Source organism: Lissotriton vulgaris, chromosome 11, assembly GCF_964263255.1.
Source record: "Lissotriton vulgaris chromosome 11, aLisVul1.2, whole genome shotgun sequence".
NCBI lineage: Eukaryota > Metazoa > Chordata > Amphibia > Caudata > Salamandridae > Lissotriton > Lissotriton vulgaris.
In genome coordinates, this window is record NC_141699.1 from 1046486060 (window position 1) to 1046558148 (window position 72089).

Sequence of the window (72089 nt, forward strand, 5' to 3'; positions counted from 1 at the left end):
CTCCCCGTGCCTAACAAAACTAATGTGTCTCTGTGTAACAAAACTGGTGCTCATAGAAAGTGCTCTGATACCCGATGTCTCGAGTCTAGTTCACGCTATATAAAACTCTTGGTGATGCTACATAGGAAATACCAGTACAGGTTGAAACTAGACATTTTACACTGGACCTGAGCTGGGGGTGTAACTTAAACCTGTTACCACAAGGACCAATGTAGTTTATATAACAAATATTTATTTCTTCTAAATGGGCAGTTAGTGGCAAAAATAAATGCAGAACTGTCCTCTTGTGAATATTTTAATCTGGGAAAACCCTTCCTGCTACAAACAGTGAGCCAAGGATTCCTCACAAAAATCAGTTTACATTTTAGGGGTCTGATGCAAAAGCATTGGTGGACATCAATTGCCGTTCATGCCAAGACTGTGGATCCCCTAACCAACATCTCAGGAATTCATTTTCTGAAACTGTATTTGAGTAATGTGGATATTACCTGTCTGTGTTTAGCCTTTCCCAAACTGCCTTAGAAGTAAAGACATATTAGTGCCTTGCCAAAGGTAGAGTCCCATTTGTGATTTTTCATCTAGACGAAGTACAGATATTGGATGTTAACATGAAGAAATTTCCTTTGATGCTTAGTGGGAATAACAGGGTCAGCCCAAGGTGAAGTCTGAAGACATAAAATGATCATGACAACAAAAAAACAGCTGTGGGTCTCTGTGGCCTATCCCTAATAAAAGAACAGAAGACGTTCCCACTGCTGCAAAAAAAGTCCTAACTACATGACGAAGCCTGTGAAAAGAGTTCGTCTTCAGCTTTGTATTGAATCACTTTGAGTGAAAATCTCCCCAAACATCTAAAGGTTCTATCCTCTGGCTGACCCACAATAAAACAAGGGTCCACATCCTATCTCCTAAGTCTGCCTTCCCTTGTGTATGTTCGTTCGAGTGCTCTGAGAGTAAAAAGGTCCCTGGCACACCAAAGGCTGGGACCTGTTTGGAAGAAAAGCTCAGGACCAGTTGTAACTGGGAATTTCACCTACCTTCTCCTATTAAATTTCTTGCCGGTGTTTGGAACGTACATAAGATTCTGTGGACCAGGGAAGACAGCACTGTTTCAGGGAAATACCATTTTCCATTTGGACCAGGACATTTTGCTATGGATGGAAATTGAAGTTGTGAAGAGCCATTTAGCAACTTTGAATTGGAGTTGATTATTTTAGGGATTAATCCTGTAAATCTGGTGTTTTACCGATGCATTTTGTATCACAGCACCTATTTTCTGCAGAAGGGCTGATTGTGTCCTTTCTAAAATATATTTAATGATGCCTGCTTGTGGGTCATATTCTTCATGTTACTTTTCCAAAGCTGACCTTCATCAGTAAGCAAAATACTTCATTGATGTTATACATTTTTAAGGATCCATCTAAATTGATTGTCCCTTTGGGACAACAGGTATTTCCCTGAGGACATTGTGGCTCCTTAAGCTGAACTACTAAAGGCGAGCTTGAGATTTCTCACATAAACTAATTTACCTTTAAAGATCAAATTGTTTGGGCCTTGTTAGACATCTTTCACAAGCCACATCAAGACTGCGATCTCCCTCCACCATATGATTTCCTACGGTGTCCATAATGTCCAACATCGATGTATGAACCTTTGCATTGCCATACCCACATTCCTCTCCAGTCAGAGCTGGGTCTCTTTGTCATTGATGTAAATGTAAAATAACCCAGAGGCTGCATACAATGTGAGCCAAAAGCTCAACCTAGACTTTTGAACATGCTTGCAACCAAACAAGTCAGGGGTTTAGGCTAAGAATCAAAAGGTGGAATTGCAACTTGGATGCACTGAGAAAGAAGGAGATGGATATGGATTGTCAGAAAGGAATAGTGAATTTGCCCTGGAGATAAAAAGGACCAGCTTGTTGACACTGCCACCATTTAAACACATACTAAGGTATCCAGGAGTGACGATGGAGTGCTGCATTGTCTTCAGTTGAGAATCCCTGCCACATTACACTTTCCCATTCTCCTTACTGTGAAGATAGTATTTTCAGAAAGGCTGACTACAGTTGTCTTACCTGTATTCAGTGGAAAGTCTTAGGCATGGGTAGGTTTTGCAGACCCTTTGCATGAAGGAACTGCGTCCTAGCTGCATAGTAGAAAGTTAAAGCAGTCCCTCAGGAGAGGTCCATTGTAAAATGAACACCCTCTGAGGAATAGTGGTTGCTGCCCGAGGACACAGCATAGAAACTGGATGCAATTATATTAGTGATGTGCCTGAGATTGATGGCTTTCATGGAAAGCAGTGATGGCCTAACGGCACTTCACATGTGTTTGACCTTTATAAGGCCAATTAGGAAAAGGGAATATACTTTGGGAATGTCTTTTATAATTTGCAGTTGAAGGGAGAGACCGCCTCGCTTTCCACCCTGGGCGTTGAAGGGTAGCACAGCACTGTCTTGTCGGTGAGACTGATTGACAGATTTAGGATCTTGGAGGAAGGGATTCCTCCTGCTCTACACAATCCCAAAGGACCTCTCTTTAGTATGGACTGGATGCAGAAACCACTGTAAATAATATTAAATTCATTCCAGGAGCTAGTTACTTGGGCCCCAGCTAGGACCAAGCTTGGTCTCCAAGGGCAACTCCAGAGGTCATGCCTGTCTTAGGTCTATTATAAGCTACTGATTAGGAATGATAGTTTGCTATGCTACAGCGTTCTGCGCCAGTCTCTTGGGAAACAGCAAGACAGTGAACTATTGATATTGTTGAAGTCCCTGGACAGGGACAATTGAAAACTACTACCCTGGTATAATAATCTCTTATGGAGACCCTTACTTCCTCTAATAGTCAATAATTTCCTTGCAAGTTCTGGACTTCATTGTCAAGCATATTGCATGGCTGCTGTTTTTTTGAGGACGTTCTGGCATGCCTGATTACACAAGATCATATTATTGGGTCAGAGGTCAGTGGTGCAGTACCCCTGTACCATCCTGCTAATACTGCCAGTGCTAACCTAACTATGAAGATCATTGTAGCTTAGTTTTGCACATGTCTGAGCTACACCTGCAGCATTACAATGGGATAGGAAGGAATCCTTTGTGCCTGGCCTCAGTAGAGCAAGTTCCAGTAAGGTAGTCTGAGGCTTGTCACAAAGTGAGACTTAGAGCAGAGAAGCTGCAGCTGCCTTTTACCTCTCGGCTAAGATACATATGGAAGGCTAATGATAGCTAGACAAATCCTGTGCCAAACTCACGTACAAGTCTCTGGCTAGGAAATTTCAATCGAGGATCAAAAACTAACAGAGTGTAGAATACCACTCATAACCATGGATTCTGAGACACCAATATACCCTTCTAATACTATGAGCCGCCTTATTACCATGCATCTGAACCGCAGAATGCAGACATTTGACTTTAATTTGCTTCACCAAATATTAAAATGTTGGTCAACATGTAAATAATTAATGATGTTTGTCACCAACTTCTATAACATTTGAATACATACTGGTGCTCTGAAAGAGTTCTAGAGATCACTGAGACAAGAGCTTAAGGAGTCGGATCAACACCAATGTTTTATTTTGGACAGACAAAGGCACCCCTCCTCCCTGTGTTCACTGCATTGATTGCTTATTCTGTTTCAATCTTGTCAATGGCAATAAAACAATCCATACAGCAATTGAAAACAAAATCGTTTTATGCAGTGATTTAGCCTGATAAACAATATTTAATCTACTGAAATAATCTAAAAATGGGAAGCTATACAACTACAAGTTACATGGACCACTAAAAAACCCGCTTGAGAAGAAAAAAAAACAACAAATCTTCTCAAAGTAATTAAAGGAGACTAACTTGGACCATGGGCACTAAAGCAATATGTTAGCTGGAAGCAGATAAATCCTCTTTCTTTACTCTAGCCCATTATTCAAGTTTTTTAATACCCTTGATGGCAACATGCCTTTGCGGTTATGTTTTGCCCGTGCGCCTGTGCTCTCAAAAAACATGCTAACTGAACCACTCACCCGAACAGGACAGAGAAGAGTCATAGTAACCTCCAGAAACTTTGAAACAGGGGAGCAGTTACAGATTTGCAGCCAATGTACAGAGCCCAGACCCCTTCCAAGGAAGGTAAGAAATATACAAGAAGAGACAATGTGGCAAATAACATCTGCATGAAGGTGGACGCCGGCCAAACCACAGTGTTGGTGCTACTGGACCTCACTGCGGCGTTTGACACCCTGTCTCCCTCGACTCTTACATCTCGGCTGAGGGAGGCAGGGATTTCCGGCATGGCTCTGAACCTTCTGCACTCCTTTTTACAGCATAGAGAGCAAAGAGTCAAGCTTGGTGAATTTCTCTCCCCTGCTATGTCCTTGCAATGTGGGGTGCCACACGGGTCGGCTCTTAGTCCGACCCTATTTAACATTTATGTCGCCCCCCTTGCAAGGCTAGTAAAATCTCAGGGGATGGAATTGGTGTCATACGCCGATGACACTCAAATCATGGTGTCATTGGCCCACTCAGTTTAAACATCTGCCACCAACTTCAGGATCTGTATGCAGACAGTCTCTGACTGGATGCTTCAGAATTCCCTGAAGTTGAATGGCGACAAAACTGAGATCCTGGTCTTTGGCAAAGACCAGGATATCTGGTCGGATGAGTGGTGGCCGGCCTCGCTGGGAACCTGTCCATCTCCTTCCCAGTCTGCAAGAAATCTTGGAGTAATTTTTGACACCTCCTTGTCCATGACTCTGCAGGTCAACCGCACGGTTGCCACCTGCTGGGGGGTGTTAAAGATTCTTAAGAGGATTCTTCACTATCTCTCTCCCTCAGCACGTAAGCAGGTGGCAGTAGCATTGGTGAGTTCAAGGTTGGACTACTGTAATGCGCTTTATGCAGACTCCAACAAGGGGCTCATTCAGCGATTGCAGGTCGTTCAAAATGCGGCTGCTCGTTTTGTTTTGGCACTCCCCAATGCCTCATCTGCTACGATGGCTAGAAAGAGTCTTCATTGGCTCCCTATTCATCTTAGGATCTCGTTTAAGATCCTATGCCTTGCCTATCGAGCTTTGGCAGATGGCTTTTCTGATCCCCTTGGTGCTTTGTTGACCCATTACCAGCCTTGTAGATCTCTGAGATCTTCAGAGATGAATCTGTTGGTTGTCCCACGTGCCAAAAGGGTACGCTGGGGAAATAGAGCATTTTCCATTGTTGCTCCCAAATTATGGAACTTGCTGCCTCATGAGATTAAGAAGCAACCTTCTTTGTCCTCTTTTAAAAAAGCGCTCAAGACCTGGTGTTTTGTCAAGGCCTACCCGTAATTAGGAGTATACTCTGATAGCTGGTATTGTTTGGTTATGCGCCTTGACGCCCACCGGGCTTAGTTGCGCGATAAAAATTGTTTTTCATTCAAAACAAGGGTAACACAGTCAGTCTCTAGAGTGGCATACTGGCCCCTACCCAGACAGAGGCATTTAGTGGTCACCATGAGGGTGGGGCTGTCTCTGCACACACACTTGTGTTTGAGTTCGGTCCTTCACTTATCTAGTAGGTAAAGCATAGAATAATATCCCCTATGCCACATTGCAGATGAAACTCAGGGGCATATTATCAAGGGGGTTTATCTCCGCTTTTTTGGCTTTAAAAGCCAAGAAAGCGGAGATAAAATTATCTCCCTATTACCTAGCTGTCGCTAACACCAGTTAGCGACAGCTAGTAGGAGATAGCGACCATCTTGGGCCCCACTTTGCATGTCAGTGATATTTATCAATAATGACATGCAAAGTGGGCGTGCCAAGATGTTAGCGACTGTTTCCAGTCGCTAACATCGCTATCTCCTATTACCAACTTTTGGAGATATTCGCGCTAAGCGCGAATATCTCCAAAAGCTAACACCTGCCCCTGAGCAGTTCTTAGCCATGTTATCCAATGGGAGGTGGATAACATGGCTAAGAGCATTAGCTCGGTAATGCCTGAATATCGCTGACTTTTCGGCGATTTTCATGCATTGCGGCCAATTTTTATCGCATTTGCGATAAACCTTGGTAATACCAAGGTTTATCTGCGATAAAAATCGCCGCAGGTCGGCGATACATTTTTGTCTCTAACCAAGCAATAGCGATAATTATCGCTATTGCTTGGTAATATGCCCCAGAGTTCTCTAGGCAGGTCATATGAAGAGAGTAGCCGTGGGGGATTCGAAAACTGGAATAAAGCTTTCTGATTATACATTTTGAAAATCGGAAATCCTGGGAACTCCCAGATTGCTTTGAAGGAATGATGTAGCATTGCAACCCCAGAACGCAGGAGGTTGAACCCTCTAAAAGCAGAGGGTCAGTCGAGGAATGAGATGGAAGATTTGGGTGGGGGTCCCACCAAAGACTAATATCTTAACCTCTCTTGAAACTCTGTTTCACAGGGGGAAAAAACTGAGAAATCTCACGAGGAATCTTTATATCACTGAATTTCACTGGAATCTGTCTTAGACTGATGGTGCCAGTCTCCTGATTCTTCCCTTAACCGAGTGGGGAGAGATCTTGCAGTAGTGCCCCTAGGTATAATATTAATAATACCGACATTTATAAAGCGCGAACAGCTGCCTCAAACAGAGGTGTCCCGGTGCTCTAGCGAAAGGCGACAGGGGGAGAAGGCCTGAACATAAAGCCCTGAGAACACTAGCCTAGGCCAAAGAGCCACGTTTCTACCGCTTTCCTAACTAGTGGCTCATATTCAATGTGCCGGATATAGTTTGGCAAAGAGTTCCAAAGTTTGGAGGCCCGACAGTAAAAGATCTGCCATCAAGTGGGGCTCTCCTGAATCGTGGGGTGCAGAGCAGATTTTGACTCCTTGACTGATCCCTAGGGGAGTTGGCAGGCACTGTGGACACTTGCTGACATGCGGATGATGCTGTGAGCCAGGGTGGAAGGAGGGTGCTAATGATGAGTGTGATATATGGCTGAGGAACTGAGGACCCTTAATTCCCCACCATAATATTATTTCCACATTTATAAAGCACAAACCTATCACCCCTAATGGTATCCAGGCACTTGGGGGCCGTCGGGGAGAATAAGTGAGCTATTGCCCAGAGTCACATGATGTTGAGCTGCTGCCGGCGCCAGGAATCCAACCGTGAGCCAGCGTTTCGGAGTCAGCCACTCTGCCTGCTGTGCCACACCTCTACTGCCCCACAGCTGTGCTACTATGGTATCTGCCTGGCCCCAGGACATCAGACCAACTGTCCTGAGCTCCAGCACAGGACCTCAGTCCTGGTATAAGTTCTGGTTGCCTGGATCGGTAGGAGAGTAAAAATCTGTTGTGAAGAGGTAGATCAGAGTGTCTTTCACAGAGTCCTACCTGGATATGAATCAGGATCTGTGCAAAGGTGGAGTCAACATTTATCCTGTGTGACTCAACGGAAGACTAAGTGCTGGTCTGTACCTTATGTGAACCTCCATTGTACTGGACTCGTGGAGCCTATTTTTTCAATGTAAAAACATTAATTTATTGAGTGTAATTTAAGTTATGATCTCATTTAAAAATCATGGACTGTTCCATATTGCTAGACTGAGAGTAAAGTAGTAAAATGGGTGACGTTGGTCTTCAGTTTGGGGGGATACTATGGGTTCCATGAACTGTATTTCATAATTAGTGCACTGTCCCTGTTTGTACCATTGTGCATCTTTAAACAGGTGCATCGTGCAGAAACACGGACAGTGTGTCCTATGACTATGTAGTGTTTTAAACAACAAGGGAGTATCCTGATATTCCAAGCATAAGCGACAACGACCCCCCAATCCTTGTCCTGAGGAGAACCCTTAATCTATGTAACGGGTTCGAAACGCGTCGGCGGGCGTCCTGCTCCACCCAGATACTGAACTAGCAGGGCATAATAGGAATAGAACTTACACAAATTCTACACTGTGGCATAGTTTTGTGTATTCCTATTTTTTGCACCATATGTTAATTTATAATACGTATCTAGTGGTGGTAGAAACAAGTTGGCCTGTGTTTCATCTTTGCATGTCCACTTGTTCATTGTTATCCAGGATTGGTGCCTCAGCCAAATGTAATTCCTTGAGGCATTGTATAGTTGTCTATATCCATTGACTATCACAATTGTTATATGAGTATGTTTTGATTTAATGTATTGTATATGGTTTTTTCAATGCATTTGTGTACTTCTGTAAATGTGGTGTGTATCCCTTGATGCCAAAATATTTCTTTAAGAACCTTTTTTCATAAAAAACAAGTGATTAATCACAAATGGTTTGTCAGCCTAGCAATTAATTATACTAGGTGTGCATTTGTTTTCATTAATCCAGGTTGTCCGGCACTGTGTTTTGTTTGCTTCATAAGAGTGGTCCAAGCCGGTCGGAGACAGGACCCAGCCTTCCCCTCTTTTTCTCGCGTCTATGACAAGTAAAGCACTGCCCTCAAGGCAACCGCAAACTAGAGCTTGGGGCAGCGCATTAGTGAAATGTGGTCTGGATGTTTGAAGCAGCCTGCCTGTCTTTCTCTGTGCAGTCGTCAACGCACCTGCACTTCAAAGAGGGGACTTAGATCCTACTGCAGGCTGGTGCAGTAAGTGACTGCACATCCTGCAAGGGGATGCCAGAGGCCAGCATTACCCCCTGCAAAGGGCTACTCTCAGTCTCTGCACGAACAATGCGTTACCTCCTAAGGGTGTATTTGTCTCTGTGCTCACGTCCATAATAGGGGCAGGCACATAGGCAAAGCAATTCCCTCATTTAAATGGGGCCTCGCCCACATGCAAATGAGGGATAACCCTCACAAGTAGAGCTAATGCCAGTGGCGGCTCCTCCGCTAAGGCGGAGGAGCGTCGCCCCACTGCAATACAGCAGTGAAATCAAGGAAACATAAAATGATAATAACTCAATGTTATCATTTTATGTTCACCTGCTGGGACATCTTTGCAGGCGGAGCAGGGCCGGGCTGCTCACACAGGAGTAGGGGGAGAAGTGGTTTTCCCACTGCAAGTATGCATGAATGTTTGGCCGTCCGTCTCATTGTGGGCAAACATTCATGCGCACTTTGCATGTTCTCCACCCAGGCTGCATTACCGCCTGGGTTGAGAACATGCCCAGGCTCCCACTGCCTGTCTCAGCACAGAACCATGGTGCTCAGACCAATCACAACACTGCATTGCAGCGTTGTGATTGGCTTAGGGGAGCCAATCACAAAAGTGCATTTCGGCGTTGTGATTGTTTAAAGGGAGCCTGGTGCTTCCTCCTTCCTGACGACAAGGGACACAGAGGAGAGACACGGCAAGCAGGTGCATTTTTTAATATATATTTTTATTTTCCCTCACCCTCCAACCCCGCACCCAATCGGAGCAGGCCGCCACTGGCTAATGCTACGTGAAGGTCAGTGCCATCAGTAGTATAGAAGTGCCCACACAAGTGTCTGCGACCCCCTCTGTAACACTGCAATGCCCAAGGGCACCAAAACAGGCAGTCCCTGGGCACTGTATGTAATACAGCCCCAGATGTAAACAAAATGCAATTGTTACAATTAGGGCCCAGTAAACCTTGATTGCCCAGTGTCCTCAGAACCAGTTCAAACAGCTACAATTTACTAATAAAGCTTGATGCTTAGACCATCAGCTATATTAGACTCTTTGACAGAGAAAACAATTGCAAAGAAAAACGTTATACCTGTGTTTGCTAATAAAAAACATAATTCCTGTCTCTATTATAGTGAATGTTCACAGGTTAATGTCATTTGTTATTGAAAGGCAGTCTGGGGCTTCTCCGCTGCATCTCAGTTTCCAATCTCCCAAGCTAGACACGCGTTATTGCTTCTTTTGGAAAATAAAATAAATGTCATGTGGGATTAGACAACTCAGCTCCATCTGCTCCCTCATTGTCTAGCTACACCACTCATTGTGTTTCACAGCATGAACATTGCATCAAGATACCGAATATGGCTGCTGTATGATAAATGCCACTGATGAAGAAATGGTCTGCTTCCAGGGTCATTATCACAGCTCCTGCTCATCTCCCTGAATGATTGCTGTTATTATTCACCATTTTACAGGGACAAAGACTCAAAAGCTAATGTGTTTCTATATCCGGAATCTTTCAAGTCATCTTGTTTGCATTCTGCCTTTACCCCCATTCAGATGTCATGTGTTCTGTTGTGGTTCATGTTCCAATCCATTAGATTAGAGAACAATTTATTTTTTGCAGGTCTTAAAATGCTGAAATATCTGAATCGTGAAAGGACATAATAAAAGGCAATGCAAGATTCAGGATAGGAGAGCGTGCAGTGCTGATTCAAATAAAGAAAAAATTGAGAACTGGAAGGTCAATATAGTGCTTTCTTCCACCATAAAGTAAGTTATTTAGTAAACTACGATACTTTGTTCCTGTGAGAACAACATGTGATCCCTGGGGAAGCACTACCTGGACCCAGGGGGCTGGAAATGCTTGCTTTCTGCTTTTGTTACTGGAGCAGATATTGCCGCAACTCTACAAAACCAGTCACCAGTAACAAAACCATCCCCCAATGCTGCAAAACCGTCCCCCACCCATCCAGCCTCCTGGGAAAGCTTCTGATGCCCGGTACTGCCAGTCCGGCCCTGATGAGCACACTTCCACTAAGTTGCTATTTCACATTCATTAAAACTTTAGGCAGATTTCGAAAACCATAAACCTGGACAGGCAACCGACAAAGAAGTAGGACTACAATTTTGCAGTAAATGTGAGACTAACGTACTTAACAATGCTCACCAGTGTAAAAACAGGGTGGCAGTGAGGCACTACGGTTACAAATTTGGTAGTTTGGTGAAAAGAACATTGAAACAGAGACTTTTTGTCATTTAAACTGCTGCTAACTCCACAAAGATACATAAGAAGTACTTCTTTCCCTCTGGGCGTACCTCTTTAAAAACCAATACAGGCGATAAACTTACAGACATTTGCCTAGGAGAGATAATGAAAAACTGGGACTACCCTGGAAAATTTAAAATGCTTGGTTACCCTAATCCTATGTTAAAAGCATTTGACCGAGTGGGGTGGGAGTATCTGTGGGCAGTACTGAGGGCATTCGGTATACAGGGCCAATATCTTGGATGGGTTCGGTCTCTATACGATAATCCAAGGCAATAGTAAGCTATGCAGGAGCCAATTCGGCTAACTTTCCAATCAAAAGGGGAATTAGGCAGGGTTGCCCTCTATCTCCTTTGCTCTTTGCCCTATCTTTGGAGCCATGTTTAAATGCGCTGACGGCTCAAGATACTTTTATACCAGTGCAACATGGAGGAAAGAGTTTAAAAATAACTGCTTTCGTGGATGATATAGCTATATTCACCACTGTCTTCGTTTTGGCTATCCCTGAGATATTGGACGAAGCAAGTAAATTTGGAGAGATATCAGGATATAAATTAATTGTGAGTAAAACTCAAGTAATTGCTAATTACAAACCTGCTCAACCGATACCAGGACTTTGTCCGAACGCTATTTATTTAGGAATTAGGCTTGCCGCAGAGGTAGAGAAAATCATAGCCTTGGATTATGGCCCACTGTTTAAGGAGATAACTGCATCTTTAAAAAACTGGCACAAAATACCACTTAGTTTGGTAGGACGAATACATTTAATAAAAATGAAGATTGTACCAAAGCTTTTGTATCTATTTAGATCTATCCCACTGCAACTTAACAATCTATATTTTAAAAAACTGGAGGGCATTTGTAGTAGCTACATCTGGGACAATAAAAAGCCCGCAGATCAATCGCGATCTTGAAACTATCTATTGAAAAAGGAGGTTTAAACTTCCCGGATTTTAAAATATATTTCTTTGCAACCTTTTTTCGGCGCATATGCAGTCTCTTGATAAATTAAAATTCCCTATTTTTCCATCAATTTATGTTGGGATCAGATAGCAACCAATTTTTGTTCCGTGCGCATGACCCTAATTATTTCAATAGAGTCAAATTTAAGACCGCGAGACATATTAAAAAAATTTGGGATCAAATTATGATCTCAGATAAGATCCCTTTCTGTAATGCTGAATTGCAAATCTGGGGGAACCCAGGAATACCAAGTATATTTTCTGATGGCGCTGGGGCTCAGTGGACAGGGCATGGCATAACCACTCTAGGGGACTTATATGGCCCGGATGGTTTCCTAAGTTTCATCACATTAAAATTACTATATAAAATTAGCGATGGTATGTATTTTAAATACATTCATATTAAAGATTACTTGGTTAATAAAATGAAAATCGAGAGAGTTGAACATTCAGATACTTTAAAATGCCATTATTCCGGGCGAACTAAAACGCTTATTAGCAAGAGCAATGCCTGTCTAAATTGTGGCAGGACAGGAGACTGTGAGAAAATGGCGTACAAATGGCCCAATAGATTAGGAGCTAATATAAGCCCCAACCAGATTGCAGGGTCACTCAGACAAATAAATCAAGTAGTTAAATCTTCTAATCTAAGGCTGCAATTCTATAGAACGGTGAGTCAAATCTATTATACACCTCAGAGAATTGCTCGATGGGTATCTGGATATGTTTCTAGTGAGCGAACTAAATGTCCGAAATGCAATCTGGAAGCCGCAGGTATTGAACATATGCTTTATCAGTGCCCGGAACTTGGTCTGTTCTGGAAAGGAATAACAGCGGTTTTAAACAGTAGGCAAATAATATCTCCACCATTCTCGGCTCATTTAATATTGCTTGACATACAGGATATCATTAGTTGCCATAAAGATTTGTTAACTATAGTTTTCGCTTGCGCCAGGCTAGTTATAGCTAGGACTTGGCTATCTAAGGAACCTCCATGTGTTATGGAGTGGTGGAGCCTTATTAATGAAATTCATACAATGGAGCTAGCTTTGGCAAAACTTATGGGTCCCAAGGCACTGAAAGGGAGGGAAAAAATGTGGGGATCATTTGTTTGATATGTTTTGTAACTATTCAAGGGGATCAGCTCACTTTATATCGGCATCGCTGTGGTGACTTAAAATTTTTTGAATGTATGTATTGTATTTCTCTGCTTGAATTCAAAGGTGAAAACCTATGCTTTGTTGTTTTTGCTTCCTGTATATATATATGTAAAGTGACGCCGTTTTCTTGCAATAAATAAACATATTTAAAAAAAAAATAATAATCCTATGTCACTCAGCACCCCAAAACACCAGGGGCCAGATTTATCAATCTTTCACTCATTGCAACACAGCAAGACAACTTGCTGCTCTGCACTACCTGAAAAGGAGAGGGCAGGAATGTGCCATAATTACCAATACATGGTGCATTCCTACTCTCTTCCTGCAGGGGTGCGCAATCAGGTATCTAGCACCAATGCAGGCCCTCTTGTGGCAGGCAGGATTGTTTTTGTTCAGGTGTTCAGGAAGGGACACTTTCCTGCACAAAACAGTCCTCTGAGGCGTTTACCTCTTTCCATGTGTGCTGCAGAATGCAGAACACTCAGAAAGATGAAACAAAGAGGAGAAATGAAGAAATTTCTCCTTGTTGCGCCTCCCCGGGAAAGAGTAGTAATTTGACAGATTCCCAGGTATACCAGTCTTGGTAAATCTGGTATTGTGCAAAAATCTGTGTATGGATGTGTGAGAACACCCATGATCCCCACATTGAATGCCTTCCAAGGGCAGAGTAACGCAAGGCAGTGACTTGCGTTACTCCAGATTGACCAAACAATGCAGAGTCACGCAAGGTAGCGTTACGTTGCTTGGTAAATCTGACTTTAATATTGCGATGCCCTTGCAACATCATGTGTGACGCATGAGCAATACAATACTATTAGAACTGGCTTTTCCAGCGGGTTTATTCCCAGACGTTTAGCTTTTGGGCCTCCTATTTTGTACCCTGTTTTAATTGGTTTTAGGATTCTGGGAAGTCTATGTCTGCTATTCATTGTAAAAGTGCTTATGCTCTTTGTGAAAATTAATATTGTGGATTGGTGTTTCCATGATTGGATTATTTGATTTACTGCTTAGTCCCTAGTCCAGTGCACTGTGTGTGCCCAGGACCTGTAAATCAAATGCTTCTTGTGGGCCTGTTTTATTTCAAAATGGGTCTACTAGAGCTTTCTTCTGGTCAGGGTAAATTTAGCTTTATTCTAAGGAAGTGCTGCAAATGGTGACTAGAATCTGAACAATAGAAGGGACTATCAGTTTGACTAAGGGCATAACCCATAGATCAAGAGACGATCCTGGGGCAGCTTTTCGAATGGGACCAAGATTATAGGTAGGAGAAGCTGGAGTAAAATTAGAGAAATAATACCTAGTTATAGAATTATTAGAATCGGATGGAGGAGGCTGGCTAGAAGTGTCTCCTGAATGAATGAACCATCTTTGTTATAGCGCCAAACGGCTACTCAAATGACTGTACCGGTGCTATCAGAAATGGTAGGAAAGTTGAAGAGCGCTACTAAATTTTAAAAAGCCGCGTTTTCAAGTGTTTCTTAAAGACAGAGGGCCAGATGTAGGTGGCGATATACCGACCGGTAACGGCCGATTTTGGCTGTTACCTACCGGTAAATGGTCATTTGTGATGTAGGGGCCCTATTTTACCGATTCGGTAAATTTACTGAATCGGTAAATTTACCGATTCGGTAAAATACCGAATCTGTATTTTTACCGATTCGGTAACTTGCAGATGTAGGTGGGACTCTTCTGAGTCCCACAGGCCTTACAGATTCGGTATTTTACCACCCAATCCAATTGGGTGATAAAATACCGAATCTAGCTGTGCATGTACATGTGTGCATGCACACCTATGCCATGTGACAGACAGACATGCCCTTAGGGCATGTCTGTATGCTACATGGCACACATGCCTGAATTCGGGGTGCTAGAGGGTGTCAAAGTGACACCCCCTGCACCCTTGCTGCAATCGGTATCTACTGAATCGGTAAATACGGATTTAGTAATGCCCATTGATTCCTATGGGCTTCAAAGCCCATAGGAATCAATGGGCATTACTGATTCGCTATTTACAGAATCGGTAAATACCGAATCTCAACGATTCGGTATTTACGGAATCTGAAATTCCTACCCCCCCCCCCCCCCCCTCCATTTTACCACTTCTTAAATACCGAATCGGTATGATTCGGTATTTAAGAAGTGGTAACATGGATTTACCTACATCGGGCCCATAGACATCTAAAATGGAAAGTAGGGAGACTGGAAGCCATTTCCAAGCCTGGGCCCCCAAGAACCCAAAGGATCTGCCGCCCATCTGGGCTAAACATACTTTAGGAGTGCAAGCCCAGTTGGAGGAGGAGGATCTTTGGGATCGAGCCAGGATATAATGCTTGACTCGGTTGGTAAGGTATCCGGCTCCTATCCCATGAAAGGCTTTTAAGAAAACAACCAGAGCTTTGAATTTGAGCCTCTCCTTCAGTCGCAACCAGTGAAGTGATGTACGGAGGGGGGACATCGGGGACCTTGGTTTTGATTGGAGAATCGCCCTGGCTGTGGTGTTCTGTACCACTTGAGGTGTTGTATCAGATAGCCTGGAAGGCATTTGCGTAAACCAGTCTTGATGTCACCAAGGCCTGGACTACTATTTTCCTGGACTCGACTGTTAAGAAAGGCAGAAATGTCCTCAACGAGCGCAAAATGCCAAAGCAGGTGCCAACCAGAGCAAGGACTTGGGACTTCATGGACCAGGTGATATCTAGCAAAACTCAGAGGTTTCCTTCAACTGATTGCTCAGTGTGAGGTGGCGAATATTCTTCTGGCCACCACGCGTTCCAGTTACTGACAGCAAGGTGGCCTAAGATAACAATCTCAGACTTATCCGAGTTGCATTTTAGCTGGTTCGCCTGTAACCACTGGAAAACCTTAGAAAGGCAGGTGCTGATATTTGCCCTGTTGAAGTCTGCACCTTTTCCACAGGTGAAAATCAACTGCATATCGTCTGCATAAGATACAATCTTTTCACCATTTTCTTCTGCTATGTGTGCCGGGGGGAGATGTGCAGATAAAAAGAGTAGGGCTGAGAATAGATCCATGAGGTACTCCAACCCTTATTCCTGGCATAGGGGTTGAAAAGGGGGGGCACATCTCCTGGGTTCTGTCCTGCAGGAAGGAGTCCAACCAAGTAAATACTGTCCCACCGATACACAGATTCCTCAGTCTGTATCTAGGTACGGGGGAAAAACAGCTTGTAAAACTTCAATCAATTCAAAATGCGGCAGTCAGAGTCTTACTGGACCTCCCTAAGCGCCATCCGACATCGCATGCCGTACGGCAACTTCATTGGCTCCCTGTCAGGCGTAGAGTCCAATTCAAAGCTCTTTGTTTGGTCCTTAAATCCCTCAATGGAAGAGGGGCAGAGGATTTGACTAACTTATTCCCTCGCTATGTGCCACCTCGCACATTAAGATCTAGCAGCCAAGACCTAATCTCTTTGCCTAGAATAAGGAGAGCTCGATGGGGCGGCAAATCCTTTTCTTACCAGGCAGCGAAACTGTGGAACACCATGCCCATCACGCTACGCTCTGATACGAATAGAACCAGTTTAGGAAAGCGCTGAAAACCTGGTTTTTCTATGCTCTAATTGATAATCCTGTTCGTCTTCTGTTCTATAGCGCCAAGACGCCTCGGCATAAGCACGCTTTATAAATAATTCAGTCAGTCAGTCTGTCAATGAGTCTCTCGTGCTGGACAGTATCAAAAGATGCCAACAGATCGAGTAATACCAGCAAACCCTTCCACCCTGATCCAGTGCTCCTCTAATATATTCGGTTACCTCCAATAGGGCAGTCTCAGTGCTTAAAGTAGCTCGGTTGCAGGACTGGGAAGGGTGCAACAGATTCTGTCTTTCTGCATGGTCGGATATAACTTTATTGACATGTCAACGTTTGAAAGAGCTGGAAGGAGAGATATCAGCCTATAATTGGCTAGATCATTCTGGTGAGCCAAAGGTTTTTTCAAAAGTGGAAGAATTTTGGCCTGTTTCCATCTAAGAGGCATTTTACCAGCAGGGAGAGAGGAGTTCAATAACATATTTACTGTGATATTGATTGTGGGGGCAAGAAAAACAAGTAATTTAGCCGGTCAGGCATCACTTGAAGAGCAGGACTGGAGGCCTTCAAGATAGTGGAGTGAGTCGTCTGATGGAATTTGAGGAAAATCTGTTAACGCAGAACATGACGAAAAGTCAGTTCTATATGTCAGTGAATGATCTGTAACTAGGTGCTCTTCCATAGTTTCCACAAAGGATTGTTGAATTTGGGCGATCTTATTGTGAAAGGACAAGGCAACCTGCTGTGCCCGTTCGGCTGAGTGTGGGGATTCAATCTTTATTGCCTCAGGGGCAGTGAAGGATTTCACTATATCAAAGAGTACTTTCCTGTTATTTTGGGCCATAACAATCTTTGCCTGTAGATAATTCATTTTGGCCTCCTTGAGTCCTTTACCAAATGGTAATGGGATTTCTGGGTGTTCATGTAGATTTTCCTATCATCCAGTGAATTATGTTTCCTGTTGGGGAGAAATTTAGGATTGAATTAATCTTTCATTCAAAGAAGTCATCGCTGAGTTGCTGCATGAGTGGACCCATATACTTTGAGAAATTATAATTAGAGAGACTGTTGACAATATAGAAAACTTTCCTAGGGGGGTTGTGGACAGTTTCTTAGTGCAACTAAAATGTTTACAACATACCCATCACCTATTAAGATCTGCCTGTTGTCTATTGATCCCAATCCTGAGGCAGTTAATGCTTTCAGCCACCCATGTGCTGGTATTAAGAAACTGATCTCAAGGCCCACATTTGATAATAACCAAAACCCAAAGTAGTTCAATAATGCTTGTTCAAGGGCACATAAAGAGCTCCGTGTAGCACTTACAGTGGTACCAGGGGATGTAAGCCCACGTAGATCACTGAGGCAATATTATAAACAAGTGGCTAGGCAGCGGAAACACGAGATCTTGAAAGAACGTTCGGACAATCTTGCCGGTGCTGCTAGACTCAATAACACACACTGTTTTTGGCCAGTAGTTAAGAACATGAGATCTATGGGCCTTACATTTAACCCTTTAAGCTGCAACATAACCAGTGAAGCCTGGGAAGATCACTTTTCTAAAATATACACCGCTCCATCTCAGAGCGAGGATCCCCTTGACATTCATGCTTCGCAAATTCAAATATCAGTATTAGAATTTGAGGGCGCCATCCCGCAAAGCTTAGGCAACAAGGCCCCCGGCCCGACATGCTTTCCATTGATCTTATCAAGCATAAACCGGAGTTCTTGGCGCCCCTTTTACTTAATGTTTTTAATAATTTAACAAATACTTTTATTCCTAGTACATGGTCGACCAGCATTATCATCCCAATTTTTAAAAAGGGGGACCGATCCAAATCCTAGTTGTTTAGATCGATCTCCCGGATTGGTAACACACTTAAGATACTTGGGAGGGTGCTATTAAATAAAAATAGGTCCTGGGCTGAGGAGGAATACATGGAGGAAATCATGTCAGATAGGTTTTAGAAGTAAATTGGGAACTGTGGAACAATGCCTAAATCTCACTCTGATTATCAGCAAATTTACAATAGCCTGGCAATCTCCCTTTTACGTGGCTTTTATGGACCTTACCTCCGCATTTCACTTTGTTAACATGTCGCATTTATGATCATGCCTTTTAAAATATGGGTTGGATGAGGTTTTAGTTAATTTTTTAGCTTATTTGCACAGGGACTTGAAGGTTCGGTGAAGTTTAGGAAGGACGGGGAGGTTTCAGGTGACATTATTATTGGTAGAGGGGTTAGGCAGGGGTGCGTACTGGCCCCATTCCTATTTATTTTATACATTAATTATTTACATAACGTACTGTCTGAACTAACTACTGATGTCCCGATGATTAATGGCAATACACTATCCGTCCTACTATAGGCAGACTATACAGTCCTAATGGCCGCACCCTGAATGCACTACACATTTTAGTTAGGGACTTTGTAGATTTTATGGCCAGCCTAGATCTTTGCACTAATTTTAAGAAATCGTTTTTAATGAGCTGTGGCCCCAAAAAGCACCTTATTGATACAATTACCTCCAGGTTCTGAACACTTGCTATGCACTCTCACTTTCCCATATCTAGGGCTAGTATTTTCAGATAATGGTTCCTGGGCAGCCCATTTGGCACACAGCAGGAGTAAATTTTGAAAGGCCACTAACTCAATTTTATGCCTTCCGCAACCTTAAAGAACTGAGATCGTGCTATCTATGATGAGAATATATAAAACACAGTGCATACCCACCGCAAAATATGGTGCTGAGGTTTGGGGTTTTACAAACTGTTGTAACATTCAGGTAGGAGAAAATAGATTTTGCCGAAGAATTTTGGGGGCGCCAATTTCTTCCTCATATTTTGTTTGCCACAAGGAGTTAAAATTGTTCTATATTGAGGACTATATAAGGCCTTGCCTGGCCATATTTTGGCTAAAAGTTTGGCAAAATCCAGAAGCAACGTTAACGAGAGAAATTATAGCTGACGGCCTTAAATGTGACAAGGGTGGGGACATACCGTGGCTTGCTGCTGTTAGGGAAAGCCTTATTAGCATGAATTTTGACCACATCGTTTTTAAATCCAAGTGACATGGAGGGCATAAGTAAAAAGATCCTTCAGGAGGCTTTATATGAACGCTACATCAATATAAGACATGCAACAGAACTTTGGAAATCATCAGTCGATCGGTACATGTCCCTGGTGGACGCTAATTGCCCCCATCACATTTGCCACCCAGCTACCTACTGAAGGACATAATTCACTAGGAGAGAAGTTTGCTCTTTCGCCTTAGGGCAGGCACCTTAAAATACTTATTGTGCTTCCCTATAGCCTTTAACGTCAATCTTGAGCAAACGCTGTGTCCCTGCAGCAATCGTGGTAATCAATCAATGTTATATTTCTTATTCTTTTGTAATTTTTATCAAAAATATACTAAACAATTGTGAATTCCTTTTTTCAAGGCACTTCTCATTACTGACTACAGAACAGCCTATATGGAAATCCTTAAGCTTAAGAGGGATGATTTGAATTTTTGTGTCAGCACTTTTTTTTTTTAAATGGCAGTTCGTTCACGTGCCTCAATGAGTACTTTATAATAGACTTGATTGCACTTAATTATATCTTGCTCCTATTTGACATGGATCTTAAGTTTGTACTTTGGATGGTGCTCTGGAGAAATTGTTGGACTATTCTATACTAGGATAGAAAGAAATCTCTGGACTGAACTCAATATCTGGCCTATTCCAACACCTGTATATATATATAGAAATGCTTTCACTGTATATAATGTTCACCACTTGAGCACATTGCACAATCGTCACCCATTCGCACTTTACATTGATGTTTTTGGTTTTGACAGTCTACATATGTAATGTATATATCATTGAATGAAGTAATTCTGATAGAAAAATAACATCATTATATTTTTGATCTTGTCTTATTCATTAAGTGCTAATACTCTGTTTGTTGTGTGTTAGAGAGCCTTTCCTTTTTGATTGCATTAGAAGCACCCCCAACCTATTCTTGTTCTACCCAACAGAACCAATTTAGCTTAAACGCCATGTATTTCACAGTCCTAACTTTAGAGCCTATATTTGATTGCCTTGCCCTTTAATGTACTATGCTGCTAGTTGTTTATATTTGACTGCATCCATACCATATTATGCTGCTATCTGGTAAATCTTTATGCACTTTGTCAAATTATGTTGCTACCTGCCATGAGAAATGTTGCCATAAGTTTTTAAAGAATTTTGCAATACGTTTTTAAGAATTGGCCGCTTTGCACATTTTTGTCCTTTTGGAATATGTGTATTTTATTGCTGTGCATGTTACATATCACAGGCCCCTGTGTGCTTATTGTTTTAAATTGTGTAATGTTTTAAATGTATATTTCTGCCAGTATTTTGTTTTGTGCTTTTATGGATATTTTATATCGGAATAAAGATTAAAAAAAAAAAAGAATCAGCTTGAAAAGGTACACAAAGAATAAGCTTGACAAGGTACGATCACCACATTGTGTACAAGACCGGCCACGAGGCCTGAAGGGTAGAGGGAAACTTCCTCACAAGGGAAGTGGGAAAGGATACGTCCTCCCAAGTGATATCCAATAACAAAAAGTATCCTGCCCAAAAAAGGAACTAGAACATAAAGTGTAGGCTTCTACCAGTCCTGGGAGTAATACCTATTTGTATAGTAACCCTCACACACTCTAAAAGTGTCATGCTTCATCATCGGGTTCACCGTGGCTCCTAAAGGCCAGGGTGGGCTCAACCATTGAATTGAATTGAATTGAAATTGAATTTATATAGCGCATGGCTACCCTGAGGCCTCCCAGCGCTGCCACTAGAGGGCAGAATGTTCTAACAAATTAAACAAAGGGTTCTCGAAGCTCGATATAAATCCCCTCGAGCTTCGAGAAGCCTTTGTAGAACATTGGAATGTTTCTCTGCGGGCCTTTACCGGCCCGTAGAAGCAGGGAGCACTCCATTGTCTGAAATGGAGCTCCCAACATTCCAATTTTCTAATCACAAATATAGCCCCGGTCACTACTGGCATTCCTGCTGCAACAGGGAATATTAAACCGCTGCTCTGAGGATTTTAACCTCTCTGTTCATTAAAATGTATTAACTTTGTCCTAATTTCTCTTCTTCTGCCTTGTCCCTCTTTGGGTTTTTTTATGTATACACTTCTCTGAATAAACAGTAACCTGTGACCCTGCTGACTAAGAGAACTGGGACCGAACAGGATACTCAAGATGGTCAGAGGCATAAAGGAAACAGTATTATGAAAGAGATGAAGTGGTGGAAAAGGGGTAGCAGTAGAGATGCTGTAGAAAGATATGTGTGTTAAGGAGATAAGTAACTTAAAAAAAGAAATTGGTCAGGTAGGCAGGAGGCAAGATAAGAACAGGTGCAAAGAGGAAGATAGAGAAAGAGAAAGAGAGGTATAGAAATTGAAAAGGTTTTGTAGTGCAGCAGAGAGAGATAAGAAGAAGGCACTCGAGAAAGGTAGAAGAGTACAGTGCGATAAGGAGTGAGGAAGAAAGAGAGGTAATGTATAAAAAAGAGGTAACACCAGACAAAGGTAAACATGAGAGATTCAGGGTAATAAAAAGATATACAATGTGAGAGAGACAGAAAATTAAATGAGATATGAAAAAGGGGGTCAGGTAAAGAGAGAAGTGTGGAAGAGAGGAAAGCAGAGCGAGGGTAGAAAGAGAAATGTGGTGTAGAACAAAGAGAAGCTGAGAGGCATTCATGAAATAGAGAAAGAGAGATGATATTTATTCAGTGACAGAGAGATGTGAGATAGAAAAAGAGGAAGGAGGAGAGGTCAAGAGATTTATAATCAAAGAGAGAGTTTGTGAAAGCTAGTTGAGGTGGAATGGTGTGTTACAATTGAAAAGGGAGTCCAGATGGAGATATGTGTTTGTCTGTGTGTGTGTGTGAGAGAGAGAGGAGTTGTTGATAGATTACATAGAGGTTACCTGAAAGGAGAATTATGTTTAGAGAGATGAAGGAAAGGGAACAGAGGTACAATGAAAGTGACAGGAGGCAGAGAGGTGACGAAGTAAACTAATTATGAAGTAAATTGAGAGCATATGTAGCAGGAGATAAGTGACTTGAGAGTGTGAATACATAGTTGCAGACTTAGATTTTGATTGCCAAACAGGTCTACGAACCGGATTTACTGTCGAACAGATGTTAAGTGTGTCACTGACATACTCCTCCAATAGCCCAACAGAGTAAGGGCATCAGAGATTAGGCCATTTGACCACCTGCCAAATTTAGAGTGGACAGTCGAATAGGCAGGTTTTACTATTCCTTAAAACTGTAAAACATTTGACAGTAAAAACATTTAAATGATGTCCATAGTGCGAGTGGGCATTATTATCTGTTTTTCAAAAACAAAATCCCACTTTGGGATTTGGAATTTGAACAGCAAAACCAAGGTAAAAGTTTGAAGGGCAACCATCATGTTGTGTCCTGTCAATGACTAGAGTTGTTTGCTGGACATAGGGCAACTCTAAATTTGAGGACGGGTACTCTGTCAGGGTGATGGAGTATTTTACTCTGTCACCCTGAGGCAGTAAATACCAACCTCCAAACTCTAAATCAGACACTAGTCTTATATTCCTACAATAATAATAATATATTTCTATGTATTGCAGTGTTGTTGTTTTACTCAGATCAGTCAGGGTGATTGAGTACTTTACTATGTCACCCTAAGGGAGTACATACTTACCTCCAAACTCTAATTCAGACCCTAGTCTTATATTCCTACATATCATAATAATGTATTTCTATGTATTTTATGTAGGGGGGGTATTGTAATGATTTTAATTAATCAAACAATAAACATTAAACTTGAAACTATTTCTATGTATTGCAGTTTTGTTGTTTTACTCAAATATGAAAAAGAGTGTATTGCTATTTTATAAGAAAATATTTATGTTGTTTCATATTGGTTTGAAGCATGCTTTAGCTTCAAATATGCTTGCTAAATTTCTTTGTTCTGGTGGGTTCAGAGGCTATGTTGTTCAAGTCTGTGCAGTGGCACACTTCTGCAAAACTAACCGTGCTTCTAAGCCTAGCAAATTGAAGGTTGATTTTAAGAGAATAAAGAACTCAGCATTTGATTTATAAATGATATCTTTTCCTGAAGTCCTCATGGATGTCTTGCACTTCCCTGGGAAAGAAGATCTTGCCACCTGCCCATTGGATGTTTTTACTCAAAGTAACAAGTTACTGTTGTGTGACAAGGTTCCATAGACGTGTTCTGAGAAAACCTATATTATCTGCTTTTCTTGTGCTCCTACTGATCGTTTTTGAATCGAGATCCCTGGTCAGTTGAAACAACAATTGCCTGTACACGTTTTTGCTTTGCTGCTTGATACTTGCATTAACCCCTTGCGTGCTGATGACGGCCCCCGTCCGTCATGCATCACAGTGCTCGTGTGCTGATGGCGGCTGGGGGCCGTCATGAACCCGCCCACTCTTCGAAACGGCCGCACAGGCGCAGAATCGCGGCCACGCGCAAGGGGTTAAACAGAAATTAGACAATGGACTTCTCTGCCTGTTGTGATTTATTTTTAACAAAAGAGTGGGATGATCGAGAGAGAGAGAGATAGTTGAGATAGAAAGAGGAGATCAAGATTGATAGAGACAGATGCATTCACAGACTGAGCTAGAGGGGGGCAAGGTTTAAGAAAGTGAGCAATCAATGAAGTTGGGTATATTGAGGGTGAGGAAGAGAACGTTGAAGTACAGAGAGCGGTGAAGATACACAGAGTAGTAAAACAAAGAGAGAGAATTAAGGGATAATTGAGGAGAGGTGAATTGGGAAAGGAGAGAGAAATGACACAGAGATTATTTTTCAATGTAATTACCACCAACTGTCTGAGGGTGGAAGGGTTTAGGTTGGGCGGGATAAATATACACACTGAGAGGCAGATTTGCCATTTTTTGGCTCTAAGCTGCAAAGTAACGTTTGTTGTAAGAATGGGAGAAAGTAGTACTGAGCTATAGTTATTTAAAAAACATAGCATGCTGCTTTTCAGTACCTCTACACAGGTGCACAGACAGGCTGCCGAGCACCATGCAAAACATTTGCGCAACATTGCAGAGGTATGTGCTTGCGGTCCAGAAGAGGATTTTTACTGGAAGCAGACCTGTCCGGGTCAAAATCCTATAGCTAGAAACTTTCTGTGAAATTCCACACATTGTGTGTTGGACAATGGAGCACACTAACAATGTGTGAGAACATTTTGAGAAATGAAAACATTTCTCCTTGGTAGCGCCTACTTCAAGGCGTTGTATTTTGTTACAGAAAAGTCTGGTCGGCTATAGTAGTAGATCAGCTTTGTTTCAAAAGCTACAGGTGCGTTCGTTAATCCATCCAGTTAAACCCAAATCTCGCCTCTTGAGGCAAAGTGGGCCAGAACTCAAGGTTGGAGCAAAGTAGAGCAAAGTGCTATTTATGGTGAAAAAAGGCCACCTGTCTAGAGTGAAATTCCTTTAGTGGTGGAAAGTAAATGCCCTTTCAAGAGCTTGCTCCTCTTTGCATCACTTTGCATGAGTTTGTCCAGTGCAAACCCTTAGTAAATATGTTCCTAAGTTTCCGTGGCGCTCTCATATTAGAAAACAGCAACATTGTTATAATCGGACTTTTCGCACTCTCACTTGCTTTACCAGGACCAGTGGGCAATTAGGCACTTTGTCCATGCCTTGCATATTCCAGATTTAAACCACTTTGAGCCTAAATTAGTGAATGGTACTACCTATCTGGCAGAATTGTCAGAATACCAACCCAAGCACTAAACTTCAAGCATGATCAACTCTTGGGAGCGATTACATTTCTTTCACGTCCCTACGCACTTAACCAACCTCTAAACTGAGAACGGATGCCAGGCAAGAGATTAGGGGACAGAGGGGAGGGGGGGAGTAGAGAAAGATAACACAAAACTATTCTGTTCTGTCTTCTCCATTGTTTTCTTGCGTAAGCACTCAACCGCCCTTTAGTCAGGGAAGATGATTGCCGAACACAATTGAAATTTCTTGCGTTGAATGCGAGTGTCTGTAATTATAAGCGTTATTTCTTAATCAGCGATTTAAATATAGAAATTATAAAGTACTCTCTGCTTTATAAGAAAATTGCAAGTCACCAAGGAGTTTCATAAACATATAGAGAAATGAGGACAAAGGCTGAGTTGCTTTATAAGGTTATGGAACTCTGAGGTGACTTGCAATAGCCTTACCATGTATGCCAGGGGGTAATTTAGCCCATATAATACATGGACCCACCATTATCATTCCCACAATCCACTTAAAACCGTAGTGTGTAGCTCTTTCATATGAAGTAGCGAGCATGTTTACAAACATTACTTATACAAATAAAACCTTTAGTGCAAAATGAAACATATCAATACATGTTAGATATTTGTGACAAACAGATATTAGAAACTGTTCAATACAAGTCTGTTTGAACAAAAAACTGCAGTAAATAAGCGTGTACAGAAACCTGCAGAAAGATTTAGGGAGTGCAAAAAACAAACATGTTCTCTTTGCTTGTCTTTGTAAACTGGAAAAATAGAACAGAAGGAAAAAAAGCAATGTTCTATTTTCGTTGCTGTAAACAGCTGCTTGAGTTATGCTCTGTGACCTGGCATGCCTTTCACCTGGCTGCTGACTCTGTGAGGAAAGAACTCAACTGTGATAACTAGTAAGAGTCAAGTTCTGATGCATCATGAGTCCCAGATTATAGAGACATTAGAGACTGGGGTCCCTACAGGGACTACAGCATCCCATGTATTAAATATTAATAATCTTCTTACTCAAAACTAAAAATTCTGAAATGCCTGGAGTAAACTGCGCAAAGATAATTTAAAAGTATAATATAGAGATTTGCCTTGTATATGCTCACCAGGACCCCTAAAATATATACAGCCATATGCTACAACTCATTTATTTTTCTTGTTGTGCAGAGTTTCTGTTTTCAACTTTTCAAGTCACTGTCGATTTACACACTGTTTATGAAGCAAACTTCTTTCCTTCCCTTCATGACACTCAGAATCTCAGTTTTTCAATCTGCTTTGTAACAATGTTACTTCCTATTTGATGCAACACTTCTTGTGGTTCCAGTAAACTGTGACAATGTTTCAATTGTCAAAAAAGAGGCAAAACCCTTCTGAATACAGATTTCACTGCCAAAATGTAGCAGCATTGACATGTTGCTACATTTCCTCAATGTCCTACACTCTGAGAAACATTTAATCTGCATATTTACAGTGGTGCACTCTTGCAAAGAGGAAGGTGAGCCAAAACAGTGTGTAGCAAGGAGAGGGGGTGGGGGGCCAGTGCACCCCAGACGGCGGGAGTTTTTGGGGTGGTGGCCTCCCCCCTGCTCTTGCAAAGTGCCTAGCTGCGCCACTGAGCCAACAAATTAACAGGGAGAGTTGAGCCAGAGACAAACCATGGGCTTTTAAAATATTTTTAGCATTTTTTTACATAGCACAAACTTGACCCAAAAGTAACACAGCGCTTAACCCTTTCGCTGTGGCGGCTATTCCGCCGCAGCGCTAACAGTCGCGGGGGGGCATGGGTGAGCTGCGCGGGTGACAAAACCGTTCCGTCACGGCTCGCGGGTGAGCTGTGCTCATGACGGAACGGTTCCGTCACGGCCCCACCCACTCAATTAAATGCGCTACGCAGGCGCGAAATCAGCGCCACGCAGGCGCGAAATCAGCGCTGCGCAGGCGCGGCGGCCGGGCCGTGACGGAACCGTTCCATCATGAGCAGAGCTCACCCGCGAGCCGTGACGGAACGGTTCCGTCAATAGCCTCGAAGAGGTTAACATGAGTCCAGTTGCATTACAGACGGACATATTCATTTTTGGGCTTGGCTGGGCTCTAAGATGTAAGGCCCATTTTTGCATGCTCAAATCGGTTTGTGACCTGTCTACGCATGCAAAAATGCCAATGGGCCATGTACAAACTCTATTTAGCGAGTCACAATTTATTTGCGACTCGCAAAATAGGATTTGCAACTAGCTATTGGGAAGGGGCGTTCCATGGGCGTCCCTTCCTAATAACGACTCGCTACCCTATGTAAGAATGTTTTGCAACTGTAATTGCAGTTGCAAAACACTCGCAATTTATCGCCCTCTTCAAGAGGGTGGTAAAGCACTCTCAAAAGAGAAGGGATCCCTAGTGGACCACTTCCCCTTTGTGAATGCAGGGGGAAACATTTTTTAGGGGCCAGTGACCACTACCTACCCTTAAAAAATTTAACAAAAACTTTCTATTTTCTTTTTTTTAAATGCATCCCGTTTTCTAATGCATCCCGTTTTCCTTTAAGGAAAACGGGCTGCATTTTTTTAAAAAAAACTGCTTCATTTAAAAGCAATCCCAGACATGGGGATCTGCTGAGCCCAGCAGGCCACCATCCGTGGGAGGGCCAGCCATTTCCAATGGGGTCACATATTGTGAATGCCTCATGAATATTGGTGAGGCATGCAACTTGTGACCACATTGAGAATCGCAAACAGTGTTTCTGACACTGCTGTACATTGGCATTAGCGACTCGCAATTTTTCGCAATTTGCGAGTCGCTAATGCCAATTGTTGTACATCTGCCCATAAGAGCCCATGCACCAGCCGAGCCTTGAAAATGTTTTGCACATTAAACGCCATATAAAATGTGATAAAGAAGCATCACAATTTAAAAGTGTTTCCTTTAATATGCACAAATGTTTTAACTTAGTACTTCAGATTATATCACTACGCTAAGAGGCGTTTGTTAAAAGTGACAGTTTTTAAACTTAAATGTAAAGATATTTATGCCCCACCCTACCATGCCATTAGTCATGTGACCTAGATTCATACCTCGAACAACATTATAGTTTATTTAACTAGACACAAGAGAGGTGCCTGGTGAGCGCACACCCCTAACTCATGTATTTCATGGTACTCTCAAGTGCTATACAGAAATCAAAGCAGGGGCAATAAAATATACGCCAGGGATCACACAGTTTGTTCAGGCAGGAACATTTCTAGGTTCTCAGATTCCACTTTGTGTCATTTACCCACTAGATGGGTGTCTGTTTTCCTCACCTGTTTTACATAAAGAGGTTAAAGTTCTTTTGTTTGTTTTTTTAGATTCTTGCTGCATTAGAAGTCATTTTATAGCTTGGCTCGATTTGGGCTCGAGGGCCCAAGAGGACCTCAGTGTCAGCCGGAGCAAGGTATCTACTATTGTCTGTAAAAGGATAATGTGTTTTTTTTGTTTATTTATTTATTTATTTATTTATTTATTTATTTATTTATTTGTAAAAAGTTATAGGATGTAAATTAATTAAGATTTGATTTTGTATAATTTATGTGATGTTGATTGTATAAAATTGTATTGTGCCTATGCCTTTTTATGATATTAATTTATCGAAAATAAAGTATTTTGACTGACTGACTGACTATTGTGGAAAGAACCTGCAACAACTTTGATCATCATACACGAAGGGAAGGCTCTACACACCTAAAGGAGCTACTCATGAAGTTCAGTGGCATAAAGCAAAATTATGAGGCCCCCCTGCAGAATGAGACTAGGGGCCCCTAAGTATCCCATATCAACAGATATCCATTGGCCTTGGGCTGAATAGAGGACCCTAAAGTGTTAGGGCTCCCCTGCAGAGCAGGAGCCTGCTCTATGCCGCGGTGAAGTTTTCAGGCAAAATCTCATCTCAGAGTTTCTAAGGAGGTAAGCGGGAACTGAAGTAATGAAGAGGGAACGAAGCAGAAGCTCAGCGGGAGCTGTGCACTCATCAGACTCACGGAAAACAATAATGTGTGCACAGGTGGGAACTGTTTAAATAGGACTATGCCATCCATCATGTACGCAAGTCATGTGGGATCCCACAAGCATAGAACAAGACTAAAACATGAAGCCTTGGCCCAGTGCTTTAGGCAGGTACGCGCATAATGTGGTTGGAAAGGCAAGCTTCGTAACTCCTTCGACGCGGATGACAAAGCCAGCTCGTCATGGGCGTTACCTGCGCTACGTGGATGACGAGCAGGCTTTGTCACAAAAGCCGCGATTTTCAAAATTCAGCGCACAGCGGGAAACCCCGCTAGCGCGCAAGCGGTTAACAAGGATTTCTGTGGATTATCTAGATGATTAGTGATGTGCTGTGGGGTTAAGTGACCAGGCTGGTGAGAGCCAAGAAATCTTGATGTTACAGCTTGTTCATTATTCCAGTGATCAGGTACTGCTCTATTGCAGTCGATTAGCTCGATGACGGGTTGCATTTCATTGGAGCTGATATTCCAAGTATAAGATGGAGTGTGAGTAAAGAGGCATTCTGAGAGCCTATTACATACAAACATCCCACCTACATGCACACATCAGTAGACATCATAGTAGCACACACTTCATGACACAATATCAAAACAAGCCTTGGAGCACCACACTCTAATTTTTTCACATATTCATGTTCATGGTAGGACATTGGCACTGCTTCTGCTTATCCTGTGCCTGCTATGTCTGCATGAACAACTGTCCACTTTTGCTGTCTCTGTCTTTTTTGTACCGTTTATGTGATGCCAGGGATATGCTGTACCTGTACGGATTTCATGGAAAAGTAGGCATTGCTCGTGTTGCGTCATCGCTCTTTTGTGCGTGTGATACAACTAGCACAACTTTTTTGCAAACCTGTTCTACATCTATGCCGAGTGTTAGTGAAAACAATCAGTGCACACAAGCAAAAACAAACTGATTGGAATTGTTCATCTTATTTTTAGTGTTACAAAATGAAATTATGTACGGAAATATGGCAGCCCTTGCCACAAAAAGTGCTGTGCAAACTTCAATAGCCACAGTCCATAGGCATGCAATAACAACCATGTGCAAAAAGAAAATGTCTGGTTTAAATGTGCTAATAGGTATACACAGCAATACATCATAACTAGCTGAGCATGTTAGCATATTAAATATGATCTAATAGCTTTGTCAATGCCTGCATTTTAATATGAGGTTACCTGATAAATTTACTTCCTCACCTGATTGATTAAGGCTTAGAGCATCTTATGAACAATTTTCAGCAACAACTAATGTGTATTCATCCATGATAGAGGAATAGCTATGGACCCTGCATCTGAAGTTTTATAGAATAGCGGTACTGATGTGGAAAACCTTCTTTGCTGCTTCCACAGCATGAGGTATGAAGAAAGTCCTGCATGACAGGGGTATAGGGCCATCAGCTTCGGGGGATCTTCCTAAAATGGATGTAAAGGCATCATGCAGTAGCTTCTGAATATAGCCTAAAAGCCCTCAGACTTTCTGTGAATGTACAATTTAGCACTGCAAAATTAGCATTGCATGTGCACTCATGGATGGCCATCTTTGAATGTTTTTTTTGCTAAAGTACAATGAAAAACATTCAAAGATGGTCTTCAGTATGTGTCATGGGCATCCATCTTTGGATGGTTTAAAGTTCCTTTAAAGATTGGTGTTGTTTGCAATGCCCCACAGGATGTGGAGCACTGCAAGCAGTACCAGTGTTTGAGACGCCGCCAGATCCTAGCAAATAAAAAATACAAACTTTAAAAACTTTTTTTTAAAAAGAACAACATTATTTAGGGTAACAATAGAAGAGGAGACATTGTCCCACCAGTCGTTAGCAGTGAAGATGTGCTGATATGTTCTTGGTTGAAATGCCATCATTCATGGTGAGAGGAACCAATTGCTGAAGTTGCCCCATGATGTATGCTGCAGTTGGTAGAAGGAAATGTGCATGACACAAGAGCAAGCCACTGGATGAAGATGGCTGATTAATAGCCCCACTAAGTGTATGAAGTGATTTGTAAATATTTATCAGGACAAACAGAAGGTACTGACTAGTCAAGGCCGTAAAGAAGAATGCACATCTCTTGTAGAGTAAAGTAGAAATGCAATTCTAAAGTATCATCTGAACTTGGTCCAAGATCATCAGCCCCTTAAATGAATGTTTGTTGTTAAACAAGTAAAGTAATATTCAACGTGAACAAATAGGAACAGCAAACATCATTTCTGCAGGGCTAATAGAAGAATACACAGGGCTGAACTGATGATTGTATCAAATGCTCCAGCCTGTGCTTTTTAAGAAACTTTTCAAAAGCTAAAATTAAAACTTTCCTGAAAATGAGATCAGTTGAAAGGAAGACGAAAGACTAAAACAACCTCAGAAATCACCAAACTTTACAAGACATTTCTGGCATCTGATTTGCTTCCTGCTAACTTCATGACATGAGCAAGAAAGGATGGCGAAGACATCTGAATGCGGGTGTAACATTTCTTTTTAAATGGGAGGGTGTGAGCCATGGTCTTGATGAACACCATCAAGCCAGATCTTCACTCTCAAACATTAGAGGGCTGAACATAGAGATAAAATGTTCCTCCGCATGTGGATCTTAGAAAAGATGTAAATTTAACCATTTAAAAGAGCTTGAATCTCCAAAGTTGAAAAGCTGCTCTGATGATGTACTGACAAGGGTCCTGAGGGAGTAATAAGAGCAGTGCAACTCCAAGTTGGTGGTAAATTTAGAAAACCCTAAAAATGCAGACTTATGCAAATAATAACAGTGCCATGTGGCAGACATACATGCCCTTAGGGCATGTATGTGTGCCACATGTGCACTCATACACAATGCAGGGGTGCAACAGGGTGTCAAAGTGACACCCTGCCACCCTTCAATGTTTCCCCCCTTTTACCGGTATTCCCATTCATTCCTATGGGCCTTAAGGCCCATAGGAATGAATGGGCATACCGATTCGGTATTTACCGAATTTTACAGATTCAGTAAAATTTACCGAATGTATACCTACATAGCATTTACCGATTCTAAAATACAGAATCGGTATAATTCAGTATTTTAGAATCGGTAAATGCTGATTATCTACATCTGGCCCTAGAGCTTTTATCTATGTTTTACCACTAGTGCACACTTTTGTTTCAAAACCTCTACCAGACCTGGAGATTTTTAATTTCAATTACTCTTTATTGTGTTAAGACACATTGTAGTGAAACAAATTGCTTAGATGACAAACTCAGTGCCGCTTTTACACATCACCATAACTGGAACGATGATGGTTCGCATTGAGGCTCCATGCACAAATAAGTGTCATCATTTTCCCTGTATGGTCATTAGCATTCGTCTACTTCATCAGTACAAAACCTGGGCACCCATGACTCATGATCCAAATGTACGAACAGTGAAAAGTGATTCTTTTCCTACAACCTTTAGTATGTAGAGATCCAACAGTGTTGCTGAGCTGTGAATGGTGGCACTTTCTGGTTAAACTGAGGGTGGCAAGTATACCATGTTGTTTTCCTTCTAATGTTCGATGGACATGTTACTTTTGTCTCACCACAGGCTCCGGCAGAGAGAGACAATGAGTGAGAAACCATACAGTAGGAATACTACTGCTCGTGGTCTCTTGGTGCTGATCTTAAATGGTGGTACTAAACAACAGCAAACATCTGAGGTAATGCTGAAGGAAGACCATCTGATGGCATTCTTAGAATTTTTTTTTACTGCATTTAGACAGTGTCCTAAACTAAGAAGTTTTAAAGAAATGTGGTGCTCTAGGAGAATGGAATTTCAACCTTGTTGAAAAGTCATTCAGGTGATGGTAAAGCATATCATCTTGATTTCTGGAAATTCATAAAAATATGCGGATTGTAAAGACACGTGTTAAGACATACCGATACAATGTATGGCTAGGGATGTCACAAAAAGATATTTGAGATGATGACTGTGAATTTCTCCATAATTGCAGAAAGCAGTGAAAGTTAGTGATTTTGAGAAATTGGATTATTATTTGGGGCGGGTGACTACCCACCTCAAGGAATAATCACTGCTCTTCTCAGGATGAATCCTTAAAATGACTAAATCAACTTGAGATCAATCTCCTGGTAGCTTTGGCACAAAGCCGACAGGCTTAACTGAGGGCAATGAGTAAGAGTTTATGTAGAAACCAAACAGTAATGAAGTCAAAACATCAGGCAATAACAATGACAATCTAATTCAGGAACATTGAGTAATTTCTTTTGAAATACAATGATACCAACTCAACAAAAATTCAATAAGGGAAACCAGAGATATGACTTTTTAGATTTTTATAGAAACAGAGGCAAGAAAAAGTAAACAGACAACTGTAGTCATTGGTTGTGGCAGACCGGTACCAAGGTGCAATTTAAAGCTGACCACAATGTGGTCAGTTACACCAAGTGGACTGGTCCTGGTGAAAGTCTGTAAGTTAAAAAAGTTCAAAAAAGTTTCCAAGTTCCAATTGTGTGGAGGAAATGTTTTCAAAAGTTTCCAAGCTTTCTTCTGGTGCCTGTACAACCACAAGAGCACACTTACTTCCAAAGACCGCGGAGAATAATGCATTCACAGACTGAGATAGAGGGGGGCAAGTTTTAGGAGAGGAAGCGGTCAATGAAAGTGGGTATATTAGGAGTGAGGTGAGAAAGACAAAGCTGAATTAGAGAGAGGGGGTGAAGATACAAAGAGAGATAGGTTAAAAGAGAATTGAGAAGTGGTGAAGTGGAGAAAGGTGAGAGAAATAAAACAGAGATTATTTTTCAATATAATTTCTACCAAATGTCTGAGAATGCAAGGGTTTACGCTGGGCAAAACAAATCTACACACCGTGGGGCAGATGTAAACATTTTTGGCTCAATGTAGCACAGCAACTTTGGTTGTAAAAATGGGGTAAAGCAGCTCTGAGCTATATTCATTCAAAAACACAGCCTGCTGCTGCTCAGTATCTCTACACAGGAGCATAAACAGGCTGTCAAGTACCACTCACAAATTTTGCGCAACATTGCAGAGGTATGTGATTGCCATCAAGAACAAGATTTGTACTGGAAGCATACCTGTCCAGCTCAAAATACTATAGCTGAAACATTTCTGTGAAATTCCACAGAATATGTGTTGGACCGTGGAGCACATGTGCAACGGGTAAAACATTTCGCGAAATGTAAACATTTCTCTATGTTAGTGCCAACTTCTAAGCTTGTATTTTGTTAAAGAAAAGTCTGGTCTGTCTATCTTAGTAGATCAGATTTGTTTAGAAAGTTACGGGTGTCTGTGCTAATCCATCCAAGTTAACCCGAAATCTCGCCTCTTGAGGCAAAGTGGGCCAGAACTCAAGGTGGATCACAGTAGAGCAAAGTGCTATTTGTGATGAGAAAAGACTACCTCTCCCGAGTGAAATACCTTTTGTGTTGGAAAGTAAACTCCATTGCAAGAGCTTGCTCCTCTTTGCACCACTTTACATGTGTTTGTTCCAGTGCAAATCCTTAGTAAATATGGCCCTACATTTCTGTGAAGCTCTAAAATTAGAAATTAGGATTTTTCTTTTTATGAGCAACATTGTTATAGCAGGACACTTCACACTCCCACTTGCTTTACCAAGACCCAGTGGCGGTCCTGGGCAATTACCCGCTTTGTCCATGCCTTGCATATTCCAGATTTAAACCCCTTTGCACCTGAATTAGTGAATGTTACTACCTATTTGGTAGAATTATCTGAACAACAACTACATACCTAACCTTTGAGCATGAACAATTTGAGGGAGCAATTACTGACCTTCAAAAGCCTTTATTGTAAGATTACTTAAAATCCTTTACAAAAGCAGAGCAAATAAATACAAATTAAGAAGAGGTAAAATGAAATTAATAGAATCTGAATAGGGTTTAGAGGCAAAGTACAATCGTAGTCTGCATAAAAAATACATTTAAATTTAAGCAGTTGTTTGGTTTTACATGCAAAGAATGTGCGTAGCTACATCACCAAAGTCTATTAACTAGAAAAAGTTGCTATGGGCAGTAGTAGTGTTAAGGGCAATACTAAGCAAAAGTGAGTAGAGGTGTTCTGTGATTTGAAAGTTTGTTTGTTGTCAGTTCGCAGGCTGATCGTAAAGACAGTCCAGCCGCAGCATAAAACTGCCCAATTCGTGTGATATCCATCGGGACTACGGTGGTGTATATATGCCTTAAGGCCTCCTTGCATGTTCTTACGCCGTGTTGTTGGGACATGGTTATTAGATACAAGCACCTTGGGGACTGCAGAGCTGGACAAGAACAAATGGCATGCTGCGCAGATTCTGTGTGATATTGGCACAAACAGCATGCAGACCTTCTTGACAACCCATTTTTCCAGTGAGCTCTATAATCTTGAATTGGCAAAGTTAATAGCCTTGTCATCAGAACATTTTCTAAAGCCTGCCTTCCCAGTCCTTCTTTTAGGTAGGGCTAGCATGCAGTTGTTTCATATGAGTTGATGAGACCCTCTGCCCCCTGTACAGATCTGATCCGTTCAATGTCTTGTTGCCTCCAAACTGAGAATGGGTGCCAGGCAAGAGAATAGGGTACAGAGGGGAGAGAGTAGAGAAAGATAAGCCAAGGAGGATGTTGTCCGAACACAATTGAAGATTCTTGCATTGAAGGCCAGTGTCTGTAATTATAAGAGACAAATTATTTCTAGGGGTGGGCGGAATTTGTGTACTCGTGTTACACAAATCTCCGCAAAACGGTCAAAAATCTCCGTGAACCGCAGAAATTTTGTGAACACGCGGTATTGCTGTTCGCAATGATTTTCCCTGCTCGCAATTACTGTTTGCGTGCTCGGGGGGAAATATCTTGCAAACATGCATTTTGAGAATGCAAAAAAGCAAAAAAATTTTGCAAAGCCGCGGAACGCTGAATTTAGGCCAATTTGGCGTTCTCCACGGAACGCCAAATTATCCAAATTCCGCAGATTTAGCTAGGGAAACGAAATTTACCGTCCAGGCCTAGTTATTTCCTAATCAGCGTTCGTGACATTTATGGACATTTTAAAGTACTCCCTGTTGTACTTTATAAGGATATTGCAAGTGACCAGGGAGGTCCATAAATATACAGAGAAATGATGACAAATTCTTAGATCCTTTATATGGTTATGGAACTCTTAGGTGACTTGCAATAGCTTTATCATGTACGCCAGGGGGGAATTTATGCCATATAATACATGGTCACACCATCACTTTTCCCACAAACAAACATGGTGTGATGCTCTTTCATATGAAGGAGTGAGCATGTTTACAAACATGAAGAATAAAAATAAAACCTTTAGTGCAAAATTAAACATATCAAAAACCTGTTAGATATTTGCTGCAAACAGATATTAAAACTGCAGTAGTTCGAAATCTGTAGAAACATGCAGAAAGATTATAGTTTTCTCTAACAATTTAAGGAGTACACAAAATAAACATGCTCTCTTTGCTTGTCTTTGAAAGCTGGAAAAATAGAGCAGAAGAAAGTGAAGCAATGTTCTACTTTTGTTGCTTTAAACAGCTGCTTCAATTTATGCTCTGTGACCTGATATGCCTTTCACTGCTGCTGCTGACTCTGGCAGCAGGAATTGTGATGTAAGAACTTGACAGTAATAACCTATAATAGTCAAGTTCTGATGCATCACAAGTCGCCAATTATCGAGAAATTAGAGACTGACTTCCTGCAGAGTTTACTGAATCCCATGTATTAAATATTAATAATATTCTAACTCAAAAATAAAAATTCTGAAATGCCTGGAGTAAACTGTGCAAAGTTAATCTAAAAGTATAATATCGAAATTTGCCTCGGTATATGCTCACCAGCACCCCTAAAACATGTACAGCCAAATGCTATAAATCATTTCTTCTTCTTCTTCTTCTTCTTCAGACAGTTTCTGTTTTCAACTTTTTAAGTCACTGTCTATTTACAGTGTTTATGAAGCAAACTTCTTTCCCTCCCTTCATGATACTCAGAATCTCAGCTTTTCACACTTCCTTCTAACAATGTTTCTTCCTATTTCACACAACACTTGTTGTGTGTTTCCAGTAAACTGTGACAATGTTTCAATTGTCAAAAAATAATCTAAACACTTCTGAATACAGATATCACTGCCCACAAGTAGCAGCATTGAAATGTTGCTACATTTCATCAATGTCCTACTCTCTGAGAAACATTTAATCTGTATATTTACAGTGGTGCACTCCTGTGTAGAGGCGGGCGAGCCAACAAGTTAACAGGGAGAGCCGAGTCAGAGTCGAGCCATGGGCCTGGTTGGGCTCTAAGAGCCCGTGCAAGAGCTGAACTAAAACCAGTTTTTTATTTTATATGCACAGTTTTTTCAACTTAGTACTTCAGGTTATATCGCTGCACTGAGAGGCATTTGTTAAAAGTGACAGTTTTTAAACATAAACGTAAATATATTCATGCAACCCTTCCCTATCATGCTGTTAGTCATGTGGCCTAGATTCATACATGGAACAACATTATAGTTTATTTAAATCAGACACAGGAGAGGTGCCTGGTGAGTGCACACCCCAAACTCATGTATTTCATTGTGCTCTCGAGTGAAAAGAAAGCAAAGCAGGGGAAGAAAAATATATACCAGGCATCACACAGATTGGTCAGGTGGGAAAACTCCTAGTTTTTTTATCTCACTTTGTGCCATTTACCCACTAGATGGATGTCTGTTTTCCTCTCCTGTTTTTTTTTTCTTCTTAATTCTTGGCGCATTAGAAGTCATTTTATAGCTTGGCTCATTTGGGCTTGAGGTCCCAAAAGGACAGCGATCTGAGCCAGAGCACAAGAGAAGGCTCTAAACACCTGACGTAGCTACTGGTGAAGTTCAGTGGAGTAAAGCAAAATTATGAGGCCCCCCTGCAGAATATGATGAGGGCCCCTGAGTCTCCCATATCAACAGATATTCATTGACCTTGGGCTGAATAGGGACCCTAAAGGGTTAGGGCCCCCGTGCAGAACAGGGGCCTGCTTTATGCCCCAGGTGAAGTTTTCAGGAAAGTTCTCATCTCAGAGTTTCTAAGGAGGTAACGTTGACCGAACTAACGAGGAGGGAACGAAGCGGAAGCTCAGCGACCTATGACCCTGCTCGCAGGCAGGTCGCTCCCCACACTCCTGCACGGCTCTGCGTGCATTGTTTTTGCCTAATCTTGTATTTTTCCCCTGTGCCTAACTTTCTTTCTTGCCCAGACTTGTTTTTATTCCCCTGTGTCTGTACTTGCTTTCTTGCTCAGACTTGTTTTTATTCCCCTGTGCCTGTACTTGCTTTCTTGCCCAGACATGTTTTTATTCCCCTGTGCCTAACTTGCTTTCTTGCCCAGACTTGTTTTTATTCCTCTGTGCCTTTACTTGTTTTCTTGCCTGAACTTGTTTTTCCTTCCTGTGCCCAGTTCTCCCGCGGCCCGCCTATTTTTCCCGCTGCTGCATCCCTGCGGCCCCGCCCACCCGCAATCCCATTCGCTGCCCCGCTCCCGCCTCCCAGCTGCTCCTCCCTCCCACATCCCCTCATATGGAAGCCGCGCAGTGGTGAAAGGAGCAACCTATGACCCTGCTCGCAGGCAGGTCGCTCCCCACGCTGCTGCACGGCTCTGCCTGCATTGTTTTTGCCTAATCTTGTATTTTTCCCCTGTTCCTAACTTTCTTTCTTGCCCATACTTGTTTTTATTCCCCTGTGCCTGTACATGCTTTCTTGCCCAGACTTGTTTTTTTTCCCCTGTGCCTGTACTTGCTTTCTTACCCAGACTTGTTTTTATTCCCCTGTGCCTGTACTTGCTTTCTTGCACAGACTTGTTTTTATTCCCCTGTGCCTGTACTTGCTTTCTTGCCCAGACTTGTTCTTATTCCCCTGTGCCTAACTTGCTTTCTTGCCCAGACTTGTTTTTATTCCTCTGTGCCTGTACTTGTTTTCTTGCCTAAACTTGTTTTTCCTTCCTGTGCCCAGTTCTCCCGCGGCCCACCCATTTTTCCCGCCGCTGCGTCCCTGCGGCCCCGCCCACCTGCAATCCCATTCACAGCCCCGCTCCCGCCTCCCAGCTGCTCCTCCCTCCCACATCCCCTCATATGGAAGCCGCTACATGGCCGCACAGCGGCCGCGCTCAGCGGGCACGCTGCTGGCGCGCCGCTGGTGCACCTAAGGCAAGCCCATCTGTGCCCGTCCGTGCCTGGACTGCGCCCAGCGCCAGGACCCCTGGACACCACGAACACCGCGACGCCGACATCGCTACGATGCCAGAACCCTCCGCGCACTCAACACCAGACGATCACACACCTGCTTCCTGGCCACCCCGAAGCGCACCCACAGAGCTTTCACCTGCCGGAACTGCAGCTTCACAAGCATCCGCCCCACCATGCTGCCGACCAGGAAAGAACCCAACCACCTCAGATGCATCCTTCTCAACACCCGCTCCGCCCGAAAACATGCCGTTGAACTCTGGGACCGACTCGACTCAACCTCCCCAGACGTCGCCTTCCTGATGGAGACCTGGCTGAACCCCGCCTCAGCACCCGACATAGCCATAGCCGTCCCGGAAGGCTACAAGATCACCCGCAAGGACCGAACCAACAGAGCGGGAGGAGAAATCGCCATCGTCCACAGGAACACTCTCAGAGTCTCGACCAACACCAACGACACCCTCAGCACCGCCGAACACCTGCACTTTCAGATCCACCCTGACCCCAACACCACCCTGAGAGGAACCCTCATCTACAGACCGCCCGGACCCCGACCACAGTTCAGCGACTCCATCGCTGACTTAGTCAGCACACGCGCCCTCGCCTCCACGGACTACATCCTCCTCGGGGTCCTGAACTTCCACCTCGAGAACAATGACAACACCAACTCCACCACCCTGATCGACAACCTAGCCAACCTTGGACTCAGACAACTCATCACAACACCCACTCACTCCGCCGGTCACACGCTTTACCCCATCTTCTCCGCAAGCCCCCACGTCTCCTTCAACCATGCCACCGAACTCCACTGGACCTACCACCGCTGCATCCACTTCACCTTTAAGAAACCCACCACGCACCACCGCACCCAACAGATGCCTCACCGCTGCTGGAGCAAAGTCACCGAAGACCAGCTAACCACCACCCTCGCCCAGAGCCCACTCGCCGACCATGCCGACCCCGACACCGCCGCCCGCAACCTCAGACAGTGGATCAACGACTGCGCCAACACCCTTGCCCCGATCAAGAAACCCTCCAACAATCATACCAACAAGAAAGCCAGCTAGTTCACTGACGACCTCCGGGCCTCCAAGCAAACCTGCCGAAAGCTGGAGAAGATCTGGCTCCGTGAACGAAGACCGGACAGCCATCCCACCCAAAAGAATGCCACCCGCAGACACCATCACCTCATCAGATCCGCCAAAAGGGCCTCCTTCAAAGACCGCCTAGACAACAACGCGCACAACAGCAAAGAGCTCTTCAACATCGTGAAGGAACTCTCCAACCCCAGCTCCAACACCAACAACGTCCCACCCTCGCAAGACCTGTGCGACTCGCTGGCCACCTTCTTCCACCGCAAGATCACAGACATCCACAACAGTTTCAACGCCACGACCACCCCAACAACCACTGAGACCTCTGCCCCCACGACCTCCAACCACCTGCTCTACTGGACCAACATCAACGACGATGACACCATCTAACTCATGAACACCATCCACTCCGGATCTCCATCAGATCCATGCCCACACCACATCTTCAACAAAGCCAGCACATCCATCGCACCCCATCTCCGGAAAGTCATCAACATCTCCTTCGAGCTGGAAGCACGCCGAGATCAACGCCTTACTCAAGAAACCCAAGGCGGACCCCAAGGACCTCAAGAACTTTCGGCCCATCTCCCTGCTCCCGTTCCCGGCAAAGGTAATCGAGAAGACCGTCAACGAACAACTGGCCTGCTACCTCGAGGAGAACAACATCCTGGACCCTTCCCAGTCCGGGTTCCGCAGCAACCACAGCACCGAGACAGCCCTCATCGCCACCACCGATGACATCAAGTCCCTGCTGGACAACGGAGAAACGGCGGCCCTCATCCTCCTGGACCTGTCAGCCGCCTTTGACACGGTCTGTCACCACACACTGCGAACACGCCTTCACAACGCTGGGATCCAAGAGAAGGACCACCTCCTTCCTCTCCGGCAGAACACAGAGCGTCCGCCTTCCTCCCTTCCGCTCCGAAACCACTGAGATCATCTGCGGCATACCCCAGGGCTCATCCCTCAGCCCAACTCTGTTTAACATCTACATGGCACCGCTCGCCCACGTCGCCCATCGGCATGACCTCAACATCCTCTCCTACGCCGATGACACCAAGCTGATACTCTCCCTCACCAAGGACACTCACACCGCCAAAACCAACCTTCACGAAGGAATGAAGGCCGTTGCTGAATGGATGAGGAACAGCCGACTGAAGTTGAACTCGGACAAGACGGAGGTCCTCATCCTCGGATCCAACCCTTCGGCCTGAGACGACTCTGGTGGCCGACCGCACTGAGAACCGCTCCAACACCCACCGACCACGCACGCAACCTAGGGGTCATCCTCGACTCCACCCTCTCCATGACTAAACAGGTCAACGCCGTCTCCTCCTCCTGCTTCAACACCCTCTGCATGCTCCGTAGGATCTACAAGTGGATCCCCACTGAAATGAGAAGAACAGTCACCCAGGCCCTTGTCAGCAGTAGGTTGGACTATGAAAACGCCCTCTACGTAGGAGCCTCGGCCAAACTCATGAGACGGCTCCAACGCATCCAGAACGCCTCTGCACGCCTTTTCCTCGACATCCCTCGCCGCAGCCACATCACACCCCACCTGAGAGACCTGCACTGGCTCCCGGTCAACAAGAGGATAACCTTCAAGCTCCTCACCCAGGCACACAAGGCACTCCACAACACCGGACCAACGTACCTCAACAGACGACTCAGCTTCTACACCCCCACCCGCCAGCTACGCTCCGCCGACCTCGCCCTCGCTACAATCCCCCGCTTCCGAAGAGCGACCTCACGCGGCAGATCGTTCTCCCACCTCATCGCAAAGACCTGGAACACCCTCCCCATCCACCTATGGCAGACCCAAGACCTGCTGACCTTCAGAAAACTCCTCAAGACCTGGCTTTTCGAGCAGTAGCAGCATTCCCCACCCCAGCGCCTTGAGTCCCTCACGGGTGAGTAGTGCGCTTTACAAATGATATGATTGATTGATTGATTGCACCCATCAGATTCGTACAAAGGTGGGAGCTATTTAAATAGGACTATGCCACCCATCATGTACGCAAGTCATGTGGGAACTCGCGAGCATAGAACAAGACTTAAACAGGAAGGCCTTGGTTTAGTGCTTAGGCTGGTACACGCAAAATGCAGTTGGAAAGGCAAGCAAGTCTGTAACAAAGCTATCGTTGGGCTATTTAGATGATTATTCCAGTGATCAGGTACTGCTCTATTGCAGTTGATTAGCTCAGTGAGGGGTTACATTTCATGGGAGGTGATATATTCCAGTTATAAGATGGATTGCGAGTAAGAAGGCATTCTGAGAGCCTAATTACATGCAACCATCCCACCTAACATACACGCGACACACCAGTAGACCTCATACTAAGACACACTTCATGACACAATATCAAAACAAGCCTTGAAGCACCACACTCTAATTTTTTCACATATTCATGAGCATGGTAGGAGAATGGCACTGCTTCTGTAGATCCTGTGCCTGCTATGACTGCATGACAAAGTGTCCACTGTTGCTGTCTCTGACTTTATTGTACCATTTATGTGATGCTAGGAATATGCTGTACCTGTACTGATTTCATGGAAAAGTAGGCATTGCTTGTGTTGCGTCATCGCTCTTTTGTGCATGTGATACAACCTGCACAACTTCTTTGCAAACCTGTTCTACATCTGTGCCGAGTGTTCGCGAAAACAATCAGTGCACACAAATGAAAACAAATTGATTGGAATTGTTCATATTATTTTCAATGTTACAAAATGAAATAATGTATGAAAATATGTCAGCCCACGCCACAAAAAGTGCAGGTGCAAACTTCAATGGACACAGTCCCCAGGCATGCAATAACAACCATGTGCAAGAAGAAAATGTCTGGTTTAAAGGTGCTAATGGATATACACAGCACTACATCGTGACTAGGATCAACAAAGATAAAGAGGCAGCAGGGTTGACGGCAGCTGCTCTACCTAGGCGAGTCACGAAGTGTGCTTAGTACTCGTATTGTCCACCTCAAATGGCCAGCTGCCACATGACCACAAATAGATACATAAAGAAGGTAGATGAGAGGCAATACACATGATCAGCAAATTACAGAGTACGCAGATTAATGTTCATTCAGCAGTCGTTTGTCGGTTTTGTTGCATGTCTTTATTTTACACAACCTATGTATCCTCTTTAAAGCTGCGGCAACTGCCGGACACTGGTCTAGATCGGACACGCACACCGATAAGAAAAAGTACATTCACAGAATACACTGGAGTTGCCATTTGCCATTTGAGTGTCACCTCCACCTTGGAGGCCACGTACACTACATCTTTACTGATGACACACCGATTCAATACAATGGCAAACATACTTCATTACTCTATTATTGCCCTGAAGAAGAGCTTGTTAGGGTGAAACGCGTTGACTGTGTCTACACCTGTACAAAGAGCTTGTGTAAAATAAAGACATGCAACAAAACCGACAAACGGCTGTTAAATGAACATTAATCTGCATACTCTGTAATTTGCTGATTGTGTGTATTGCCTCTCATCTACCTTCTTTACATCATGACTAGCTTATCATGTGTTAGCATATTAATTATGATCTAATAGCTTTGTCAATGCCTGCATTTTATTATGAGGTTACCTGATAAACTTACTTCACCACCGACTGGTTAGGGCCTAGAGCATTTTATGAACAATTTTCAGCAACCACAAATGTCCATTTATCCATGACAGAGGAATAGCTATGGACCCTGCATCTGATGTTTTATAGCATAGGGGTACTGATGTGGAAAACGTTTTTTGCTGCTGCCACAGCATACGGTAGGCAGAAAGTCTTGCATGACAAGGGTGTAGGGCCATCAGCTTTGGGAGATCTTCCTAAAATGGATGTAAAGGTATCATACAGTAGGTTCTGAATGTAGCCTAAAAGCCCTCAGACTTTCTGAGAATGTACAATTTAGCACTTCAAAAATAGCATTGCATGTGCAGTCATGGATGGCTATCTTTGAAGTGTTGTTTGTTAAAGTACAATAAAACCATTCAAAGATGGTCTCCACTATGTGCTCATGGGCATCCATCTTTGGATGGTTTAAAGACCCTTTAAAGATGGGTGTTGTTTGCAATGCCCCGGGGTGTGGAGCACTGCAAGCAGTATCAGTGTTTGGGACGCTGAGAGATACTAGCAAAATAACAAAATAAAAAAAGTTTTAAAACTTTTTTTAAAAAACAACAACATTTAAGGTAAAAGTAAAAGAGAACACATTGTCCCACCAGTTGTTAGCAGTGAAGCTGTGCTGTTATGTGCTTGATTGAAATGCCATCATTCATGGTGAGAGGAAACAATGGCTGAAGTTGGCAGGCCCATTGCCCCATGATGTATGTTGTAGTTGGTAGAAGGAAATTTGCATGACAAAAGCGCAAACTACTGGATAAAAATTACTGATTAATAGCCCCAGTAAGTGTATAACGTGATTTGTAAATATTGATCAGTAAAAACAGAAGGTCCTGACTAGAGCTAGGCTGTAAATGGGAATGCACATCCCTTGTAAAGTAAAGTAAATATACAATTCTAAAGTATCATCTGAACTCGGTCCCATCATCATCAGCCCCTTAAATTAATATATGTTGTAAAACAAGTAAAGTAATCGTCATTGTGAACAAATGGGAACAGTAAACATAATTTCTGCAGGGCTAAGGAGGAATACACAGGGCTGAACTGATGATTGTGTTAAATGCTCCAGCCTGTGCTTTTTCAAGAAACTTGTCAAAAGCTAAAATTAAAACTTTCCTGAAAACGAGATCAGTTGAAAGGAAGACAGAATACTAAAAGAACATGAGAAATAACCAAACTTTACAAGACATTTCTGACATCTGGTTCGCTTCCTGCTAACTTCATGACATGGGCAAGAAAGGATGGCGAAGACATCTGAATGCGGGTGGAACATTTCTTATTAACTGGGCCGTACATCCAAAAAAGATCTGGATAATGAATCAAAGATTGGTCAACGACACACAGACCAATGATTAATTGGTAGAACTGTTAAATCTATGTTACAACTGTGAACCACCAATTATACCTTCGGGTTATTGTTCTATTGTGTTTAGTTTTGTTTATATGTTGTTATGTATTTTTAAATCAATGTAGAGGTATGACTGGTATGTGAGAGTGTATGTATGTTAGTAATATATTACATTGTTAGGGGCACTTCCTTTTTCTAATCTGCACTTTATTCAATTGTATAAACTGTATAATGAACGTTTATGAACTTATGTTCGTGATGTTATGCGACAAAATGAAATGTACAGATGCACAAATATCTATAAACTAATAGTTCAAACTAAAATGTATAAAAAGATAAATAAAAATATGTTTTAATAATATTTTGATGTTTTGGCTTCTATCTTTAGCATCCTTCTAATGTGAATGTTTCTAGGATATATTCCTCTGGTAAAAGTAATATAGGTCCTTCTAGAGGTACCCTTTATGCCTAGTTCGCTTCCTGCTAAATTCATGACATGAGCAAGAAAGGATGGCGAAGACATCTGAATGCACGTGGAACATTCATCATTAACTGGGAGGGTGTGAGCCAGGGTCTTGCTGAACAGCATCAAGCCAAGACGTCACTCTCAAACACTAGAGAGCTGAACCGTAGAGATAAGTTGTTCCTCCGCATGTAGTCATTATAAAAGATGTAAATGCAACACAAACCATTTATAAGAGCTTGAATCTCCAAAGTTGAAAAGCTGCTCTGATGATGTACTGACAAGGGTGCTGAGGGAGTAATGAAAGGAGTGAAAGACGATTTATTATACACCCATGAGATCTTTATATCAGCTCTATGGCTCCCTTTTTAAAGCTGCAAGTGAAACTCCTTCCTTCAAATCTCCTCCAAGATTTATCATGCTGGTATGGTCCCTCTCATTTTATCATTGAACCATGTACCCAAGACTAGCATGATACATTTTCACGTTTTTCATGACTGCTAAAAGGGGGGTTCACTGACAAAATATCTATGTTAAAAATATAGAAGTCAAAAATATCGATGGAAAAATATAGAATACAAAAATATCGGCTTTATACTTAAACACGTAAGTATAAAAATATCAAAAAATATATATCGATGTAAAAAAACAGTTTTGAAAAATATCGAATGTAATATATATATAAAAAATTAAATGTGTTAAACAATAAATTAATATAAAAATGTAGGTTGATTTAATATACATTTTAAAAAATACAATAAATAAACTTAAATTAAAAAAAGTTAAACACACATACCTAATAATTCATAATTATTTACTCTAAAAGAATTAATAAACTATGAATTTTAATTTATAATTTTAAAATTATATAACAATGTACAAATATATATATATTTGTACCTATGTGTGTGTGTACCAATAACAGAAAATCTGATTAAGAAAAACATTGTATTATAAATTAAAACATTAAACTATTTAAAAATCTTCAAACTTAAATTTCCCACTCCAGTGAGTGCAACAGTAGGGAAAGTGTTGGATGGTGGAGGGGTTAAAATTACTATTCCCACTCCAGTGAGTGCAACAGTAGGGAAAGTGTTGGATAGCCGAGGGGTAAAAATTACTATTCCCACTCCAGTGAGTGCAACAGTGGAGAAAGTGTTGGAAAGCAGAGGGGTAAAAATGACTATCCCCACTCCAGTGAGTCTAAAAGAAGGGAAAGTGTTTGACAGTGGAGGGGTAAACATTACTTATCCCACTCCTGAGATTGCAACAGTAGGGAAAGTGTTAGTTAGCGGACGTGTAAAAATTACTATTCCCACTCCAGTGAGTGCAACAGTAGAGAAAGTGTTGGATAGTGGCGGTATAAATTTACTATTCCGACCCCAATAATTGTAAAATTATGGAAAGGGTTAGATTGCAGAGAAGTAACAATTTATATTCTCACTCCAGTCAGTTCAACATTAAAAACAAACAACATTTTAACAGCAATAAAAATATTTAAAAAACAAAATAAATAAAAAAATATATAAATATGTTAAAAAATGTATTACAAATATATTTAATATTACATTTTTCAAAAAATATATCATAATGTTAAATATATATAACAAATACCCTCAAATGTTATATATATATATATATATATATATATTTTTTTTTAAGTTTGAGTTTATTGAAAATCAGAAGAAAAAGAACAGCATTATAATAAGCATAATATATCTCAAGTAACATAGACATTATAAATGAATACAGAAGTACAATGGTTATCATTAACATGCTGTCTGCAGAAAAGGAATACATTTAAAAGAGAAGGGAAAAGGGGGAGGAAGAGGAAAAAGTTATGATCAATATATTATGACTCTATATAAACAGGAGAAAAGCGAGATATGTAATTAAACACTGTAGGCACAATGACTACTTTGGAAATAAATAGCACAATGTAAATACATAGATGTGAGCAATAATTTCTTAATAATTTAAGAAAAAGACAACATGGTGTATTTATGGCGGTTTCCGGACATCATCTGAGGTATTTACAATGTTGACAATAGAAGAAGCGGACCAGGATAAGTATGTAGTAAGTGGAAGCCATAAGAGATCTCTTTTAATGGATAGAGAAATAGGGGTGACATAATTAGCATTGAGTCTGTGATTGAAACAGATGGCATTCCACCAGGCTCTAAAAGTGACTTTCTCTGCTTGTTTCCAATTTGAGGTACTTCAATTTAAATCAATAGCTAATAATAAATCTAACAACTTGAAGTTTGATGGTGATTGTGACCATTGAGGTGATAAGAAGCCTAGGAAAATGTTGAGTAAAGAAAAGTAAATATTAACTTTAAAAATCTGTTTAATTTGGGACCAAACTAATTGCCAAAACTGAAAGATATTAGGGCAATCAAATAACATATATTTTAAATCAGCACTAGAACAGGAACAGGGCCAGTAGACAGATAGAGTACTAGGTCAGAAAGAGGCTAGTGTTGCAGGAAAGAGTAATAGATGTTGATAAACTAAATAGAGGGTTTGAGAAGTATTACTGGTTCTTGATGTCTTATGGATCTTAAGCCATAGCTTACCCCAGATGGAGGTAGGCCAGCACTGCGTCAAATCCTTTTCCCATGCAAATTCAGTTCTTGACTTGTGTCTGTCTGAAGGTAATAATAGACACTTGTAAATAGAAGATGCAGAGGTGGAAGTATTTAATATGGGAAAAAATGTAGAACATGCTAGAGTAAGTTTGGGGTTGGGTGGAAGTGTGAGGAGATATTGAGAGAGGAAAGTAGAAGATTGTATTGAGAATTGAAAGAATTAGGTAGTGAAAATTTAGTTTGAAGATCTGCAAATTATAGGGTATGGTTATTAGTCAAAAGTTGGGCAATCCAGAGCATACCTTTGGGTCTCCAAGATCTCCAGTATATGGCACGATTTTTGATGCGTAGTAGTGAGAGAAGTAATAGAAGCATAAGAAGATTGTAGAAGAGGAGCTAGAAGCTTACACTTAGGAGAAATAACTGGAGAACGAAGAGTTGAGATAGTATTAGTGAAGGCAAGAGTTTCCTGGAAGTCAAAAGGGGAGACAAGACATTTCTCTATAGATATCCATACTAGGGAGTGTACAGAAGGTTTAGAGTAAAGCCAACTTGAAGCTTGTTTTAAAGAAAAGTGACAAGATTTAAAATCAGGGAATTTAGGGCCATCACTAGATTTGTCTTTTTTTTAAGGAAGATAAGGCTATTCGAGGAGGCTTGTCTTTCCAAATAAATTTCCTCAAAAGTGAATCAGTTTTCTTAAAGTAATAACCAGGAATGTGCACAGGCATCATAGAGAGAATATGAAAAAATCAGAGGTGTAAGCATCATCTTAATCGAATCTAGTCGTCCCCACCAAGAGAGAAAGAGAGGGTGCCAATGTGCAAAGTTAACATTTAATGTTTTAATAATGTAGTCAAAGTTAAACTTTAAAGTCTCTGGGATGTTCGAGGAGAACCATAAGCCCAGGTATTTTAGCCTAGAAGGTTGCCAGGAATAACCAGTTTATATAAAATAATGCCTAAGGCATAACACATAGAGAGGCAAGACTTTACATTTATCTGTATTGAGGCGGTAGCCTGATATTTTAGAAAATATATCAACCTGATGTAGAAAAGGAGGGAGAGAAGTAGCCGGATTAGAACAATATAAAAGGACATCATCCGCGTAAACAGACATTTTAACTTGATGTGAATCGAGATGGAAGCCAGAGATCTGAGCATCCTGCCTGACTTTAGTTAAGAAGTGTTCCAATGCTACTACGAACAATAAAGGCGATAAAATACACCCCTGTCGTGCCCCCCTAAAAAGATAAAAATTATCCGAGACTTTACCATTTGATTTTGATTTGATTTTTCTATTTATATAGTGCGCGAATGCCCGAGGGCGTCTTGTCGCTGAGACATACCACTGGCTCTTGAAGATGTTGACTAGAGCTGTGCAGAGAAAAGCCATGTTTTAACTTCCTTTCTGAAGGATTTCAAGGATGGGCTGGTCTTTATGTCTAGTGGTAGTTGGTTCCAGATTCTTGCTGCGTATACCAGGAAGCTTCTTCCGCCCCAGTTAGCTCTCTTAAATCTAGGGACCCTGATGAGCTTCATTTGGCTAGATCTGAGAAGCCTGTTTGGCTCATATTGTTGTAAATGCGTCTTTAGAAATTGTGATCCAGTTCCGTTTATTGCTTTGTATGCCAGGCACAGTGATTTAAATTGTATCCTATTTACAATTGGTAGCCAGTGCAAGTTTTTTAGTTTGTGGCTGACTGTTTTGAACTTTGGTATTCCTAGTATCAGCCTGGCTGCTGCGTTCTGCAGGCGCTGCAGCTTGAGTAGGATTTTCTTCCTTGCTCCGGCATATAGGCCGTTCCCGTAGTCCAGTCTGGACAATGCTAGTGCTGTCACTACTGTCTTGCGTGAATCGTACGGTAAGTAAGGTAGAATTTTTTCGATCATTTTTAGTGATGACGCCAGTTTACTGGCTTGAGAGTCGAATGAGAGATTAGTGTCTAACGTGATCCCTAGGTTTTTCACCTTTTCTGACGACTCGGGGCAACTTCCCAGATCTTTTGGCCACCATGAGGGGGACCATATGTTTGTGTCCCCTCCTAATATCATGACCTCACTCCTGTCGCCGTTCAGTTTTAGGCAGTTCATTCTCATCCATTGGCTGATTTGTGTCATGCAGAGTTGGAATTTTTCTGCTGTGTCCTGTACATCCTTACTTATTGACACCACAATTTGGGTCGGCGTAGGATATTGGGGTGAAGCCACTGTTCCTTATTATTTGTGCGAGTGGAGCTACATATAGATTAAAATGAGTGGGGCTCATCGATGAGCCCTGCGGGACTCCGCATGGTAGGTTGAATAGGTTGGATTTTGTTTCTCCTGATTCTACTGAGAAGGTTCTATTCTCTAAGTAAGAGGCTATGAGGGCACAAGCTGAGTCATGTATATTTTCTGTTTTTAGGCGCGTTATAAGGATCTCGTGGCTGACTGTATCGAAGGCCGCCGATAGGTCGAGTCCGCCTTCGATCCGTTATCCAGTATTTGCCTGAGTTCCTCCACTGCTGTAACGAAGCATTAACGAAGATAGAAGCTCTAGGGCCTGAATATAGTAAGGACATTAAGGAGATCAGTTTGGGATGAAAACCTATCCATTTTAAAGCATGAAAATTGAAATCCCATCCAATCCAGTCAAAAGCTTTTTCAGCACCTAAAACTATAGTGGCAATAGGATAATCCGAGGAAGAAGCCTTGCTAAGAATGTTGAAAAAGACTCTAGATTTATCAGAGGATAATCGACCTGGAAAAGATCAACGACCGCAACACCACCACCCTCTTGGACAACCTCGCCAACCTAGGACTTAAACAACTAGTCACTTCCCCCACCCACATCGCAGGTCACACACTCGACCCCATCTTCACATCCAGCAATCATGTCTCCTTCAGCCACACTACGGATCTCCTATGGACTGACCACAGCTGCGTTCACTTCACCTACAACAAGCCGAAACCCATCAACCACTCTCAACCTATCCTGCAAAGAAACTGGAAGAAAATCACCTCGGACCAAATCTCCGCATCGCTCCTCCGAAACTCCCCAGCCCTCTCTTCTAACGCCAACGAAGCCGCCGCCAACTTCACCCTATGGTTATCCAACACCGCCGACACCTTAGCTCCACTGAAAAAACGTCAAAGCAAACCTAGCAGCAAGAAGGCCTCATGGTTCAACGACGATCTCAAGAAATCCAAGAAACTCTGCCGCTCCCTCGAAAAGGCCTGGAAAAAAGACCCAACCACCAGCACCAAGGACGCCTTCAAAAGCGCCACCCGCACTCACCACCAACTGATCCGAAAAGCCAAGAAAACAGCATTCAAGGATCGACTTCACAACAACGCCCACAACAGCAAGGAACTTTTCAACATCGTCAAGGAATTTTCCAATCCCTCAGCCAACTCCAACGACATCACCCCCTCTCAAACCCTCTGCGACTCCCTAGCCTCTTTTTTCCACAACAAGATTGCAGACATCCACAACAGCTTTGACAACCAACCCGGAAACCAACCCACCCTACCATCTGCCGACCCTCTTCCCCCCGCGAACACCCTTAACGCCTGGAACCCAATCTCCACTGAAGACACCATCCGCCTGATGAACTCCATCCACTCAGGATCCCCCACAGACCCATGCCCTCACCACATCTTCAACAAAGCAGACTCCGTCATAGCACCGCACCTCCGAAACGTCATCAACTGCTCCTTCAACTCCGCTACCTTCCCTGAAGACTGGAAACACGCTGAACTCACCGCCCTTCTGAAAAAACCAACAGCAGACCCCACCGAACTCAAAAATTACCGCCCCATCTCGCTTCTTCCATTCCCGGCCAAAGTCATCGAGAAAGCCGTCAACAACCAGCTCGCCGCCTTCCTCGAAGCCAACAAATCCCTCGACCCCTCACAATCTGGCTTCCGAGCAAAACACAGCACTGAGACCGCCCTCATCGCAGCAACAGACGACATTCGAACTCTACTGGACAATGGAGACACAGTCGCCCTCATCCTCCTCGACCTCTCGGCAGCATTCGATACAGTCTGCCACAGCACCCTTCTACAACGCCTCAATAACATCGGAATTCAAGGAAAAGCACTTGAATGGATCACCTCGTTCCTCACCGGAAGAACCCAGAGAGTCCGCCTTCCTCCATTCAAGTCCGAGGCCTCTGAAGTCATTTGCGGCGTACCCCAAGGATCCTCACTCAGTCCCACCCTCTTCAACGTATATATGAGCCCCCTCGCGGCCATCGCACGCCAACACAACCTCAACATCATCTCTTACGCAGACGACACCCAACTGATCCTCTCTCTCACCAATGACCCCAGCACCGCCAAAACTAACCTACACGAAGGAATGAAAGAAGTCGCTGAATGGATGAAACAAAGCCGTCTGAAACTGAACTCAGACAAAACAGAAGTCCTCATCTTAGGTACATCCCCCTCTGCATGGGACGACTCTTGGTGGCCGGAAGCCCTTGGAAAAGCACCCATCCCGACAGACCACGCACGGAACCTTGGCGTCATCCTGGATTCTTCACTCTCAATGAACAGACAAGTCAGCGCCGTATCCTCTTCCTGCTTCAACATTCTTCGCATGCTCAGAAAAACATTTCGCTGGATCCCCTCCGAAACAAGGAAAACAGTCACCCACGCTCTGGTTACGAGCCGACTGGACTACGGAAACACCCTCTACGCTGGCACCACCGCTAAACTCCAGAAGAAACTCCAACGAATCCAAAACGCCTCAGCCAGGCTCATATTAGACATCCCACGCAACAAACACATCTCTGGTCACCTTAAAAACCTCCACTGGCTACCCGTCAATAAGAGGATCACTTTCCGTCTGCTTACCCACGCACACAAATCACTCTACGACATCGGACCAGATTGCCTCAACTCTCGACTGTCCTTCTACACCCCCTCCCGCCAACTACGTTCTTCCGGCCAAGCCCTCGCCACGGTACCTCGCATTAACAAGACCACCATGGGAGGCAGATCCTTTTCATACCTGGCTGCTAAGACATGGAACTCACTCCCCGCTTACCTTCGCCTCACCCAGAACCACCTAGCGTTCAGAAAGCAGCTTAAAACGTGGATATTTGACAAATAATCCCCCTCCCCTCCTAAGCGCCTTGAAACCCTCTGGGTATGTAGTGCGCTATACAAATTTTATGACTTGACTTGACTTGACTTGACCCTTTACAAAGCCGGATTGCTCAGGACCGATAAGTTCAGGCAGAATAGGGTCAATGAGAAGTGCCAAAAGTTTAGCAAAAGTCTTATAATCCGTATGGCCTAAAGAGATGGGGCTATAATTCTTGCAAAGGGAAGGATCCTGTTATCTTTCGGGATTAAACACATCATAGCTTCTTGAAAAGTACCATAAGATGAACCGTTTGTAATAAAAAAATTAAATAAAAGTAAAAGATTAGGCAGAAGAAGCTTAGAAAAATGTTCAAAGAACCCTTCCCTCATTGTAATACTCATACTGCATTGATAATTTCTGCTGAAGTAATATTGGTTTCTTGCAAATAAAAATCGATATGTTGGGAAGGAGGGGGGTTAATGGATTGAAAATAAGAGGATAGATCTGATTGAATTGGTTGTGTCTCAGGAGTATAGAGATTTTTATAAAAGGATGCAAATTTGTTTAAAATATCATTGTCTTTAAATATTTAAGTCCCAGCAGAGTTCTGCAAAGATTCTATTCTAGTTCTTTCTCGCCTTATTTTTAAGTAATTACCCAGTAGTTTCCCCATTTTATTTTGCCCTCCATAGTAACGAGTGCTGCTTTTCAATAGATAGGAGGAAGCAGCTTAAGTAGAAAGTCTGTTAAAAGTGAGCTTAGCATCAATAAGATTTTTTTAAAGAAGATTCAGTGTTAGAATGATAATAAGTGTGTTCTAGTTGTTTAATTTTAGTGAGTAATTGAGTAGTTTGTATTTTGAAAGATGTTTTCTTCTTTGAGACAAAATTCATTATGAAACCTCTAGCAACCGCCTTAAAAAAATCCCAGATCATTACAGAAGAGGAATCAGGAGTTTATTAAATAGCAAAAATTGAGCTGGCTAGAGAATTTGGAATCAGCAAGTAAAGAATTATTAAAACGTCAGCTACCAGCACGTGGAGCATAGGGTATCAAATCAAAGCCAACAAAAACAGGGGCATGATCTGATATTAAAATAGATCCTATCTCAGACTGAAGGACATGTTGAGCTATGGATTTACTCAAAAAAAGGTAGTCATTAGGGTATTGTGATTGATGTGAGGGTGAATAGTAACTATATTCTCAAAGATCTGGGGAGCAGACCCTCCAGATATCAACAAGAGATTTACGACGTATGGTGGAGGTAAATTGTGAATGCATTTTAGTGTTTACAAATTTAACTGATGAGTGTCTATCCAATATGGGGTCATGAATTTGATTGCAATCACCACCAAAAACAATGTATTCATCATCAAACAAAAGTAGTTTATGAATGAATGAATGAATGTGGGTTTTATAGAGCGCGTAGTAACCCGGAAGCATCCCAGCGCTAAAACCAGGACAGCTGATTCAGTGGGTAGACCAGGTAAAAGAGAAGAAGAGAAGGGGATCAGGGGAAGAGGTGCGTTTTCAATAGTTTTCTGAAGCGGAGATGACAGGGTTCACTCCTGAGTTTGAGAGGTAGGGCGTTCCACAGTTTAGCCGTGTTCACCAAGAATCGCCAACCTCCTGTGCGTGCCTTTTTTACTCTGTGAACTGTGATAAGATTTTCATGATCCGAACGGAGAGGCCTTATGGCTTTGTAGGGCGTGATTAGGTTTTTGAGGATGGGGGGCCCTTGTCCTGTAGAAGTTTATGCTCCAGACAAAGGGATTTGAATTTTATTCTTTCTCTTATTGGGAGCCAGTGCAGGAGGTCGGCGATTCTATCAGATATCTGAGATCAAAATAATTTGACAACGGAAACTGACCCACATACATTAAAAATAACCAGTGGTATTTTCTCAATAAGAAGTTTAACAATAACCCAACAACCATCAGAATCAGATTCTTGATGAACAGATGAACCATTACATTTTTTATGACACAGAATCAATGCGCCATTTTTCTTACCTTAGGCCGGAGAAGAAAATAAATTGCCTACCCAGCATTTCTCTAACTTAGAAGCTTCAGTTTCAGATAGATGTGATTCCTGGAGTAATGCAATGTCAGTTTTTAATTTAGCTAAATTGGTTAGCACCCGTTGTCTTTTAATGGGATTACATAATCCCCTAATATTCCATGCAGTAACTCTGAATGTAACCAGAAGGTTTTAACATGAACAGTCATTAAGCGTACAGTGATATAAACAATCTTATAATTGAGAAATAGTGAAATGATAAAAGTAAAAAGATAAAAGTATTGTTTTGTTAGGAGAGAAGGGAGAGAGGGAGTAACATAATAAATACTAGGAAGTATAGTGAGAAATAGAGTTATGAAATAAAAAGATTAGGAGAAAGGAAGAACATAACAGAGAACCAAAGAGACAGTACAAGTCAAACAGATGAGGACTGAAAAACATGCCTATAAGACACAAGACAACTGGAGTGGGTGACGGCAGGCAGCGACAAAGACAACATCGGATGACAGTGCATCTTGGAATTAATAAAACAGCTACACAGTTGAGGAGACCAAATGAGAAACACCAGTAAATAGGGATGAAAGAAAAAACGCTGTAAGAAAAAAAAGAAAAATCTACAAATTAGCTAGAAACAAAAACACCAGAAATAATTATAAATAAAATATACATAACAAGAGCAGACAAAAGGTAACGAGATATCTATTAAGAGGGTTTCATAGTGTCCATGACATCCGCTCCAACTTGTTATAGAAATAGTTTCAGAACTGCTGGATCATCGTTGGTGGTAGTCTTTTCCTTATAAGTGACCTTAAAAAGACAAGAATAGATGAGACTATATCTAGCAGTGATGGATCTTATAGAGGACGAAGTTCAGGAATTGTTTCCCGACGATTTGCAGTAACCTTCGCTACATCTTGTGAGAAGAACAAGCGATGACCCTCCCAAGAAACTTGGGGGCATATTATCAAGAAAGGCGATAAAATTATCGCCGCTTTAGCGGCAGCAAACTGCTGCTAAAGCGGCGATAATGGCCTTGATAATATGCCCTTGTGAATTCCCATAGCAGCCCAGGTTAACACCAGAACCTAGTCTGCACATTGGTCTCAGAAATGACATTCCCTAGGCTTACAGCTCCAGCTTCCGCACTAGGTTGTAAACCTAGGACATCATTCACAAAGAGCCTCTACACTTGTGGAGAAGGGATCAAAATTGTGGGGGAGTCTCCGCACTGAGAATTTTAATTTGTGATTCACAAATGCCTCAGAGAGAACTTTTAGAACTATGAAAAAAATAATACTTGGTGTATCTCTAATTGTACACTGCTTTAAGGCATTGAATATCTTTATTTATGTTTTACCCCTAGTGCCCGCTTTTGTTTCAAAACCTCATATAGGAACTGAAGATTTTTATTTCAACTACACTTCCTTGTTTTAAAACACAGTGTACTGAAATGAGTTGCTTAGATAACTAACTCAGTGACACGTTTGTACATCACCACAAATGGAACAATGATGGTTCACATTGAAGTTCCATTCACAAATAAGTGTCATAAGTTGCACTGTATGGTCATTAGAATTTGTCTACTTCATTAGTACAAAACATGGACACCCATGCCTCATGATCCAAATGCACCAAGAGTAAAAAAGTGATTCTTCTGCTACATCCTTTGGTATGTGGAGATCCTCCAGTGTTGCTGACTGTTGTGAATGGTAACACTATCTGGTTAAACTGAGGCCGGCAAGTATGCCATGTTGTTTTCCTTCTCCTGTTTTTGGATATATTACTTCTATCTTGCCACAGGCTCTGGCAGAGAGAGACAATGAATGAGAAAGCATACAGAAGTCATAGTACTGCGCATGGTCTCTTGGTGCTGATCTTAAATGGTGGTAACAAACTAGAACAGGAATTGTCTGAGACGATGCAGGACAGCTGGATGAGATATTAGCACCCTTCCAGTTACTACAGAAACTGTTAACTGGTCGGATGCTATACCTGAATTTCAAATATAAAGATTTAGCTAACGGGGGTTCTATATGGTTCAGAAATTCTTCTTGGTGCACGTTATCTTTAAAACTCAAGAACCTACTTTTCAGCTCCCTTGCTGTTCCTTTGTTTAACCATATGTTCTTTACATAAAGCCAATATCTCTTTTTAAGGCTGGGCAAGATTCTATTCGGAATGCTCCTGGGATTAGTCCAGAGATCACTCATACCCAGTCTATCCAACCAGCGCTTGATGAAGTTGAGCCACTGTGTACTCCCTCTAGTGTCGAATGATAGTATATCGAGTGTGATTCTTTCATAGGTAGGGGTGTGTGTTTTTTGACCAGATTCTGACCCAGTAAGCAAGGGGCCTAAAAGCAATCGCATGAGTGACATTCTTTAGGCCCAGGTCCACGAGCATCAGTATCAGTGGGGCATTTCGAGGGAGCTCCAAGACCGATCTCATTAATGAGTTTTCAGTTTTTGCTATGGCAGCTACATTGTTGTGGCCCCATAGCTTTACCCCATAGAGTGTGGCTCTAATGCCCTGAGTTTGGTATATTTGAATTACTGGAGCCAGTGGTCTGTAAATTGAAATTCTTAACTTTTTTTACTAAGGCAGTGCCTACATGTTGAAGTCAGAGCTGACTTTTTACAATTTGTGGGACCCATGATTTTGCACTGGTCAACCTTACCCCCAGGTAGTCAAATTGCTTCACCTCCTCTAGTAAGGTTGAACCCAACGTTATGCACCCCTAAAAGACTTCTGTCGATTGAATGCCATGAATTAAGTTTTCAAAGTATTAATTTCTAGTCTGAATTCCTCACAGGCCACACCAAACTGATCCACCATATTTTGTAGTCCCATCGGGGTTCTAGAAATGAGCAAGGTGTCATCATCAAAAAACAGTTCAGGCACTGCTTGTCTGACTTGGGGAGTTCACCTCTACAGTCTGTTAGTGATTCTATCAGGCCGTTGATGTAGAGTGAACAGAGTGGGTGCAAGGACACAACCTTGATGCTGCCTCTATTCACCCTGATCCGGTTGGCCAACCTCCCCTGACTCTCCCACCTGACTTGGGCATAATTATCCTTATGGAATCTAATGATAGATTTGCAGTAAATTTCTTGGGCCCCCATTTTGTTTAGGACCGCCCAGAGTTGTTCACTGGGACTAGGTAAAATCCGGCGCTGAGGTCCACAAACACAACATACAAATGATTCTTTTAATTATCACATATTTCCATAGGATCAATAGAAAACTAAACAGTTGGTTTATTGTGCTTTTGTACCTCTGAAGCCTGCCTGGAAAGGTAAAAACAGGGAAACCCAATACACCCTTGGAGGCTTGGGCAATTCAAACAGTAGCAAGTAAAGGCGCCTACAAGGGATTTTATTTATAAGAAAAAATTCTGTAGTTATTTATAAAGGAGTTTCTCTACAGGTGAGTCTAATTAGATCACAAACCCAAACTTTCAATTGAAACAATCAATAAATGAGTAAGAAAATCACAATCACTGGAATATCTTTTGTTGAATATACAAAAATATTTATATGTATTGATCAAATTTAAAAGGGAGTACAGATGAACAATGAATTCAGCAATAAGTCATGAGAGGAGGTAAAAATACAATTAGTCCTACAATTCATGAACCAAACATCTATTCCAGTAAAATCACAAATGACATATCTCCTAGTGAAAATAATGATCACTTCAACACTTTAAGTGTTTCGGAAGTAGATGGTAGAGTCAAAACTCTACCATCTACTTCCGAAATCCTCAAATGTTAATTTACAGGACCAGTAAATTAATGGAATTTATGTCACATTCTTTAATTTGAACCCCTAAGTTAATTGTAATCCAGATAATAAAACCACCTGCTGGGCGACCCTTCTTTGACGGTGCAGCTTAAAAACTATAATTGGTGAAACCCACTCTGAATATTTTGTCAGTAGCCCATGTCTCCTGAAAAAGGCATCTGTTATAACTGTCCACCGACTTCCCCCACTCTTCACAAACAATCTTGGACCTTAGACCTGCTAGGTTCCAAGACTATAGTCTCATTTCTTAGTAGGCTCTGGGTTTGTGGGAATTTGCCATTCTTCATGGCTGGTCAAACAAGTTGCCATAGTTGGTAACCTGGTCATTGGAGTAAGTGACTGCCCCTCCAAGTAACTTTTGGTGCTGAACTCGGCTGCTGGCTGTGCTAACTCAGTTAGTATATGGAAATAGTGACCTTCCTTTGGTGAATTCATTGTTGCACAGTGAGGAGACAGTCTCCGTGCTTGTCAAATATGCTTGGTAGCTGGATCTGTCTGTTCCTTGGGAGTTTTATTATGGATGTTATGGATTGGTCTCCCATGCTTTAGATCAGTTGCCGGGGCCTTGCTTGGGGGAATGTTTAAATTGGATAAGCAATGTGTTAAGTGGTAGAGTTCGCAGGTCCAGATTGACTAGACCATCCGCTATGGCCCCACCAAGCAGATTCAATGTGATGTAATCTAGGGGCACATGCATCAAGCATTTTTGCCTTCGCAAACGGGCTGATATTCGCAGGATCGGCCTATTTGCGAAAGCAAAGAATGTTTTTCAGATGCAGCAAACCCCAATCTGTGATTCGTTAACCTGTTACCGAATTGCAAAATAGGTTTCTGATTCAGTATTTGGAACAGGCGTGGTTAGGGCGTCCCTTCCAAATACTGTATCCTAACAGTATGCATGAATGTTTTGTGACTGTGAATGTGGTCGCAACACATTCGCATATTACCTCCTACTTCAAGTAGATGGTAACCCATTCGCAAATGGAAAGGGGTCCCCAAGGGACCCCTTCCTCTGACCCCTTTCTCTTTGTGAATGGTTGAAAAAGAAATTTTAAGAGCAGGCAGTGGTCTTGGGACCACTGCCTGGTCTTAAAAAATGTAAAGAAAACTGCTCATTTTACTTTTTGTAAAGCTTCTCGTTTTCCTTTAACCCCTTCGATGCTCATGACGAGCTCAGCTCGTCATGAGGTACACCTCTCGTACACTCATGACGAGCTGAGCTCGTCATGAACAATGGGTTTTTAAAAACTTCAGCCTACGGGGGGAATCTGCAACGCACCGATGGTGTTAAGGAAAACAGGCTGCTTTACAAAAAAAATGCTTTATTTAAAAGCAATCACAGACATGGTGATCTACTGACCTCAGCAGGCCACCATCCCCGTGATTTTTGCGATTCCTAGGGGGTCTCAAATTGCAACCTATCTCATTAATATTAATGAGATAGAGCGATTTGCGACCCCCTAGGAATCGCAATCTGAAACTCTTTGAGTTTCATGTATTGTAAATTGTGATTCTCAGGAATTTGCATTTAGGTACTTGCTATTTACAATTTTGATGCATGTGCCCCCCTAATTCCTTATCTGAGGAACAGCGTTTTGCAGTTATAGGTATTATATCTGATCTTATGACTGAGCGGCATTGCCTCACCTGTCTTCTCCAATGGATGACTTTGTTAATCAAGGCTTCGTTTCTTTCTCCTGATGAACATGCCAGTTTAGGAACATTTATCATGAACCCTCTATTTCTAGCCGCTCTACAGAATTCCAAGGGGCTGTAATGACTGACCCTCTACCAGGGCCTAGACATCTCACCATCAGTACGCGATCTTTCATTAAATAGATTTGGACCTAGCACCCCTATCGGAGCCATTGCAGAAGGGGGTCCTATTACAGAATTGATTTTCCCTTGCATCCCACCTTGATCACTAAAACTGTCCTGAGCCCACTGTGCTTTGTGTGGATTACAGAATGTTGTAGTTTTCCCAGCAACCTCCCCTCGGTTAGGACATGGGGCCACTTGTTTTTTAAAATGCTGCAGGTCGATGTGGTGAATTACAGGTGTAATGCTGTCTCCACCATCACCCTTGTCCACCCAATCTTTACTCTGCTTGTGAGAAATTTTGCCCATTCCCATCCCTCTACTTATGTCAGGGCATGTACTGCTAAGCTGATCTGTGAGGGCCCCTACTGTCATTCTCACTGAAAGCACCTCTAAAGTTATTTGCTCAACAATTGTTGAGAGTCACTCAGTTCACTGTGGAGAATACGAGTGTCCGCTTTTATTAAACTGTTCCCCTTCCTTCTCTTAGCTTCTGCCTTACAAGCCGTAGTGGCGTGGGTACGATGTCACTTGTGTTCCTGTTGGCAGTGGCTTCAATGCTAGTAACAAGAGGGTCAAACCGATTGGAAAATACAATATCCAGGGCTATTGTTTCCTCAGCATTAGAGTTAATGTGACCATTACTGGAGGGTACAGGTGTGGGAATAGGCTCCAGCTGCTTCCCATTACTTATGTCTCTAGAATGCGCTGAGCACGTAGCAGTACTGCTGGAGGTTGGTAGCATGAGAGGAGGCTTTTCGGTGGATTATTTTGCAACAAAATGTCTGCCACTTTCTGGCCCGCTTTAGAATGCTTGTTCTGACCTCTAAAGTAGGCTTTCAGCTTCTTCGATTACAATGTCTGTCGACCACTACATAGTGGGCTTGTGCGCTCGCTGCGGACCTTTTGACTTGCTTTATAGCTCCTTTTGGACTGCCCTTGGCCTTTCATTTGGCTATTCTACAGTGGGAATCCAAGTGTCACCTAAAACTGTGACAAGCAATCAGCAGGCCTAGCGGAAGCATTTCCTTTCAGAGGGAGTGAATGCTTCCTACTGTTTTTTTGGCCGTCTCACCTGCTATGTTATTCAAAAAGAGAAGGGCAAAAGCAAAAGTACCTGGATTGGTGCTTGGTGACGGTATCCTCTTTATGTTCCCATCATGTTCAGCCAAGAACCAAGGGGGTGGCCCAGCCCAGCCTCCTCCGGACTCCAACCAGCATGGACGGGCCCGCCCTTGGCCTGAGCTTCAAGCGGGCGCAAAGGGGGCATGACCTCCTGGATGGTCTGCTGGGAGCTGTAGTCCTCCCCACAGGCTTGGCGTCCTGGTGTCATCCCGAAGGTAGTGACGGTGTAGGAGCTGAGTATACACCAGTGTCTTTTAAATTATCTTTCCCTCTTGTTTCAGATGTTGAAGTTCATCATTGACTCAAATGCTAGACAAGGATTTAGTTGCCTTGTATTTGCAAGATTTATGCACTGCAACCTGTTTGAGGGCTATGGTGATAGCTACGATTAAAGAAGTGTTGATTTTAGGTAGGAACCCAGCAATGGGCCAGACCTTGCAGAAAGATTTAAGGCATATTTGTGGGTAGCAGAAATGTCTGAGAGTCTGTGATTAGTTTGGGTGGGCACCTCACTTCACCTGCAATTTCCTAAATGGACTATGAGATTCAAATTGTTACTGTTCTCATGAGCTTCTCAGTGGGTAGGTTAGCCAGTGAGTAAGCTGAATAAAGTCAAGGCTATCCATGTGGTCCTGCTGACCTAGCATAACTATTTGAGTGATTGTACCCATAGAAAATGCACAAAAAAGACAGCAGGATGAGGAATGATACTATTGGATGAGATCTAAGAAGTAAGAGATTATGGCATATTTCTTTCAAAATATCCAAAGTTGTTAGACCAAGGCCTGTCAAATATTTTATAGGATAGGTAATTGGCAACACTGAAAGGAATGGGACATGTCCTTCCTTCTTCCCAATTAATAATAATATATTAAATTTAGATGAGGTACAATTTAGAGCCATTGTGAAGCCAAGGTGCTTAGTTACCTATGATAGATATCTAGTGAGGTGTCAGTGGTATAGTTGGCATTATTGAGGATGCTAATAAGGTTGTGTTTGGCTGTAAAGTTATTTTTATAAATCAAGCTAATGTATCAGTGTTCATGCTCACCAATGTTACATAGAGAGACCAGGGAATTATTGTCAATTGCTCCTTTAGTATGAAGATTGGTAATTGATCTTGGTTGTTTGGTTCTATTGTGCAGAAGTAAGAACTAGGGTATGATGCATAATGCAGTTCAAGAGATATTCTTTTGATCTTTCTGTGGACAGGAAACACGAGTGGTTGGCCACCTGTAAGTTGAGTAGAGTACTCGTGATTAATATAAGGGTTTGCAAGTTTCAAGTTTAAATACTTTATTCGACAACATTGTCATAAAAGCTTTCTTCCCTATCTAGACATAATAAATACTAATCTAATAATAAAAACTTATTAAATACCATACATTTAAGCATTGTTGACGAATAAAAATCTTTAAAATTTACACATTCTTTTAAAAAGGTATCATCACAGACCAAAGGAAGTTCATGTAGTTCATGGGGGTTTTAAAGTGCGCGTGCGTATTATCCAGGCCCATCCAAGGAATTTAGCCATTGCAATTGCAAGTTGAGGGGCACAATTTGATTTCAGGACCCTAAAGGCCTCAGTACATCTCCTTGTGCCCAAATTTCTGCAAGCCGGTTTCAGCCACCTATTCCTTGGGGCAACATATAGTGGACATACAAATAAAAAATGCAATATGTCTTCTACATGGGTTTTGCAATGGGAGCATGTGTTTACATTATCTGGGGACCATTTAACAGTAAAAGCATAAGGGTTTGCATGCTGTGGTGGTGCGGTGGCATGATGTATCAGGACAATGGGTGACGTCTTGAGAGCTTGAAGAGCGACTAATAGCCAATTAGGTTTTTGGAAAAGTATTGGAGTCACTAACAACATCTGTCATAGGCCTCTCCTGAAAGTTCTGGTCTTTAGAGTAGGGAATAGAAGCTGCAAAATTTGCAGGATTTTGTGAGTATGGGAAGTATAACTTTTCCATTGTATTATATCTTAAAAGTCAGAAAGGCATTACAACCAGGATCCTTTGCAATATGGAGATCAAGTATGCCTTATGAAAGGTGTGAAGACAAACATGAATGACAGTCGTGAGATAGTCATGTAGAAAATTAGATCTGCATACCTAAGGATTTTTCGGGCACCATAGTATCTCTCACAAGGTAGTCAAGTTTGAAACCGGATAGCAGCTATAATGACACTTCCATTAGCGTAAGACTGGAAACCATTGTATCTAAGAAAGATGGAAAGTAGGAATATAAGCTTGACATAGAGATACTAAAGTTAAAGTGAGGAATTATGAATTATTTAAAGGGCAGTTGATTGTGAATAAGAGAAGTGATGGCAGCCTGCAACAAGAGTCTGTGGCATCGTAGGGGAACCACCAGTAGTAGGCGCAAACTGCCTGCATCTTGCATATTGGAGAAGCTATCATCATTGTGATTCTACATCCTGAGGGTTGCATTTAGTGAATATCACAAAGAAAATATTTTAAATAAATATTAGCAAACACCATGAGCTTTATTCAGGAAAGCTACCAATCTCCCAGAACAAATAACCGGATGTTTTACCTTAATGATTATTTTTGCAGGTCCTCTTCATAGCATATTTGTTCTGTAGTAAAATACACTAATATTGCCCTTATGATTGATTTTCAAATGTCAAAAAACACTAAATTGCAAAAATAATAGAAACAAAATTATGCACACAAAAAAACATCCAATAAATATCATTTTTTTCCAAAGAGTTCCAGGTTCCAAAGCTGTCCAGGAGATAAATAGCGTATGATTTTAACTTGCATTTCCACTGGAAAATTGGAAATTAGTTATATTATATGCGTTTCCCTGGCTTTTTGAATAGGAAAGTAGCTGCCATTAACTTTCCTGCATTATAATTGAGGTGGCAGTCTATTATACCAAAGAGCATTATAACATTGCTTCTTTGGGTGCACTGAATCAGAACAACAGAGATAATGGGTTGCTGTTTGAAAACACTGTGGTGACATTTGTACGAGAAATATTTGTCAATTAGTGGAAAATACTGTATTAGATAATGCGAGGGTACCAATTATTTAAAAAAGAACCACAGCTTAAAAGATAATTGAAATATATATGCATATATTTTTGCTCTGGCTTTAGCTCTGCAGGATTTGATTGCCTCTCACACACACTATTCGCTCCCTTTTTGAGCTTCTCATTAAGCGACATTTTCACTTACTGGTGCTATTTATGCATTATGCATTAAATATTTTATATTTATTTCGGTTCTTTGGAAAGTGGTTGCTGAAATGTGAACTAAAGGCACCTAATAAAGGATTTTTTTTTGTATTTACATCAGAACATGCTGTCAGAATTGAGTGACTCTTTCTACTCAGGGAAACAAAAATGGAAAAAGCCAGTTCGTGGAAGGATAAAAAAAAAATAGCAGGTTAAAAGTCATGGCCAGAGCATTGAGACAGATGGTACATTATACACACAAAACTGTAGGAACTCTGGTAATCTGGAGATGAAAAATGAAAAGTCAAAAGGAATCCATGAAAGAAAATCTATGTATGATAAGAAGTGCCACACGTCAAGTTTCTTGGAACTCCCTGCTTGGGTTGAGACAAGAATTTTTGCATAAATTGGGATTGCAAGATATCTGGTAAAATCGCACCTTTGGGATTTTCCATGAGCATATTTTTCCATTAAAAACCTTTCAGAATTTATCCATTGTTAAGATGCCGGATTGAGTGAAAAAGCTGTGGAAAGTTTCGGCAAACACCGATCTCCAGAAGCCATAGGTGTGAACCCATAACAGTGGCATAGTCCCACAACTAGTAATTATACCACAAGCTTTGCTACTATAGGGTGTGGTATTATGGCATCAGAGTTTATGACAATATCTTAAAAAGGGCTCTAGTGGAAATAAAAAAAGCAAGCAAGTTGTTACACCAGGACTCATATGATGTGCACATGCAAAGACGTAGCAAATATGACCCACTTCAGAACCATTTTACAACAAGCACTTAATGAGAAAAAACAAAAAAAGATGGATAAATGCTTGAATTTATCTCTGCAATCTATTGTTTGCTTTTCTCAGTGAATAATTCTGGAACAATGACAAAGACCCCACAGTGACTGCAATCAGTAGCTACAGAGATGCCACACTTCACCTCATCCACGCCAAACCAGGTTCAGTTAACATGTTAGACATCACCCAATAGACTGGTCAGACCACCATCAAATTCATTCTCAGATATCCACAAAAAAAGGCATCAAGGGTCAAACGAGAAGGGAAAAACATGGATGCAAGACTACAGCCATGTAAACTGAAAAGATCTGATGGGCCTATGCCAATCCTTCTTGGAACCTGGGACTGACCATCGGTTCATGAACTCTTGCATCTGTTCAACAGCTGTATGACTGACATAGCTCAGAAGGCTGATCCATAATGTCTAAAAAGACAAAAGATAAAACCTTCAGTATTGTAGTTTAACTAATACAACAAAAGAAGACAATTAAGACCTCTGGGACAACTTCGGAGGAAAGACTCAAATATTACACATCTCAAACAGTTGAGAAGGCACAGAATCTCATACAAAAAGGCTATCTTGAATGGTAAAAAAGCGATCAGAACTCAACTAGACAGAGTGAAGAACTGGCTTAGAAAATGTTTTGATATAATAAAACAACAATCAGGCAAACTTGCAGAACCCACAATTGCAAACAACTCGACGGATATCTGCAATGCCTTCTCCACTTTCTTTAAAGATAAAATCACAATCATAAGCAATTCTAATCCCAGCCATACTACTACCCAGCCTAGGGAACCCACCAATCTCACACTTACAGCACACACCAAGAATACTGACCAACACTCCTCAGCTGGCCCAAGAAAACATGTAGCCTTCTGGATCAGTTTCAGATCCCTGCCTGAGAGGGAAATCCAGAAAACCATCCAGTCAATGAAACTAAAACCTACATTTCAATAGTCCCATTCCATCCCATCTACTGAAAGAGATCATCCAATCCGTCACTCCCTTATGGGTACAAATCATAAACGCATCTCTCGAACAAGGATCCCTCCTAGAATGCCTAAAGATGGGCCAAGTATCTCCTCAACTAAAAAAAAACGAGTTCTGACTAGAATGACGTAAACAACTTTCGACCAGTATCCAGTCTGCCTTTCCTGGCTAAGGGGGCGATTAGGAAGGCGGTGAATCCGCATCCTCCAGAGCGGTGGAAGCCACCACCGGCCTGGAGGATGCAGATTCACCTCCGCGGACATTGGAAACACCCACCGCCACATTAGGATGGCGGTGAGATCAGCGGCGGACGGCAAGTCCGTCCGCCACTGATCCGCGGTGTATGCACGCAAATATGGGGGCGGTGTATGCAAGACATGGCCAGCCTATTAGGATGCAGGCGTAAACATGCTTTTCCAGAGCTGCTTTTCCGCCGTGGAAAAGCATGCGGTCTTTTGTGTTTGTGGGCCCGTTGCGGGCCCTCAGGGTGTTGGGGGGTGAACATGGGGGGTACCTATGGTACCCCCCTGCTTTGGCATGCACAAGGTGGTAGGCACCACGCGGTGCCTGCCAAGTTGTGCATGCCAAAGTTGAACATGCATATTTTACATTGCACGGGTGCTGCTCAAAGCAGCACCCGCCGCAATGTAAAATATACGGGATGTGACCGCCAGGGTGGCGGTCACAACCTAATTGCTACAGAGGGACCGCCGCTGCCCCTGCAGTCGGTCCCTCCACATCGGGGGTGGCGGACGGATGCAAGTCCGTCCGCCATCCTAATCGACCACTAAATTGGTAGAAAAATGCACCTACGATCAGGTATGTGAACACATCAAAAATGTTGACCTGCTAAACAAGCACCAATCAGGCTTCAAGCCTGGACACAATAGTGAGGTTGCAATTCTAAACAATCTACATGGTATACAAACATCACTAGACCAAAACAAATCCTGTCTACTATTACTTTTAGTTTTATCAACAGTGCTCGACGCAGTCAGCCACAAACACCTCAAAGAAATTCTATTCAGAATGGGACTATCAGGAGCAGTCTTAATTGTGTTCACTTCCTTCTTGCAGAATCGACAACAAAAAGTCAAAATCTGCACCACCATATCTGATGGAGCAGATATTGACAGGGGTGTTCTGCAAGGATGTACAATTTCACCAACACTCTTCAATCTAGACATGGAACAACTTACTGAAATCTATAAACAATCAAAATTCTCTTACGACATGAATGCTGTCAAACTCTCAATTCAAGAGGATAGCCAGAGATTGGATGTTACCCCAAGAAAAACACAGGACTGGCTGGTATTCAACCATCTACAACTGAATCCAATAAAAAACAAATTAATTATTTTCTCCCCGTACCTTAGATCCCTACAATCGCAACCATAGTATCTTAGCCTTAAATCGCTAAACTGCACCCCAACCATCAGCCACCCTGTAAAATCACTAGGCATCACACTAGATTCAAATCTAAGCATGTGAGCTCACATACAAGCTGCAATCAGAAGCGTTAACCTAAATCTGCGCCTTCTAAGAAAACTAAAACCATTCATATCACCAGATGACCTCGAAACAGTGGTTCAATCTCTAGTGCTCTCAAGACTGGACTATGGGAATGCAACTCTCATAGGTCTACCTAAAGCCAGCCTAGCCCTAAGAAAAGTGACATTATAGCAGACACGTTGTTATGATTGCTTTTCCCCATTAATCAGGATGCTCAACTGGCTCCCAAGTTGCATGCATAATACACAATGTTCTACACAATTCTGGTACCAAGTACATGGTGAATAGGATCAAGCTATCTTGAGGTGAAAGGGATTCTATAAGTGTTAAATCCCTAATATTAGAACTGGCCAGATTCAAAAAAAGGAAAAGTCAGGGATACACTTTTGTTGCATCTGCTCCAAAAATGTGGAGCTCCATGCCACCCTCAATGAGAGCAATTACCTCACTCAGTCTTTTCAAGAAGGAAGTAAAAGCTGTACTACTGGAAAAAACTTGTGTCAAAATAGAACTATTTTGAAACTGTAATTCACTTTATTTTTTTTATTTTTTACTGTACCCTATTGTTCTATACCTAACTCTTTAAATTCTATGTACAACGGATCTTAAGTAATAGTTATTTTTACTGTACAGCTCCCTCTTTGTACACTATGATACCGTGATGGCCATGTTTGCGCTTTATAAAACACAATTGTTGGAAATGACCCTTTCTAGAGTGCTTCAGCACGTTGGGCACTGCTGTGCAGTGTCAAAGCACTGTGCTTGTCATAAACATACTGAGGATCGGTGTATATATTACTGACTGATTTGAGTTATCTTTAAGTCCCTTGTCATGGGTAAGACCTATACCAGGGGTAGGACTCTCAACTGTGCCCCGTGGGCGTGCTGCACTGGTTGTGCCATCCACAGAGGTAGCTAATCGATTGTGCCACAGGTTTGCCCTGGTGGGGCCTGTGTGCACAGGTTACTGTTACTAGGTTTGGCATTTCTAAAGCGGTGTGCCAACATTCTGCATGCCTTCTACTATATCAGAGCTCTCCATGGCGACTGGATGGGGTGTGTGGAAGGGGTTGGGCAGGGGTGTGTATGTGTTACCTGTAAGTGAATGACACTGGATGGTGTGTTCAGTACAATGGAGCCTGCTTCTCACATTGGATTAGCATGAGGGGGAGTAGGGAAAGGCTTTCAGCATTATTTCCTACGGGCAGAAAAGTAATAGTATAGTGTTTAGTATTGATGAGTTTGCGATGGCATATCCTATCCTGTTGTGGGAAGGGGCTCGATATTATGGTGCTGGAAATGTCCCTTTGGGAAAGTGAGCATTTCAATGCTCGGGACTCTGTGTACATGACGGCCTGTCTCCTAATTCACAACTGGGAGCTAGGGGGCAGCCTCATCTGTGAATTCCTGATAGAGGGCCACAAATTAGAAGTTCACAGTAAACTGCAGACCTCTCACACTAAGTGGCCTTTCCGGGACAGTAAAGGGAGGGTGGAATTGACACCTGCATTCCAAGCGGTGGGGCCTTGGCCCCCCTAAAGATTGTGATTAAACCTCTTGGGGTAGGATGGCAGACAGGACAAAATTTAGAGAGGGCTTGTGCATTTCTAAGGTGGTCTTTTGAATTGATAATTTCTTCAAAGGCCATGGTGGATATAACTACTGGGGCTTCTGCATCTGAAACTAAAGACCCTTAACCTGCTGGTTCGGACTACAACTAGACTATTCACAGACATGTGGTGGCTTGGAGCTTGTAGGGCTCCAAGAAGGGGACTATCACTTGGCACATCTTGCCTGGACGTTACTGGCCTGCAGCTTAGTACCAACTGTCATGACCTGGGTCTCAAAGTATTCTCCAAGGTCCTGTGAGCTGGCGTCCTGTCCACAAGATCCCAGGGACACAAAGGATCTCACTGCCTCCACGAGACTGTAAGGACTACACTGGGTGCTGCGGAGACAGGTGGAAGTGATTGTGGTTGGGACAAGGAGTGCCCTGAAATAAAATATCATCTTGCTGTGTAAGAGGTGTATGTGCAAGATCAGCGGCCATCTGAGGTGCCAGGACATGAGGAGTTTGAGGGTTGCAGGGGAAACTTGCAGAGTCCGAGGGACCCATGCTTGAAGAAATGTATTGCAGCCCAGGCGAAGCTACCAAGCGTAAGCTAAAGTAACACTGCCTGCAAACTGATCACTCCAATGGTCCGACTATTTAAGAGGTGTGGAAGTGCAGTCACACCTCACAAGACTAAACTGTCCCTGAAAGTGTGCCAGCCATGTTCCAGAGGAGTAACTACACAAAATATTGAGTTAAAAATATCGACTTACATAAATATCGACTTCAAAATGTAGAATGGACAAAATATCGAATAGATAGAATACAGTCAACAAAAAAATCGAATTTAATGTAAGTATTTTAATATCGAATTTCATAAATATAGAAAGTCAAAATATCGAAGTATATGATATAGGTATTAAATATATCGAATTTGTATTATTATCGAATTTTTTAAAGTGTTTTGTATCTTAGTATATGTGTGAAAAGTGTAGATTTATTTTATAATTTATGTTAAGTAATGAATTTTATGTTATTTAGTTTTTGCGTAATTTAATTCTGTAGCTGGTTGTGGGTTTATAGGGGAATAGGGTGGGAATTAATTTAATTATAATTAATTAAATATTTAAATTAATTTATTGGTATTTATTTTGAATTAATTGTTAATTAATTTTGATTTGGTAATTAATAAAATTTTAATTGGCAATTAATGTTACTTAATTGAATAATTGATAAATATGTTACTTTTATTAATTTATTTTCCCTGGAGGGTTGTGGGTTTATATGGGAATAGGGTGGGAAGTAATTTAATTATAATTAATTAAATACTTTAATTTATTTATTGGTATTTATCTTGAATGAATTGTTAATTAACTTTTAATTGCTAAATAATTAATCATTAATTGGTAATTAATTTGTATTAATAGGTCATGAATTTTAATAATCAATTTTTATTTGTATTTTTAATTGATTATTTATTATATTATATTAAATTGGTAATTACTTTTAATTAATTTTTTATTGGT